This window comes from Tachypleus tridentatus, chromosome 10 (assembly GCF_004210375.1).
Source record: "Tachypleus tridentatus isolate NWPU-2018 chromosome 10, ASM421037v1, whole genome shotgun sequence".
In the NCBI taxonomy this organism is placed as follows: Eukaryota; Metazoa; Arthropoda; class Merostomata; order Xiphosura; family Limulidae; genus Tachypleus; species Tachypleus tridentatus.
In genome coordinates, this window is record NC_134834.1 from 26,503,602 (window position 1) to 26,575,690 (window position 72,089).

Below are 72,089 nucleotides of genomic sequence, written 5' to 3' on the forward strand. Positions count from 1 at the left end.
GTAATATGAGAACATAACTTTATAACACCATGTCTTGAGATCTGTAATATGAGAACATAACTTTATAACACCATGTCTTGAGATCATTTAAGAAAACAAATATTCCTTCAAATCTCACTGGATCTAGAATTTGAAACAACAAAGCAAACAATGACATCACTAGAGTGTTATAGGAGCAAAGCATGACACTACCACAATGTTATGAATACAAACAGTGACATCACTACAGTATTATAAGAACAAACCATGGCATCACTACGGTGTTATGAAAACAAACAACGGCATCACTACAATGTTATAGAAACAAACAATGACATCATTACAATGTTATGGGTACAAACAATAGCATCACTACAACGTTATAGAAACAAACAATGGCATCACTACAATGTTATAGAAACAAACAATGGCATCACTACAATGTTATAGAAACAAACAATGACATCATTACAATGTTATGGGTACAAACAATAACATCACTACAACGTTATAGAAACAAACAACGGCATCATTACAATGTTATGGGTACAAACAATAATATCACTACAACGTTATAGAAACAAACAATGACATCATTACAGTGTTATGGGTACAAACAATAGCATCACTACAACGTTATAGAAACAAACAATGACATCATTACAGTGTTATGGGTACAAACAATGACATCACTACAACGTTATAGAAACAAACAATGACATCATTACAGTGTTATGGGTACAAACAATAACATCACTACAACGTTATAGAAACAAACAATGACATCATTACAGTGTTATGGGTACAAACAATAGCATCACTACAACGTTATAGAAACAAACAATGACATCATTACAGTGTTATGGGTACAAACAATAACATCACTACAACGTTATAGAAACAAACAATGACATCATTACAGTGTTATGGGTACAAACAATAGCATCACTACAACGTTATAGAAACAAACAACGACATCATTACAGTGTTATGGGTACAAACAATAGCATCACTACAACGTTATAGAAACAAACAATGACATCATTACAGTGTTATGGGTACAAACAATGACATCATTACAGTGTTATATTCTGACACTGATCGCTACTTTTCTTTAAAACCCTGTACACACAGTACATACACCACTTGGTCTTGTAATGATGGTAAGTTAATGTTTTTAACTTCGTAGTTAATTGTTTGTTATTTCTCAATCAAAGAACAAACACTTGGCATTAAATGTATACTGGTTTTGAAATGATTTTACTTCACTAGTGTAACTCCAAGTAATTAAGCGATTACGCAGTTACCAACTGGAAATTTATAAAAGCTAAAAAGAAAATCGTTTGAGCTAACTGGTTTTATGTTTTTAAAGGACAAAGCGTTGATCAAAACATCTCCGTTAAGCATGACAATTTCTCAAGTTTTGACCAGAAAGTTAGGCATATGTTTCTAATTAGTAACTGGTTTTGTTTTAAAACTATTAATTAAATTATTTCTCCTTCTGTTCTCTTCATCATATTTGTTCGTCTTTTTCTTTCTTCCCTTCCCCAGTGGCACAGCAGTATGTACGAGGACTTTCAACGCTAGAAATCAGGTTCCAATACCCGTGATGGGCAGAGCAAAGATAGCCCATTGTGTGACTTTGTGCTTAACTTCAAACAAGTCTTTCTTTCTGTCATCCATATTTCACCTTCTCTCTTTCTCGTTTTTTTATTTATGTATTTATCCTTCAACATATTTTAAAGATAAATTCAAGAGTGTTTCAATTGTAATAAATCTTCCTGAAAATAAAAATAGTTAAAAGTAAAAGTGCCTTTAACTGACTACATTTTTTTAAAATTGTACTTGTTATGTGTTAGACACACCCACACGGTCGCTTTGCATTAGTTTTCGGTTATCAAAGAAAATACACTCCAAAGCAAATTAACGTTAAACGTGTCCTAATTTCCACGCAGTAAAAGAATTGTTACAACCCTCAAATTTTGGTTTAGTATGTTGTTGTTGTTGTTGTTTTAAATTTAGAAACTGACACATTTCCTTTTCTTAATAGCCCTCGTGGAGTCCACAAGATTCATCAATTCTCCACGTTTTGCTTTGACTTAAGATGAGTTAGAACAACTACCTAAGGCTTACGTGACGTTAAGAACCTTAAACGCAGCCCACAGGCAATTTTTGTACAATTACGTACACTTTCCACTATTAGAAACGTAACCTAATTTTACGAAATTGACACAAATCAATGTTTTCCGAACATTCTATCTCATAAAGGCTACCTACTTTCTTATCAGTCGGCCGTCCGTGACAAACAACGCACACTTTTTATGATTCGTTTATTGGAATAATTGTTAGAAAGATTGCTCTTCATAAGATAAGTTATGGCGTCATAAGATAGAACTTCGACAAATCTTCTCGCTAACGTTGTGGTTGGTTTTGTTTGGCTCACTCAGTGGGCCTTCTGCTCGCTCTCCACCGCGGGAATTCATTCTCAGGTTTTACTGTTTTTATTCCCTAAAATTATGGCTGATCTTTCCTGAAATTCTGCGGCTGGAAGGGGGGAAGTTTCTCTTTATTAATCAATAAAACAATTAGATAAAGAAATCACTAAATCATTATTGTTTTTATTTTTGCTTCTGAATTTACACACTAATATCCAGTGGTGGGGGGACAGAGCGCAGATAGCCTATTGTGTAGCTTTGGGCTAAAAGAATTGTTGGTTTTTGAAATTCGCGTAAAGCTACTCGAGGGCTATCTGCGCTAGCCGTCCCTAATTTAGCAGTGTAAGACTAGAGGGAAGGCAGCTAGTCATTACCTCCCACTGCCAACTCTTGGGTTACTCTTTTGCCAACGAATAGGGGGATTGACCATAACATTATAACGACCCCACAACTGAAGATTATCAATGTGTTTTGTCCCCCTGCTGGTACAGAAGTAAGTCTACGGATTTACAACGCTAAAATCAGGGGTTTCATTCCCCTCGGTGGACTCAGCAGATGGTCTGATGTGGCTTTGCTCTAAGAAAACAACAAAATCAATGTGTTTTATTTTTCGCAGCTGAATTAATAACGAATATATATTGTTGTTATTATTTTAGGTTTTTTAAAATAACGAAAACATATATTTTAAACTCCATTTCATAAAATATCTGTACTGTAATTTGAAAATGATGAACACGTTTCGGTACGAACTGACTGAATTACGTTTACGGTTATTTCTTTGGAAACGGTCCGGCATGACTAGATCGTTAAGGCACTCGACTTGTAATCTGACAGTCACGCGTTCGAATCCCCGTCACACCAAAAATATTCGCGCTTTCAGCCTTGTAGGCGTTATAATGTGACCATTAAAGAATAGCAGCCCAAGAGTTGGCGGTGGGTGGTGATGACTAGCTGCCTTCCCTCTAGTCTTACACTGCTAAATTAGGGACGGCTAGCGCAGGTAGCCCTCGTGTAGTTTTGCGCGAATTTCAAAAAAACAAACAAACAAACAAAACTCTTTGGAAATACAGATAAAATACTTTCAATTCATTGTTTTGTAGACGTAACTGTTCGCGTACATTTTGAAGAATTTGAAGCTCTAATACGAAAGTTTAATTCAGAAACTTCGTAACGTTAGAATAGGAATTTATTTTCAAATTATAAAAAATTAATGAAATGTTTGTGCTTTGAATACTTCCAAAAACAGATGCCTCTTTAACTTCTGGTAAATCTGAAGTACAGTTTTAATATTATTCATTAAAATATAATTTTTATTATACATGAAAAGAAAATAGAGTCAATTTACCCAAGTGCGAGAGTTGAACCTGAGCTCTGGTCAAAGTTGATAGAAACTAAGGTCATTTTATCAGCAGGATGTGGGTGGTCAGCCGGGTTCGACTGCATGTGTTACAACAAAATATTGCTCGTACTTTAAGCTGTGAATATAAGTGAGATCAGTTCCTTAATATAGATGGTGGATGACAGAGTGTTGCTGACTGGCCATTTTCCTCTGGTTAGTAGCCCAAATAGCAGCAGATAATAGCTTTAATAGCTTTGCCATAAATATAAATACAATGTATCTAAACATGCAAACCTGACTATGTATGTATGACTTTAGACAGCGGATTGATGGAAACTTTAACTTTTAAAACATAACGCACACTAAACACCATTTAAATATCTCTTTATGGACGTATGTTAATTCCTCGAAAAGTTAAGGCCAGGTAACATTTGATGTTGAACTTATGAAGTTACTTCGCAGGAAACAACAAAGGTCAGTGAAAAGATGGACATTAGTTTATTCCATCCATACCAGGAAGGGGGGTTAGAGCTGATAGCAATTAAGTTTAAGAAATCACTGCGTAACAAACTATATGGGAGGAATAATGATGGAATTGTTACATCCACCCCTTTATCAGCTGATGGGTGTTTCATGTGATGTGGGAATATGGGAAACTTGTTCTGGAGGTTTGGGTAAAGTATCAGTATTCGTTCTAGCTGGAACTTCAAACTGGGAAACCACTCTCAGGTTATTTTATGAATAATCTTGATAAAGCGGAAAACTGTGAGTGTTTGGATGTGTTAGAGGTGTGCGAATAGGAATTGGTTTGTTTGTGTGTCTTAAAGCTTTTTCCTACTATAACTACATAAATTGATATCGGTTCGCAGCCACAACTCTCAACTGATAGATTGGAATGAAAGCGGCTGACCAACAACACCCGCCGCCTATTGATGGACTATTCATGTGTGACCCATAAGTGGGGCTTGGTATAATAATGCATACGTAGCTAGTCGACGGCACCCGCCACCAACTCACACCTGACCTTTTGTATGTTTGACACTAAGCACAGAGTTACATAATGGGCTATCTGTGTTGTGCTCATAGAGTCTCGTTTTTTAGCGTCACAAACCCTTTAGACTTACCATCAATTGACTGGTGGTAGGGCGAGTATTGGTATTTGACATCAATGCTATAGCGTTTCCACGATCCCAAAGCTAAAGTGCATCTTTACAGCAACAGGTTACGAATCATGAGCATTCAGTTTGACATGCTAAACACTAGGATATACTCAGTTTGACATGCTAAACACTAGGATATACTCAGTTTGACATGCTAAACACTAGGATATACTCAGTTTGACATGCTAAACACTAGGATATACTCGGCCCGCAGTAATGAAAATTACAGGTTCAACAGACAACTAGTATCTGTGTGTTTAACAACCACGATGAAGCTTAATAAAAGCTTGTTCGGAAACATCTTTATTCGGCTACAATACAGTAAGACAATAACTAACATGTATTACAGTTAACCAACACTCCAGATTATTACAAAAATATTAACATGATTCGTCGGATGTTTGTTGGACGCGAGTTTTATCTTCAAGTGAATTTCCTCTTCTTAGAATCTAGTCGCTGTCTTCTATGCTTCTATTTAGTTTTAAAACAAAATCAATAATAAAGTTTATGTTTACTAGTAGGTCAACAAGTGTGTTTCGGGACTTGCAACGCTATAATTTGATGTTTTAACTCCCCCTGCAAATGTCGTATTGTGTAGCTTTGCGCTAAGAGAATAAACAAACGATCTGGAATGTATTTATTAAACAGTCATTAAACAGATGATATAAAAAACACAGCTCCGGAAATGTATAAAAAACAAGACGTTTCTCACTAAAACGTACAAGAACTGCGAGGAAAATAGTTTTATTCAATATATCAATAGTTTTGTGCCAGTAACAGTAGTTTCAATTCAATCCTGATCACTGGGGCTTAAAATTCTAAAAGAAGTACACGCGGCACGTGACGCGCATGAGCAAAGTTGGTTTTTATTTTTGATAAATTGAGATCACAAAGCATGTAGAGGGTCAAAACCACTAGATGTTTAGACACTCAAGACAAGTTTGGACTGAATGGAAAGCTGTTGGAATAAATACAAATAGGAGAAGAAGAAAGAACAGTTTATAGAAGCAGGTAATATGAAAACGTCTTTATTTACTGTGTACGATATAAATACATTTACGATGTTTGTGGACACGTTTAAAATCTCCAAGAAGTTACGTGTTCATAGTAATAAGTTCGAGGTATCTAATTGTTTTATTTTCGTTTATTTACTATAAAATCCATATATTCTCTTTTTATATTCTTCACTGTTCTCCATTATACGCCAATTAAATGATGTTTCATATGTAGCGAAACGGTGAGAAAACTATTACACAACTTTAACAACGTAATATTATTTCACTAAATGTGGTTCAGGAAGGAAAAATATGTGTTTTTATTGTATACTTTGTAATAAACTTTCTACGTAAGGATTTTAATTCCCTGTCTTTGAAACTGAAAGTATACGTGTTTCAAACTGGTATTTATTTACCCGCGAAGTTTATTCACGGAAGAACAGCTGGGAGTTATGATAAAGTTTCTTTTTCTTTTGAAATAAAAACAATTTTGTAAGCACAAAATATATTCTGTAATTTAATAAGTGTATTTTATTATGTCTATTGCATTTAGAAATTTGCAAGTACTGACACGTGTCTTTTACAACTCATAATATATTAATAAGTGGAAATTGTTTTTAAAAGAAAATAATACTTAAAACTGTGGGGGCAATAATAGAAGTTTGCTTGTTTTTTAATTTCGCGAAAAAATACACGTGAACTATCTGCGCTAATTTAGCAGTGTAAGGGAAGGCAGCTAGTCATCGCCACCCACAGCCAACTCTGCGCTAATTTAGCAGTGTAAGACTAAAGGGAAGGTAGCTAGTCATCACCACCCATCGCCAACTCTTGGGCTAGTCTTTTACCAACGAATAGTGGGAGTGATCGTCACACAATAACACCCCGACGGCTAAAAGGGCGAGCATGTTTGGTGTGACTGGGATTCGAATTCACGACCATCAGATTACAAGTCAAGTGCCTTAACCACCTGGCTATGCCGGGTCTTTAGTTGCTCTTAACCACTATATTACACAATGGCTTTTTATTATTGTGTCTATTGTAGTGATTGAACACCAAATGTTAACATTATAAATCATCAATCTTCCCTCAACCATTAGAGTGAACTTCCTAAAGAAAGTTTAGAAGTTTCTTAAATGTCTTAATTAATAAGTTGTTTATTTTTTGTCTATGTAGCCCCCTATTGACCGTTAACCTCAATTTTAATACTAATGAAAATCAATATAAGTAAATTATACTTCAGTACTGCTTCCATTAATGTAAGGTTTGATTACTAAAACATTATAAGGACACTTAACTACTTTTGTTTAAACCGTTGTTACAGATAAACGAAAGACAATGTAAGATAATATAAAATGGTGGGCTAGCTTTCCTTCTGTGTCTAATGCAAAAACAAAAGATTGTAACGGTAACCTTTGCAAAGAACTTTAAGAGAAAACCGGAATAATTTGAACCGGTTTTTTAAAGAATTGTGACCTTGCAGTGAAACATGTGTTTGATGTTAAAGCATCAATGTTACCTTGTATCTCTTTGTCGTACCACTTCTCTTGGTCCGGCATGGCCAGGTGAGTTAAGGCGTTTGACTCGTAATCTGAGGGTCGCGGGTTCAAATCCCAGTCGCACCAAACATGCTCGCCCTTTCAGCCGTGGGGCGTTATAATGTGACGGGCAATCCCTCTATTCGTTGGTAAAAGAGTAGCCCAAGAGTCGGCGGTGGGTGGTGATGACTAGCTGCCTTCCCTTTAGTCTTACACTGCTAAATTAGGGTCGGCTAGCGCAGATAGCTCTGGAGCAGCTTTGCGCGAAATTCAAAACAAACAAACGTACTATCTCTCTCTCTCTCTCTCACACACACATACAAATATATAATCCAGGGATTGCTAAACGTTCACACGTTTCACCCAAGACGACTGCTCCTGAAAAGGAATGTTATGCTTTTCTAATACAAATATTGATACGAATAGTGTTGTATCAACATTTAGAAGGTTTATATTTTTAGATATTGAGAAAAACCGAAGGTATAGATGCGTCTTTTTAAATATCTGATGAGATAAAAGACATTATATATATATATATATTCGTTCATATTTGTCATACATTTACGCACAAAAACATACAAACGAAACGTGTCTACTAGTTGCAAGAATTAGGTTGTTTACTTTTTGTGTGTCAAAAGTGTGTTATTCCCTGATTAAAGAAACACGGTTGAACCATACAAGTGTAAAGCTGTTTTTTCATTATTATTATTACTATTCTTAAATTAAGGCATTTATAACTGGATTGGAAGATGTGCTTTCTTAAAGTTATCTCTGAGTTCGCTCACTTGTTCCAGTTTAGACCGGTTCTCTATGTGACAAACATTGATTTTCATGTGTGGGAAGGAACAGAGAAGCGTCCTGAGAAATATTCACACAAACATTGGTCGTGCTGTTCATGATTCCTCAACGAATGGTAGAATTTTATTCAATAACGAAGAGGAAATAAAGTCCACTGTTTAGTTATTGAATAACGATGTCGGTCTATTGTTTAGTTATTGAATAACGATGTCGGTCCACTGTTTAGTTATTGAATAACGATGTCGGTCCACTGTTTAGTTATTGAATAACGATGTCGGTCCACTGTTTAGTTATTGAATAACGATGTCGGTCCACTGTTTAGTTATTGAATAACGATGTCGGTCTATTGTTTAGTTATTGAATAACGATGTCGGTCTATTGTTTAGTTATTGAATAACGATGTCGGTCCACTGTTTGGTTATTGAATAACGATGTCGGTCCACTGTTTAGTTATTGAATAACGATGTCGGTCCACTGTTTAGTTATTGAATAACGATGTCGGTCCACTGTTTAGTTATTGAATAACGATGTCGGTCTATTGTTTAGTTATTGAATAACGATGTCGGTCTATTGTTTAGTTATTGAATAACGATGTCGGTCCACTGTTTAGTTATTGAATAACGATGTCGGTCCACTGTTTAGTTATTGAATAACGATGTCGGTCCACTGTTTAGTTATTGAATAACGATGTCGGTCTATTGTTTAGTTATTGAATAACGATGTCGGTCTATTGTTTAGTTATTGAATAACGATGTCGGTCCACTGTTTAGTTATTGAATAACGATGTCGGTCCATTGTTTAGTTATTGAATAACGATGTCGGTCCACTGTTTAGTTATTGAATAACGATGTCGGTCCACTGTTTAGTTATTGAATAACGATGTCGGTCCATTGTTTAGTTATTGAATAACGATGTCGGTCCATTGTTTAGTTATTGAATAACGATGTCGGTCCATTGTTTAGTTATTGAATAACGATGTCGGTCCACTGTTTAGTTATTGAATAACGATGTCGGTCCACTGTTTAGTTATTGAATAACGATGTCGGTCCATTGTTTAGTTATTGAATAACGATGTCGGTCTATTGTTTAGTTATTGAATAACGATGTCGGTCCACTGTTTAGTTATTGAATAACGATGTCGGTCCACTGTTTAGTTATTGAATAACGATGTTGGTCCATTGTTTAGTTATTGAATAACGATGTCGGTCCATTGTTTAGTTATTGAATAACGATGTCGGTCCACTGTTTAGTTATTGAATAACGATGTCGGTCCATTGTTTAGTTATTGAATAACGATGTCGGTCCATTGTTTAGTTATTGAATAACGATGTCGGTCCATTGTTTAGTTATTGAATAACGATGTCGGTCCATTGTTTAGTTATTGAATAACGATGTCGGTCCACTGTTTAGTTATTGAATAACGATGTCGGTCCACTGTTTAGTTATTGAATAACGATGTCGGTCCATTGTTTAGTTATTGAATAACGATGTCGGTCCATTGTTTAGTTATTGAATAACGATGTCGGTCCATTGTTTAGTTATTGAATAACGATGTCGGTCCATTGTTTAGTTATTGAATAACGATGTCGGTCCACTGTTTAGTTATTGAATAACGATGTCGGTCCACTGTTTAGTTATTGAATAACGATGTCGGTCCACTGTTTAGTTATTGAATAACGATGTCGGTCCATTGTTTAGTTATTGAATAACGATGTCGGTCCACTGTTTAGTTATTGAATAACGATGTCGGTCCTATTGTTTAGTTATTGAATAACGATGTCGGTCCACTGTTTAGTTATTGAATAACGATGTCGGTCTATTGTTTAGTTATTGAATAACGATGTCGGTCCATTGTTTAGTTATTGAATAACGATGTCGGTCCACTGTTTAGTTATTGAATAACGATGTCGGTCCATTGTTTAGTTATTGAATAACGATGTCGGTCCACTGTTTACTTATTGAATAACGATGTCGGTCCACTGTTTAGTTATTGAATAACGATGTCGGTCCACTGTTTAGCTATTGAATAACGATGTCGGTCCACTGTTTAGTTATTGAATAACGATGTCGGTCCACTGTTTAGTTATTGAATAACGATGTCGGTCCACTGTTTAGTTATTGAATAACGATGTCGGTCCACTGTTTAGTTATTGAATAACGATGTCGGTCCACTGTTTAGTTATTGAATAACGATGTCGGTCTATTGTTTAGTTATTGAATAACGATGTCGGTCCATTGTTTAGTTATTGAATAACGATGTCGGTCCACTGTTTAGTTATTGAATAACGATGTCGGTCCACTGTTTAGTTATTGAATAACGATGTCGGTCCACTGTTTAGTTATTGAATAACGATGTCGGTCCACTGTTTAGTTATTGAATAACGATGTCGGTCCACTGTTTAGTTATTGAATAACGATGTCGGTCCATTGTTTAGTTATTGAATAACGATGTCGGTCCATTGTTTAGTTATTGAATAACGATGTCGGTCCATTGTTTAGTTATTGAATAACGATGTCGGTCCACTGTTTAGTTATTGAATAACGATGTCGGTCCACTGTTTAGTTATTGAATAACGATGTCGGTCTATTGTTTAGTTATTGAATAACGATGTCGGTCTATTGTTTAGTTATTGAATAACGATGTCGGTCCACTGTTTAGTTATTGAATAACGATGTCGGTCCATTGTTTAGTTATTGAATAACGATGTCGGTCCATTGTTTAGTTATTGAATAACGATGTCGGTCCATTGTTTAGTTATTGAATAACGATGTCGGTCCATTGTTTAGTTATTGAATAACGATGTCGGTCCACTGTTTAGTTATTGAATAACGATGTCGGTCCACTGTTTAGTTATTGAATAACGATGTCGGTCCATTGTTTAGTTATTGAATAACGATGTCGGTCCATTGTTTAGTTATTGAATAACGATGTCGGTCCATTGTTTAGTTATTGAATAACGATGTCGGTCCATTGTTTAGTTATTGAATAACGATGTCGGTCCACTGTTTAGTTATTGAATAACGATGTCGGTCCACTGTTTAGTTATTGAATAACGATGTCGGTCCACTGTTTAGTTATTGAATAACGATGTCGGTCCATTGTTTAGTTATTGAATAACGATGTCGGTCCACTGTTTAGTTATTGAATAACGATGTCGGTCTATTGTTTAGTTATTGAATAACGATGTCGGTCCACTGTTTAGTTATTGAATAACGATGTCGGTCTATTGTTTAGTTATTGAATAACGATGTCGGTCCATTGTTTAGTTATTGAATAACGATGTCGGTCCACTGTTTAGTTATTGAATAACGATGTCGGTCCATTGTTTAGTTATTGAATAACGATGTCGGTCCACTGTTTAGTTATTGAATAACGATGTCGGTCCACTGTTTAGTTATTGAATAACGATGTCGGTCCACTGTTTAGCTATTGAATAACGATGTCGGTCCACTGTTTAGTTATTGAATAACGATGTCGGTCCACTGTTTAGCTATTGAATAACGATGTCGGTCCATTGTTTAGTTATTGAATAACGATGTCGGTCCATTGTTTAGTTATTGAATAACGATGTCGGTCCACTGTTTAGTTATTGAATAACGATGTCGGTCCACTGTTTAGTTATTGAATAACGATGTCGGTCCATTGTTTAGTTATTGAATAACGATGTCGGTCCATTGTTTAGTTATTGAATAACGATGTCGGTCCATTGTTTAGTTATTGAATAACGATGTCGGTCCATTGTTTAGTTATTGAATAACGATGTCGGTCCACTGTTTAGTTATTGAATAACGATGTCGGTCCACTGTTTAGTTATTGAATAACGATGTCGGTCCATTGTTTAGTTATTGAATAACGATGTCGGTCCATTGTTTGGTTATTGAATAACGATGTCGGTCCATTGTTTAGTTATTGAATAACGATGTCGGTCCATTGTTTAGTTATTGAATAACGATGTCGGTCCACTGTTTAGTTATTGAATAACGATGTCGGTCCACTGTTTAGTTATTGAATAACGATGTCGGTCCATTGTTTAGTTATTGAATAACGATGTCGGTCCACTGTTTAGTTATTGAATAACGATGTCGGTCTATTGTTTAGTTATTGAATAACGATGTCGGTCCACTGTTTAGTTATTGAATAACGATGTCGGTCCATTGTTTAGTTATTGAATAACGATGTCGGTCCATTGTTTAGTTATTGAATAACGATGTCGGTCCACTGTTTAGTTATTGAATAACGATGTCGGTCCATTGTTTAGTTATTGAATAACGATGTCGGTCCACTGTTTAGTTATTGAATAACGATGTCGGTCCACTGTTTAGTTATTGAATAACGATGTCGGTCCACTGTTTAGCTATTGAATAACGATGTCGGTCCACTGTTTAGTTATTGAATAACGATGTCGGTCCACTGTTTAGCTATTGAATAACGATGTCGGTCCATTGTTTAGTTATTGAATAACGATGTCGGTCCATTGTTTAGTTATTGAATAACGATGTCGGTCCACTGTTTAGTTATTGAATAACGATGTCGGTCCACTGTTTAGTTATTGAATAACGATGTCGGTCCACTGTTTAGTTATTGAATAACGATGTCGGTCCACTGTTTAGCTATTGAATAACGATGTCGGTCCATTGTTTAGTTATTGAATAACGATGTCGGTCCACTGTTTAGTTATTGAATAACGATGTCGGTCTATTGTTTAGTTATTGAATAACGATGTCGGTCCACTGTTTAGTTATTGAATAACGATGTCGGTCCACTGTTTAGCTATTGAATAACGATGTCGGTCCATTGTTTAGTTATTGAATAACGATGTCGGTCCACTGTTTAGTTATTGAATAACGATGTCGGTCCACTGTTTAGTTATTGAATAACGATGTCAGTCCACTGTTTAGTTATTGAATAACGATGTCGGTCCACTGTTTAGCTATTGAATAACGATGTCGGTCCATTGTTTAGTTATTGAATAACGATGTCGGTCCACTGTTTAGTTATTGAATAACGATGTCGGTCTATTGTTTAGTTATTGAATAACGATGTCGGTCCACTGTTTAGTTATTGAATAACGATGTCGGTCCACTGTTTAGCTATTGAATAACGATGTCGGTCCATTGTTTAGTTATTGAATAACGATGTCGGTCCACTGTTTAGTTATTGAATAACGATGTCGGTCTATTGTTTAGTTATTGAATAACGATGTCGGTCCACTGTTTAGTTATTGAATAACGATGTCGGTCCATTGTTTAGTTATTGAATAACGATGTCGGTCTATTGTTTAGTTATTGAATAACGATGTCGGTCCACTGTTTAGTTATTGAATAACGATGTCGGTCTATTGTTTAGTTATTGAATAACGATGTCGGTCCATTGTTTAGTTATTGAATAACGATGTCGGTCCACTGTTTAGTTATTGAATAACAATGTCATATTTTACATTTAATAAACTACATCAAATTTGATAAATTTATAAAACGAACTTTAAAACTTTAGCTTTCAGACTGAAGAGGTTTTGTCACATTGATTTGTGTTTCTAATGAAGAGTAGTTATAGTGTTTGTTTGGTGTTTCTGATGAAGTGTTTTCACACTGGTTTGTTTTTCTGATGAAGAGTAAGTACATTGTTTGTTTGGTGTTTCTGATGAAGAGTAAGTACATTGTTTGTTTGGTGTTTCTGATGAAGAGTAAGCACATTGTTTGTTTGGTGTTTCTGATGAAGAGTAAGTACATTGTTTGTTTGGTGTTTCTGATGAAGTGTTTTCACATTGGTTTGTTTTTCTGATGAAGAGTAAGTACATTGTTTGTTTGGTGTTTCTGATGAAGAGTAAGCACATTGTTTGTTTGGTGTTTCTGATGAAGAGTAAGTACATTGTTTGTTTGGTGTTTCTGATGAAGAGTAAGCACATTGTTTGTTTGTTTTTCTGATGAAGAGTAAGTACATTGTTTGTTTGGTGTTTCTGATGAAGAGTAAGTACATTGTTTGTTTGGTGTTTCTGATGAAGAGTAAGCACATTGTTTGTTTGGTGTTTCTGATGAAGAGTAAGTACATTGTTTGTTTGGTGTTTCTGATGAAGAGTAAGCACATTGTTTGTTTGGTGTTTCTGATGAAGAGTAAGTACATTGTTTGTTTGGTGTTTCTGATGAAGTGTTTTCACATTGGTTTGTTTTTCTGATGAAGAGTAAGTACATTGTTTGTTTGGTGTTTCTGATGAAGAGTAAGCACATTGTTTGTTTGGTGTTTCTGATGAAGAGTAAGTACATTGTTTGTTTGGTGTTTCTGATGAAGAGTAAGCACATTGTTTGTTTGTTTTTCTGATGAAGAGTAAGTACATTGTTTGTTTGGTGTTTCTGATGAAGAGTAAGTACATTGTTTGTTTGGTGTTTCTGATGAAGAGTAAGCACATTGTTTGTTTGGTGTTTCTGATGAAGAGTAAGTACATTGTTTGTTTGGTGTTTCTGATGAAGAGTAAGTACATTGTTTGTTTGGTGTTTCTGATGAAGAGTAAGCACATTGTTTGTTTGGTGTTTCTGATGAAGAGTAAGCACATTGTTTGTTTGGTGTTTCTGATGAAGAGTAAATTACATTGTTTGTTTGGTGTTTCTGATGAAGTGTTTTCACATTGGTTTGTTTTTCTGATGAAGAGTAAGTACATTGTTTGTTTGGTGTTTCTGATGAAGAGTAAGCACATTGTTTGTTTGGTGTTTCTGATGAAGAGTAAGTACATTGTTTGTTTGGTGTTTCTGATGAAGAGTAAGCACATTGTTTGTTTGTTTTTCTGATGAAGAGTAAGTACATTGTTTGTTTGGTGTTTCTGATGAAGAGTAAGTACATTGTTTGTTTGGTGTTTCTGATGAAGAGTAAGTACATTGTTTGTTTGGTGTTTCTGATGAAGAGTAAGTACATTGTTTGTTTGGTGTTTCTGATGAAGAGTAAGTACATTGTTTGTTTGGTGTTTCTGATGAAGAGTAAGTACATTGTTTGTTTGGGGTTTCTGATGAAGAGTAAGCACATTGTTTGTTTGGTGTTTCTGATGAAGAGTAAGTACATTGTTTGTTTAGTGTTTCTGATGAAGAGTAAGTACATTGTTTGTTTGGTGTTTCTGATGAAGAGTAAGTACATTGTTTGTTTGGTGTTTCTGATGAAGAGTAAGCACATTGTTTGTTTGGTGTTTCTGATGAAGACTAAGTACATTGTTTGTTTGGTGTTTCTGATGAAGACTAAGTACATTGTTTGTTTGGTGTTTCTGATGAAGACTAAGCACATTGTTTGTTTGGTGTTTCTGATGAAGAGTAAGCACATTGTTTGTTTGGTGTTTCTGATGAAGAGTAAGTACATTGTTTGTTTGGTGTTTCTGATGAAGAGTAAATTACATTGTTTGTTTGGTGTTTCTGATGAAGAGTAAGTACATTGTTTGTTTGGTGTTTCTGATGAAGAGTAAGTACATTGTTTGTTTGGTGTTTCTGATGAAGAGTAAGTACATTGTTTGTTTGGTGTTTCTGATGAAGAGTAAGCACATTGTTTGTTTGGTGTTTCTGATGAAGACTAAGTACATTGTTTGTTTGGTGTTTCTGATGAAGACTAAGTACATTGTTTGTTTGGTGTTTCTGATGAAGACTAAGCACATTGTTTGTTTGGTGTTTCTGATGAAGAGTAAGCACATTGTTTGTTTGGTGTTTCTGATGAAGAGTAAGTACATTGTTTGTTTGGTGTTTCTGATGAAGACTAAGTACATTGTTTGTTTGGGGTTTCTGATGAAGAGTAAGTACATTGTTTGTTTGGTGTTTCTGATGAAGACTAAGTACATTGTTTGTTTGGGGTTTCTGATGAAGAGTAAGTACATTGTTTGTTTGGTGTTTCTGATGAAGAGTAAGTACATTGTTTGTTTGGTGTTTCTGATGAAGAGTAAGCACATTGTTTGTTTGGTGTTTCTGATGAAGAGTAAGCACATTGTTTGTTTGGTGTTTCTGATGAAGAGTAAGTACATTGTTTGTTTGGTGTTTCTGATGAAGAGTAAGTACATTGTTTGTTTGGTGTTTCTGATGAAGAGTAAGCACATTGTTTGTTTGGTGTTTCTGATGAAGACTAAGTACATTGTTTGTTTGGTGTTTCTGATGAAGACTAAGTACATTGTTTGTTTGGTGTTTCTGATGAAGACTAAGTACATTGTTTGTTTGGTGTTTCTGATGAAGAGTAAGTACATTGTTTGTTTGGGGTTTCTGATGAAGAGTAAGCACATTGTTTGTTTGGTGTTTCTGATGAAGACTAAGTACATTGTTTGTTTGGTGTTTCTGATGAAGACTAAGTACATTGTTTGTTTGGTGTTTCTGATGAAGCGCTTATGCATTATTTGTTTTTCTGGCGAAGGACTATTAACAGATATGAAAACCTAAGCTTTTCAATACAATTTCATGCATTAATGGTTCAAGCAAGTTTGAGAGCCCATAACTCTAGAATTCAAAATTAGATCCCTGTCATTAACAAAGCAAAGATGACCCTTTGTGCAACTTTGCACTTACCTACAAGTAAAAGTAAAAACGAAAGACGGCAAAGCTCACATATTTGGTATCGTCGTTGTCGTACGTATTTCAATCTAGAGCTGTGAGTGGTCAATATTTACTTTTCTCTTTACCTCGAGATTTATGTTCGCTTCAACATATTTCAAAATTATCATCACTTTCTTCGAATACGTGTTGTTTTAACGTGTTTCTTCTTTCTTCTGTTAATTCCAGTCTGATAAACTCGTTTAGTCGTGTTTCCAATAAAATAAAAAGAAAATTAAGAAATTAATTTGCTAGAAAAAAGTTAGGTAATAACCTTTCATAAAGAAGGTAGATGATAACCTTCCATAAAAAAGTTAGGTTATAACCTTCCATAAAAAAGTTAGGTAATAATCTTCCATTAAAAAAAGTTAGGTAATAATCTTCCATGAAAAAGTTAGGTAATAACCTTCCATGAAAAAGGTAGATAATAACCTTCCACAAAAATGTTAGGTAATAACTTTCCATATTCCTATTTCTTTTCGGATATTTTATTGGTTCAATGTTTGGAACGAATCGAAAACTTTAAAAATAACAAACAAAAATGTCTTCAAAACAAGTCCCTTACAAATCAGTAGAAATGATCTTTTTAACACATGTAGAAGGCTGAACACGATAGCAGATTTCTGTTGTTCTTGTTGTTTTTAACGTTTCGGCTCAATTTAGGAGTGATCACGTTGCTACAGAAATTATTTTTCGCCAATAGGAGAATCATCACAATTTTTGAGGAATAATGTCATGCTAACACACACAAAATATGAGGAATAATGTCATGCTAACACACACAAAATATGAGGAATAATGTCATGCTAACACACACAAAATATGAGGAATAATGTCATGCTAACTCACACAAAATATGAGGAATAATGTCATGCTAACACACACAAAATAAATAGCCTGTTGCACAAAACATTTCCAACTGTGTGTACTACAAGTCTCACTTATTAATGTGTAGCTTCGCGAAAATTAATTAATGTGCGCGGCTACTGATAGCAGTTTTAACGTATAACATTTAGTCTTAACTCTGTACCTTAAATTTGAACCACCATCTTGTTCCATGTAATTTATAAACTTTTCACAGTTCCTTCAGAAAGTAGCAAGTTTTGAAATTCTCTTTCCCAAGTGCTGCTCTGAATAAGATGTTGGTTGAATATCGAGACACTTTAGTGGATTAAGTTTTCTTTTTTATCATAAGGTGACACTGAACTGACGTTGTTAAGGCTTTCAGGGTCTGACCTACTTCGTAACAACTGTTGTCTACTGATATTTAAATAACTAGGCTACTCTCTGCACCATTGTTGATTCGAAAAAAAGACTGAAGATAGAATCTGGTCTACAGGTACCCAAAATCGTGTGTTCTAATTTGAAACACCTGAAACATCTGAGCTAAATATCACCTCTGAATTTTTATTTGACTTTACGAAAGGTAAGACAGAATGTTGTAGAAACTTTAATATGACCCTAATTGTGCCTTTAGAAACAGTTATAGCTTTATAACAGTTGGGAGCATGACATCGAACACAGCTTAAAAATGGTGTTATAAAAGTTGGGTCCATGACTTCCTACACTGCTTATTAATGATACCAAAACAGTTTGGGTCATGATACCCTACACTGCTTATTAATCATATTAAAACTGATGGAGTCTTACAGTGCTTAGTAATACTACTAAAACAGTTGTGGTCCTAATGTCCTACACTACCTATCAATGATATTATAACAGTTGGGGTCATAATGTCCTATACTGCCTATCAATGATATTATGACAGTTGGGGTCCTGATGTCCTACACCACTTAGTAATGATACTATATCATTTGGAGTCATGATGTACTGCTCTATTTATTAATTATATTAAAAATGTTGCGGGCACGACCTCCTTGAGTGATTAGTAATCATACTAATTGAGGTCATGAAGCCATGCACTGCTTATTAATTATATTAAAAGTGATGGGGTCATGTCGTCTTGCATCGTTTACTGATGGCACTAAAATAGTCGGGGTCATGATGTCCTATGGTTAACGAAAAACAGATGTGTACTTTAAAGATGTCAAGTTCTGTGATTATGTAAAAAAACAAACATATCTTAAGTTTATTTCAAAAATTCGCTTAAAGCTTCGTGTAGTTTATCTGTGCGCAATTTTCTTGAATTTTAAACTTTTAAATTAGAAAGAAGGTGGTTAATTCGACAGCACCGGCCGCCAGCTCTTAGACTGCCCGTCTCGAAATGAATAATGAAATTTGACACTCTCACTTGTAATCTGCGGCCCTAAAGTGCTGTGTTCATCATGGTGATGGAACGTAATCGTTTGGTCACCCATAATTCAAGTCTCTTAGAAACCGCTTTGTTTTTGTTCTGAATTTCACACAAAGCTACTTGAGGGATATCTGCGCTAGCCGTCCCTAATTTAGCAGTGTAAGACTAGAGGGAAGGCAACTAGTCATCACCATTCACCGCCAACTCTTGGGCTACTCTTTTACCAACGAATAGTAGTAATGAACGTCACATTATAACGCCCTCATGACTGAAAGGGCGATCATGTTTGATGCGACCGGGATTCGACCCCGCGACCCTCAGATTACGAGTCGAAAGCCTTAACCCACCTGGCTAAACAGTACGCCACATGCAATGCTGGTAAGTATGTAAAGAATCTAAAAGTAAGAAAAGGGAGAAAATAGGGGAAGATGTTTTGGGTGCTGTTTCTTCAGAAGGGTTTCCTCGTAAGTAGATTACTTATGTGGTTATTAGACCATACATTAACGAGTCAAATCTAACTAAGCCCCTCTTGTTACCTTACATAACTTCCTGGAGCTACTAAGATAAACACAAAGCATCTCTAATTTCAGTATTTGCCCTCACACACACTTTTTGTGGCTTTATTTCAAACAAGTGGGACGTAGGGAATTCTCTTTAGGAATGCACCTGCAGCACCAACATCTTTGGTGACGTGTACGATTAAGACGATATAATGATTCGGGGTTTTCTTTAATTACTGACTTAATTAAGAAAAACTTATTAATTTTTTTTTCACAACTGAAGTTCATTTAACGCGGTTCTTGTTGGGTTCTGAGAATTCAAATTTTTCATTTTTTTTCCTTTTATCGTAGCTGCTCCACGAAGTATATTTGCGAACTTACAACGCTAAAAACTGAGTTTCGATACCCGTGGTGGGCAGAGCACAGATAGTCCATTGTGTAGCTCTGTGCTCAACTGTCTAGGACCACCTGCAAAATGAGATTTTCTTCAATAATTCATAGAAAGAAAGACTTAGAACCTGAGTAAAAAACATTCGTGAGTTAACAATAGCTAAAGCTATAAGGTAGTTCTAAATTATAATATTAAAGTATGTTCTTCACTAACTTTGTCGTGAATACTTTTTGATTAAGTAAGTGCTTACAGATAGGACTGTTGAAATATCTGACTGCCTGCTACGGCAAAATACTGGACTGTATTTGAAAAAAAAAATCTCGAAAAAGAAGCGTGATTGGGTGACGAAGTAGTTACGTAATGCCGAGATAACAGTAAAAACGACTAGAGCGACACCATCCAAGATTGAACTTACGCTATCTCAAGCAATTCTTGTAGTATGGTACTTAAAGTGTGGATGAGACTGGAACACGCGGGTTACTGATTCTAAACTCTACATTTTCACTGGAAGATTTTCTTCATGCTGTTAAGGTCTGTCAACTGAGTAGCTTTACTCTATTATCTGTTCATAGATCCATGTAAAGTTTTAGCCGTAATGTAGTAACGTAAACGTGTGCATAAAGACAGTAATTATTAACTTTATTTTGTTTGTTTGTTTTTTAATTTCGCGCATAGCTACATGAGGGCTGTCTGCGCTAGCCGTCCCTAATTTAGTAGTGTAAGATTAGAAAAAAGGCAGCTAGTCATCACCACCCACCGCTAACTCTTGGGCTACTCTTTTAACAACGAAAAGTGGGATTGATGATAACATTATAACATTCTTACGGCTGAAAGGACGAGCACATTTGGTATGATGGCGATTCGAACCCATGACCCTCAGATTACAAGTCAAGTGCCTTAACCATCTAGTCATGTCGGACGTATTAGTTCTGTAATGTATTTTGCGAACAGTCCAACTAACAACAGTCTTTATACAACAGCTGTAAATGATGGTGCACCTATTAAAAGTTTTGTTTGGTAATTAGTAAGCACAAAGAGCTATCCGTGCTCTACCCACCATGGGTATCGAAACCTGGTTTTTAGAGACTTAAGTCCCGCAGACATTATCTGATTAAAAAGTTTAACGTGGTAGTTCCGGTTTAAAATGTGCCTAAAGTTTACTTTTTCAGTGTGAAAGATAATAGAAAACTTTGAGTCGTAATCCAGTCGGCCCGGCATGGCCAGGTGGGTTAAAGCGTTCGACTCGTAATCCGAGGGTCGTGGGTTTAAATTCCCATCGCACCAAACATGCTCGTCTTTTCAGCCGTGGGGACGTTATAATGTTACAATCAATCCCACTTGTCGTTGGTAAAAGAGTAACGTAAGAGTTAGTGATGGGTGGTGATGACTAGCTGCCTTCCTTCTAGTTTTACACTGCAAATTAGAGAGGGCTAGACAGATAGACCTCGTGTAGCTTTGCGCGAAATTAAAACAAACAAACAAACGTAATCCAGTCAGTTGTGGTAATACATCAGTTTGAGTAAGTCATCCAGTAGTGTATTATAATATGACGGTTTGAATATGTCACATGTATGTCGTATGTTATAATCTGACAAGTTTCATGCGTTACACGAAAATCTCTGTCGTGTGGATACTTTCTTCTGAAAGAACTCTGAATTCACTCGATTTAGATCTATACAACAGCTCGTGATGACGAGAAATCCACTTAAAGTAAAAATGTATCTCAAGACGGTTGGTGTGGATAATAAATCTTTACTTGGTTCTCTACCTCATTTAAATAAAAGATTTAAAACCCGTAACAGCTGTCTTGAAATACATGTACAACAATTGCGCCATCTAGCAATTTTTCTTGCACGGATCTCGTAATCTTAGAAAATTATATATAATAAACTTGGCAAATTACGAGGCGTTATACTTTAAATCTGATTCAGCATGTTATCAAATTTACTGAAACTCGACGAAGGTCTTCTGTGTACGATACAACTATCCCAGCTGAAGATTTTAATTAAACATACTTAGAAAGCAATTAAAATAGGCTTAGAGAAAACTACATACTTACAGACTTGTGGCTAGCTTCGACTTATAGTACAGCATCTCAGCCCCAAAATGACCGAAGGAGGAGCAGGTTTAACAAACTGAATTTGTTCTGGATCAATGACTTTCTTGGTTATAGGATCCTTATAACTCTCAAAATGGACGATATGGATTAATTAAAGTGATTCTGTTCTGGATCCATGACTTTCTTGGTTATAGGATCCTTATAACTCTCAAAATGGACGATATGGATTAATTAAAGTGATTCTGTTCTGGATCCATGACTTTCTTAGTTATAGGATCCTTATAACTCTCAAAATGGACGATATGGATTGAACAAACTGAATTTGTTCTGTATCCATGACTTTCTTGGTTATAGGATCCTTATAACTCTCAAAATGGACGATATGTATTAAACAAACTGAATTTGTTCTGGATCCATGACTTTCTTGGTTATAGGATCCTTATAACTCTCAAAATGGACGATATGTATTAAACAAACTGAATTTGTTCTGGATCCATGACTTTCTTACTTATAGGATCCTTATAACTCTCAAAATTGACGATATGGATTAAACAAACTGAATTTGTTCTGGATCTATGGCTTTCTTAGTTATAGGATCCTTATAACTTTCAAAATGGACGATATGGATTAAACAAACTGATTCTGTTCTGGATCTATGACTTTCTTGGTTATAGCATCCTTATAACTCTCAAAATGGACTACATGGATTAATTAAACTGATTCTGTTCTGGATCCATGACTTTCTTGGTTATTATTACACACACACTAGCAGTAATGAGTTGATACTGCTAATTATAAGTCCCAATTTCATGACCATTTCATACGGTAAATATTGCAAGAGGGAAGAACGTAAAATAAGTCAACAAATTACTCATATTACGCGTGAAAACAATTAATGAACTCAATAACATTTCTTAAGAAACTACTGCCATCTTGAGAAAGAACGGAAACCGAGAGTTATTGTCCACACTCGTTACAGCAAGTGCCCTTGTAAAATTAGACAAATTATTTAGAAGGTTTTGTTTGTTTGCTCGTTTTTGATTGTTTGTTTAGAATTTCGCGCAAAGCTACTCGATAGCTCTCTCCGTTAGCCGTCCCTAATTTAGCAGTATAAAACTAGAAGGAAGGCAGCTAGTCATCACCACCCACCGCCAAATCTTGGGCTGCTCTTTTACCAACGAATAGTGGGATTAATCATCACTTTATAACGCCCCCACGGCTGAAAGGGCGAGTATGTTTGGGGTGACGGGGATTCAAACCCGCGACCCTCAAATTACGAGTCGAGTGCCTTAACCACCTGGTCATGCCAGGCTGTTTTGTTTTTAAATTTTGCGCAAGGCTAGCGAAAGTAGCCCTCCCTAATTTAGCAGAGTAAGAATAAAGAAAAGGCAGTTAGTCATTACCATCCACTGCCAACGTTTGAGCTACCCATTTACCAACAAATAGTAGGATTGACCGTCACATTATAACGCTCCCACGTCTGAAAGGGCGAGCATGTTTTTTGTGATGGGGATTCGAACCCGCAACCCTCAGATTACGAGTAAAACCCTAACGACATGGTCATGTTTGGCCGTTATATAAAAGTGGGAAATACTTTATAAATTTTAATTAAAGTTTGAATAAAAAATGATCATGTTAAGTTGAATCGATATCTCATACCTTTATCACAGACAATAATGAACTTGATGCTAAAAGCTTTAACGTTTTTGGGCTCGGCATGGCTAGGTAGGTTAAGGCGTTCGACTCGTAATCTAAGGGTCGCGGATTCGAATCTCCGTCGCAACAAACATGCTCGTCCTTTCAGCCGTGGGGTCATTATAATGTGACGGTCAATCTCACTATTCGTTGTTAAAGAATAGCCCAACAGTTGGCGGTGGGTAATGATGATTAGCTGCCCTCACTCTAGTCTTACACTGCTAAATTAAGGACGGCCAGCGCAAATAGCCCTCGTGTAGCTTTTCGCGAAATTTGAAAACAAAAACGTCAATTAACGTTTTCTACGTATTACGTGCTTTATTTTACGATATTTAAAACAGAGAGTTATTATCGACCAAAAGTAAAACACCAGTTTTTAAGCAATTGCTATTCACTCAAGTAGATCGTGAAAAACTTTTACATACCAGTTTTACAATTACACGTACACCATTTCCTTTTCTTGTGTCTGTCACTTGTACTATTTTCTCTTTACGAGTTCTAGCAACAAAGTGAATAATTTTTAATTAGTGCGTGCAATGAGCACACCTGGCGGTGAATGTACTAAATCAAGTAAAACTTGAAATATGAAAACTCGTTATCTGTTTCAAGTGCTACGTTCGAAATCAGTTGCTGATGTTAGAAAAACCTGTGCATTTTGCAAACTGACAGACGTTTTCCTTCGAGTTTAGAACAACTAAGTTAATTATGATACTCAAAATTCAAAGTAAACTTCGCAGGTAGATAAATTTATCTACATATGACTTTATTCAAAAGATATCAGGCCTTTTTTTTCTGTAGCATTATATATATTAACATAACAGTAAAATACAGTTTTATTTGAAGCAATTTTTTCTGTTTCTAAGTCACAAGGTGACTAGGTGACTGTACTTTCTGGTTGTTGCTGAGTTTTATGAACTTAAGCATACTCATGGAAGGTAAAATAGTTCATGTTAAAATGTGCTTTATCTGAAGTTAAAGACGGAAAAAAATCATAGATAAATATGTCAAAGAACGCTGACTTACGTTATTGTTCTCTGTACTTAAATTCTAGCCGCTGATGAGCGGTTCATAGAACGGTAAATTTTGTTGCTATTTTCATATAAACAAATTTTAACTCACAGCTTTGCCATCTTTTGTCCAATTTGAAAACTACTTACAGCTTCTGGCTTAGTACGTCATACCCTTACAATTGCGTATTTGACCACACTCAAGGTCTTATAGATTAATCTACTCTAATCCTAGTTTTGGACTCAGGACGTCAAAACATTACGATTGATATATCTGACTAGGCCTAAGGTCTCATATGTTTATTTAATCTAATCCAATTTGAGGGTGGGCTGATAGATATTCTGAGTAATAAAATCGAACTGGGTATGCACGTGCCCCACGCTGGGTATTGCTGGTGTACAGAAGTATAGCTAATGAAAAAGTAAACAAGGACCTCGAAGATTATTTAACTTTAAATGCAATTCTGCCTAAAAGAATTTCAGGTTCTGCTGTTATTGAGAAATCCCTCATGCATATCGGATATGCGTGTGATACGTAGGTTTTATCATTTTTCAATAAGACTAACAAACGGTTACTGTTTGATTTCATATCTGAGGGAAGTTTAGAAGCATTACTTTGAAAATAAGCAAAAAAACTAATCGTTAAAGTGTAAATAAAACAAAGTCATCACTCCCCCTGAAAAGGAATTATACATCAAATTAGGACTTTCTCCCTTTGTAAGATCGATTCTATAAGTTTTACATCTGATTTTGAAAGAACTAATATTCATTGATACTTGTGACGATTTAGCTGTTAAGGTATAATACAATACGAATCACGTTATATAAGTCTGTTCTATTGGTTCATATTGCATTTCTAACACGAATCACGTTATATAAATCTGTTCTATTGGTTCGTATTGTATTTCTAACACAAATTAAGTTATATAAATCTGTTCTATTGGTTCATATTGTATTTCTAACACGAATCACGTTATATAAGTTTGTTCTATTGGTTCATATTGTATTTCTAACACAAATTAAGTTATATAAGTCTGTTTTATTGGTTCATATTGTATTTCTAATACGAATCACGTTATATAAATCTGTTCTATTGGTTCACATTGTATTTCTAACACAAATTAAGTTATATAAATCTGTTCTATTGGTTCATATTGTATTTCTAACACGAATCACGTTATATAAATCTGTTCTATTGGTTCATATTGTATTTCTAACACGAATCACGTTATATAAGTCTGTTCTATTGGTTCATATTGTATTTCTAACACGAATCACGTTATATAAATCTGTTCTATTGGTTCATATTGTATTTCTAACACGAATCACGTTATATAAGTTTGTTCTATTGGTTCATATTGTATTTCTAACACAAATTAAGTTATATAAGTCTGTTTTATTGGTTCATATTGTATTTCTAATACGAATCACGTTATATAAATCTGTTCTATTGGTTCACATTGTATTTCTAACACAAATTAAGTTATATAAATCTGTTCTATTGGTTCATATTGTATTTCTAACACGAATCACGTTATATAAATCTGTTCTATTGGTTCATATTGTATTTCTAACACGAATCACGTTATATAAGTCTGTTCTATTGGTTCATATTGTATTTCTAACACGAATCACGTTATATAAATCTGTTCTATTGGTTCATATTGTATTTCTAACACGAATTAAGTTTTATATAAGTCTGTTCTATTGGTTCAATAGTGACAAAACAATTCATTTGTTTTCAGTGTTGTGAATAATGTGTTTTTTCTTATAGCAAAGTCATATTGGGCTATCTGCTGAGTTTATCGAGAGGAATTGAACCCCTGATTTTAGCGTTGTAACTACGTAAATTTACCGCTGTACTAGCGGGAAACATTGTTAAGACTTAATTGATAGTTGTAAAATAACTTTTTAACAGTTAATGTTTTTACACGTATAAGTGGCGTTGTAGTAATAAAGTTAATATTACTTTAAACTCTTGGTATCCGTAAAATAGGTAAAACAAGATAAGATAAAGTTTGGGCACTTACTCCATAAGACAGTCAGATTTTTTTTCAGACTTATCTATTTGTATATCTTCATTCGATAGTGTTAAATCATGTGTGTGTTTTCTTATTGCAAAGCCACATTGGGCTATCTGCTGAGCCCACCGAGGGGAATCGAACCGTTGATTTTAGCGTTACAAATCCGTAGACTTACCACTGTACTGGCGGGGGGCAGTGTTAAATTACCCATTTCGTCTGTGAACAGATTGTGTTTTTACCAACTTGAGATAAATCAAATTTTGATATACAAAATATTAATAATAATTATGACTGGAGAACAAATTAAATATTTCTGTCGTGCTATAAAACCTGTTTATAAATATAGAAACAGAGAAGTTGTTTTGCTACACGTGTTTATCCCAACAGAATGAAGATTCTATCAGCTGTACTGGCGGTTTTGTTGGCTGTTCCGGCTGCAGTATCTACGGAATATTTCTCAGCAACAACTAGTCTGATCAATCTTTTACAGTCCGAACAAGCAGTAGTCAATGTTCTTCAGGACTATGTGTCAGGGATAGAAAAACACATCGAAGTCATTAAAGAGTAAGTAGTTAATATGTTATTGTGGTTTTTTTACTGAGGACCCATTAACGGTACAAGTTCAGCTCACGATAAAGGATTCATTGCACAATAACTGGTTCAACACCATCAAAGAGAATTAACTGCACAATAAGTGGTTCAACACCATCAAAGAGAATTAATTGCACAATAAGTGGTTCAACACCATCAAAGAGAATTAACTGCACAATAAGTGGTTCAACACCATCAAAGAGAATTAATTGCACAATAAGTGGTTCAACACTATCAAAGAGAATTAATTGCACAATAAGTGATTCAACACCATCAAAGAGAATTAATTGCACACTAAGTTGTTCAACACCATCAAGGAGAATTAATTGCACAATAGTGGTTCAACATTATCAAAGAGAATTAATTACACAATAAGTGGTTCAACACCATCAAAGAGAATTAATTGCACAATAGTGGTTCAACACCATCAAAGCGGATTAACTGCACAATAAGTGGTTCAACAGCATCAAAGCGGATTAACTGCACAATAAATGGTTCAACACCATCAAAGAGAATTAATTGCACAATAAGTGGTTCAACACTGTCAAAGAGAATTAATTGCACAATAAATGATTCATCACCATCAAAGAGAATTAATTGCACAATAGTGGTTCAACACCATCAAAGCGGATTAACTGTAAAAAACGTGGTTCAACAACATCATAGACGATTAATTGTTCAACTCCACGACAAGTAATTTATTACACAATACCTTCTTCAACTCCACAACAGAGGTTTTGGTGAACAATACGTTGTTCAATATCATAGTGACGTATAGCTTTTGATCGATTATCTTCTAATTTAAAACTAAAAGGGAAATAAATCGCACTGTCTTTTCTTCCACAGAAATTAATTTGATTTTCAAACTAAGATGATTGCCAACAGCTAAAGTTTAGTAATATAAAGCGCCACGTGAGATTACTGACAGATGGTAACGCGAGACTTAAATTTTATTATGTCCAAAACGAAGAAATAAAGAAAGAAAGAAGCGAGTCAGTTACATGAGTTTGTGCAAGAGTGAGTTTTTATTTGGGTTAAGAAGATCAAAATAATATACCATGTTTTAAATATATACAGTAAAAATTCCTTACTGTAAAACAGTCCAACAAGAAGCAACAATGTGTTCGTATCTTGGCCTATGTACGTTTGTGCATACTATATACACACGGAATCAAATATACAGTAGTACAGAAAACACGCGTATTATTTTCCTTAACTGAGTATTCTGATAACACCCTTCACATATCTAGAACAGGGGCGCTACTGAACCGCCAATAAAAGTTGCCCCCAAATTGAAATCTGAAATAGAGTTCCTGACCCTAATCCTTTTGACTTTTAATAAACTTCGAGTGGATGAAAATTCCACACGGACTCTAAATTTCCAGAAAAAAACCGGACCGGCATGTCCAGTTGGTTAGGGCCCTCGACTCGCAATCTGAGGATCTCAAGTTCGAATCTCCGTCACACCAAACATGCTAGCCTTTTCAACCGTGGAGGCGTTATAATGTAAAGTTCAACCCAACTATCTGTTAATTCAAGAGTAGCCTAAGAGTTGGCGGTGGGCGGTGATGACTAGCTGCCTTCCCTCTAGTTTTACACTGCTAAATTTGGAACAGTTACCACAGAAAGTTCTCGTGTGGTTTTGCGCGAAATTCAAAAACAAACCAGAGAAGAACCAAAGTAAACAAAGACAACTGAAATGAGTTTATACCACGTGTGCTGTTTTCATGGTAACCTGCTCAGACCAACTCCGTCGTCCTCTAGCTGACCGAATATGTGGCAGAAAAAAACCTCGTGGAAATCAAGAACATTTGTGCTGTACGGAAATTTATTAACATCACAAATAAAAATTCATTGATTGTGAAATTAAGATGGACGTCATTTTGTTTTTCCAATTTAAACAGATTTTGTTTTCATTAAATATTAGGAGAGATGATTCGTGTGCGTTTTTGTTTCTTGTCGGGAATGTTGTATCTTTGTTTCATTGGCCATTGAACTGCTATTACAGATTTATCAACAACAGAAGACCGGTTGGAGAGAAAGTAGACGAAATGACAGATTATATATCCAACCCGATCCAGGCTTACACTTTGATTAAACGAATGACAATCGATTTGAAAGCAGTGGAAGCGAGTACCCAGGTTATGGCTACACCAGGTCAGTCAGGGTCAAGGACACTAAAGAAGAATATTTAGAGGTTAACTTAAAATATTTATTTCCAAAAAGGGAGGGGGAAGTGAGATAAAATAATTTTTTTATAAGACTGAAGTAACCCGTATCTCCTTTCATCAAAACAGGTAAGCAATAAATAACTATTTCACAATTATCTGTACAATAAAAACCAGTGATTATGAGCATGGGCGTAGATTTTTTACACTCGATGGGGGGGGGATGCAACCACTTATGTAGACTGTTCAATTTTCAAATTTGTAATCTCTGATTACGTGAACCTGAAAGCTGTAAACATGCAGTCACAGAGTAATCTTGTTGCCACAATACTTGCATGTATACTTAGGCCTACTGACTGATACTTACGAACTATCACTTAGATCGAAAAGCTTAAAAGCACGCCTATATTAAAGATGTACATTTTAGCTACTGAAAAAGCCTACATCTAGGCCTAATTATGTAATTCGATTGGTAAGAACACGAGAATCACAAGAACAAACACACAATTTGTAGGCCTGTGTTGCAATAAAACAATAAAACAGACCAAACTGTAAAGGGGATGATTATATGCACCATACCCCCCACCTAAAATGAAGGGGGGATGTATACCCTCTATTCCCCCAGGATCTACGCCCCTGATTATGAGTGTCAACAGTAGTTTGATTTTTTGTACTTTGTTAACTTTCGTTTCTATTAGCGTAGAATGATTTTAAATGATTTATTTGAAAGTCTAGTTTACATGCAACGTTGTTGATGGTTCCTGAGAACTCAGGCGTTGTATGTTTTGTGTTATTTACGTGGCATATCAAACAGTACGTAATAAGACATTCTTAGATAAAATTAACTGCATTCTCTCTATACAACCATGACAAATAATGTTTTTTTCAAAGAATGATAGTCATGTTTTATCAAAGTAATATTCTTCAGGACTCGACCCAGTCAGTCAATCTAAACTGTGCATATTACAGTTAGTGATCGCTTTAAAGACGCCGGTTAAAATAGCGCTGACTGCTGTCATAGACTCTTATTTATAGTATTGGTCTTTACGAACTTAATGATAAATATCTTTTTAAGACTAATAAGTGAGTAGTGTCGAAAGAAGAGATCAGTTCGTATTCAGTGACAACCATTTACGAAAATAATAAGTATTACTTTTAAGGACGCTAAGTAGACTGTTGAGTGACGTCACATATCTATATTATTAATGTACATTAGCAATGATAAGCAAATGTTACCCAAATATTCTAAACTGATCGAATGTCTTTAGAAAGTTTCATTGCCTGTAATCATATTGTATTAGTTAATACTGATAAATAATTACACGAAACGAAGATAAAAACTACGTTAATCTGGGATCACCAGAATATGGGACTGATTGATGCCTGTCTATCTTCCGTCCATTCAGATACTGTTTACTGTTTATTTAAAAAGAAGCATAGTTTAGCACATATTAATATTTAAAAGCAAAAGTTTAAAGTTAAGGTAGCGTACATGATAAAATACACTCAATGTGGATGATTATAATGGTGTGTGACGTATAGGAACATAAAGCTACGAAGTAGAGTAAAAGTGTGGGGTAGAATTTTCATCTCTCTATGGTTAATGAACAAGATGAAGTTTAACGCTCTTCCTATTTCAGATTATGTGCCTGACATATCACAACTCCGATCTGCTTTCTACTTACCACAAGAAAGTGATCTTAACGGGGCTGCAAATGCCCTAATTCTTCTTCAAGAGACGTACAAGCTGAACATGTCCGCCATGGTTCGGGGCCTTCTGCAAAGTAACGGTCCGATATCTCCATTTCAAGCAGATGAACAACTGACAGGTAGGCTGAAATATAGGTATCATATTTGTTGGTTTGTGATTAAATACAAAGCTGCACAGTGAGCTGTCTGTGGTCTGCCAACCACGGGTATCGAAACCCGGGTTCTGGCATTGAAGGTTCGCAGACATGTCGCTGAGCCATAGCTGTTATATTGATTGTGAGTAAAATCAATGAACTATATGTAATAATATGTGGGCAGCAATGAATACCATACAACACCTCTGTTCCAAATTACAATATAACTACGAAAAATATATTTTTCGTCTGTGAACTAAATTCGAGATTCTTTTTCTAATCTATACTTATCTCTAGAAGGTATTCTAAAACTCGTGATCCTATCAGAGTATCGCTTGTTTTAATTTCATCTTCTCTATACATAAAGCGCAAAAAAAATCCGTCTTTCTGTTATCTAATTACTTCTGGGTTGCTGGAACAATCTAAATTATTTTAGAATGGCAATTTTTGATAATATGAGGGTTCACAACCCTTTCAATCCCCCATTGTTGCTGTTATTGAGCGTTTAACACTTTTGACGTAAGACACTGTTGCGATCAATGATCATTAAGTAATTAATCACGTGATGAAAGAGGGTAACAAAGCACCCTACCACCACTACTTTTCGGCGCTAGTTCCCCTACAAAATCATCCTGATCACCGGACAGTCTATATCCTGTTTCAAGTATGCAGTGTATACACACTGAATTATTAACGTTTATACTAAAGTTTTGCTGAGATGATAATGAATACTATAATAATAAGTTGTGTTATAAAATAAATTGTGTGATTAGGATTTTTGTGTTATTTATTATAATATCTACCTACACATCTTTTATTTAAGTTTATAACCCGAACAAACAACAGGTACCTCGGCTTGTTCATAATAAAGTAAACGACTATCCTTATACATCGTTAATTTTATCGAAAATACATAATGGGCTCTCTGGGTTGTGTCCATCACTGGTATCGAAACCAAATTTTTAGTATTATAAGCCTTCAGACTTACCGCTGAACCAGTGAGGGTTAAGGAACTGAAGAATAATGTCAGAAGCTTCATCTCAGTTTTCTTCCATGATGATAAAGCAAAAGATTTGAAATGGAATTTAAATGAAACAAAATAACTAAAACATTTTAGTATTCATGGGAAGTCGTTTACAAATAAAAACCATTCGTTGTCCTAGTTAATATCCTGTATGATCATTAAAGTCTGGTTCTTGGTTTAGTCACCCACGGATTATTTAATAACTGGTTTATATTACGAGGTATTATTTAGTAGCTGGTTTATATTCCAAGGTATTGATGAATACTCTGACTAAACAATCTATCAAAGAATTCCAAGGTATTATATAGTAGCTGGTTTATATTCCAAGGTATTGATGAATACTCTGACTAAACAATCTATCAAAGAATTCCAAGGTATTATATAGTAGCTGGTTTATATTCCAAGGTATTACATCATTATTGGTTCTATGGATTGTTTAGTGTGTGACTGATTATAGTGATCGCTGTTTCTACATCTGTTTCTTCAAATACACCTCTGATATACAACACTGTATCTGTAAATTTCTTCCTGCATATTTTAGATTCTTCTAGTCGTCAGTTTATCCTTTATTAAATGTTCTGGATGTTAGTTATCAAGGAATATTCGTTGTGTATTTCGCGCAAAGGTACATCAGGGCTATCTGCACGAGTCGTCCCTAATTTAGCAGTTAAGGGAAAGCACCTAGTCAACGCCACCCCCCGCCAACTATTGGGCTACTATTTTATCGACATATAGTTGGATTAAGCATTATATTACAATGCCCCGTGGAAGAAATGTCGAACAAGTTTGGTGATGGGGATTCGAACCAGAGATCGCGAGGTAAACGCCTTATCCAGCAGACCAAGGAAGGTTCTGCTGATGTGTTTGTCTTCAAATGTTTTAACAACTTCTATATTGCAAATACTACAAAGTCTGAAAACTTTACGCTTCTGAGGTGGTTTCATCTATATTCAATGTATTTAACCATATCTGTAGTTTTCCTATAAACTTCTGTGGTTTACTAGCAGTAAAAGGGATATATTTTCTTATATTTATGTTGTGAATTATATAAGTGGATACTGTCTGTTCTAGTGGTACATGTCCCGGCATGGCCAAGTGTGTTAAGGTGCTCGACTCATAATCTGAGGGTCGCGGGTTCGAACCCCGGTCGCACCAAACATGCTCGCCCTTTCAGCCGTGGAGGCGTTATAAGGTGACGGTCGATCCCACTACTCGTTGGTAAAAGAGTAGTTCAAGAATTGGCGGTGAGTGGTGATGACTAGCTGCCTTCCTCTAATCTTACACTGCTAAATTAGGAACGACTAGCGCAGATAGCTCTCGAGTAGCTTTGCGCGAAATTCAAAACAAACAAAATCTAGTGGTACATAATTCTAGGAAATCGTCTTTGATATGTGACCATATTGTGAAGATAACGCCCCTAAAACAACCACTCTAATATCCAGGATTTGATAGAAATACACGAGTTCATAAGTTTTGTTTTAGAAGTTGAAAGTAGCAATGGTTTGTTTCAGAAGTTTAAATTTATGACTATTTTAGTAGTATAAACTGACAGTTTTATTTCAGAAGTTTAAAGAGGCTCTGTATTTCTTTCATTATCCAGCAAGAGACTGCCTATATTTGGGAAAGAACTCTTTCAACCAAGGCTACTTCGATAATGCCATTGACTGGTTTAAGATAGCGCTAACAAAAGCGAAAGACGAGCATAATATAACAGTCACACAGGAAGAAATACAAACGTTTTTAGATATAGCCGTTTACTCGGTAAGATTTAGGTTTTGGTTTCAGTTTCCCAAAAGGTTAAACTGTTTAGGTTTGTGTACACATTTTAACACAGTTTAAGGCCCTTCTCTTAAATAGCTTCAGTCAGTATAAAAGTGGTAATATTATTCTCTCTTTTTATAATAACCAAAAAATCGCTGAAGAAGAAACCATGTTTGGTTTCAAGGAAATGTCAAACATCTTACACACTTAGTAGAAGATTTATTTTTGAACTTACGTGTTAAATAAAATATTAGTATTGTTATGAAATTAATTGTTTTATCCTATACACCATCTATATTTCTTTTGTCCGTCTGTACGTTTTCTGTTTCTGTGTAAGTTATTCCTATACATCTATTTGGCCTTTTTTATAATGTCGAGACGTATTATAAAAATTATTTTATTTTAAGAAGTTATTTATCTTTTGTTTTCAGTACGACGAAATCATGAAAGAAAGAAAAGGTAGGAACATCAAGTTATAATAAATTTTTTTTTAATGATCATAGTACGTGCTGAAGGTTAATAATTTTTTAACGATCATAGTACGTGCTGAAGGTTAATAATTTTTTTAACGATCATAGTACGTGCTGAAGGTTAATAATTTTTTTAACGATCATAGTACGTGCTGAAGGTTAATAATTTTTTTAACGATCATAGTACGTGCTGAAGGTTAATAATTTTTTTAATGATCATAGTACGTGCTGAAGGTTAGTATGGAAGTAGATTTTACCTAATTATCTGTACTTCTAAATTGCCAGGGAATTAATTCGACAACACTAGAATAGTCTAAACTGATTGTAGACTTAAGTGACACAAGAAAATAATATAAAAACAATAATTCGTAAGAGCCACTCCTCCTAACATCTAAAGTCAGGAAAACAACAATAAAATTGAAATGATGAAAACCTTGAAAAACTGTAATAGTAAAATTTAAGGCACAGCATGTATAAATATTATAAATCTTTATGACTGAAAGCAAACAAATACACAAAAAGTTTTTCACATGCTGTATAGAATTTACCAATATAGTCAGAAAGTGTAGATTTTGTGATAAAGTTTATCACGAAATGAAAACAGAGTAAGTGGACACGACAAAAAAATCTTTCCAATTTAAGTATACTTGTCACAAGACTTCAGTATCAGGCCTATCATATTTTCACATACACTACCCTTATTCAGTTCCTTGGGGCCTTTTTAAGTAGAATACTGTATAATAGTATTTCAACCACACAAGTTAGTTATATTGATTGGAAACGACGTATTTTGCTCAATGAACAGTTCTAAGAGATGATTGGACTACAACAAACACAATAGTGGTTTGAACAATACTTATATAAACCTTTTGTTACAACAACAAAGCATGATTGTAATTAATTAAACCTGTGCTAATATTAGTTAATATATTCCTTATCCAATCCTTTAGTTTGCTGTTTTTTATAAAAAATAATAGTTTATAATAACATAATTCCAATCACATTAATACAGTAGGTTTAATTCTAATGCCTTATTACAAGTATAATCGTACTTTACCAGCTTAATAATAGCAATATTTTCTTTTAATGTTATTAACACTGTTTTTTCCTTGACTTCATTTAACTTCCTTTTCTTTAATCTAAGATGTTTATAATTAAGTGAACATTTATTCGTGCATTTTATATGTTCATTTAATATATCAGGTCATCCTCTAAGTAATGTCCGAAAATTTAATACAGAAAATGCATCATCATTTCTGTCTTTGTACAAGGCTTTAATGACTAAAATATATAGTAGGACATGTATAAAAATGTTCAGACAAATAAAATAACTAACCCAACTCCAATGTTTCAGATCATTAATCAAATAAACCATTATGAAGATGGATGTGTCTGAAGAGCACATTAGGTATATATAATGCTTTACGAGATTAAAACAGGCAATACTGCAGCAGAAACTACACAAAACATTCAAGGTGTTTATGGTCAGGAACCTCTCAATGAAAGAAAATGTCGAAGGTGGTTTCAGAAGTTCAGAACAAGTGACAACAACTTAAGTGATGCGCCACGTTCAGGTCGTCCTGTTGAGTTTAATGATGACTTGCTGCTGGCTACACTTGATAAAGATTGTGATGTAACCTTTGACAATCTAGCACAGAAGTTTAATTAACACATTCAACAGTTCACTGTCAACTAAAACATCTTGGACAGGTGTCAAAACTTGGAAAATGAGTCCCCCTTGAGTTGTCAAAAGTCAACCTTAGAGCAAGAGTGGACATTTTCACTTTTCTTCAATCTCGTGAACGTAACTCACTTTTTTGGACAAGTTAGTGACTGGAATTAAAAAATGGATATATTATAAAAATGTTAAGCATCGCAGACAATGGCTCAGTACAAGTAAACTGGCTAAAGCACAGCTCAAATGGACGTTCATCCTAGGAAAGTCTTGTTAAGCGTTTGGTGGGATATTGTTGGTGTGATCCACTTTGAGCTGCTGCCACTCAATGTGACGATTACATGAGCCTTCTATTGTCAACAGTTAGAGCAATGAAATGTTGCACTGAAAGAAAAGAGGCCTGCTTTGATCAGTCGTAAAAGTGTTGTGATACACCAGGATAATGCATGGCTCCATACAGCAAGGATCACATCTTCAAAGATTGAAGAGCTAGACTGGGAAAAATTTCACATCCTCCGTTTCTCCAAACCTTGTCCCATCTGATTACATCTTTTCCAAAGTTTGCAGAACTATCTTGATGGAAAACACTTCGAACACATGAAGATGTCAAAACTACTCTCTCTACATTCTTCTCCTCCAAACCCCAAGAATTTTATATAAGTGACATTCAGAAGCTTGTGAATCGTTGGCAGGAAGTAATTAATAATAATGGAACATACATTATTGATTAAATAACATTAAAAGCGTTTGAAATCCTTTCTCTTTCACTGAACCTAAAATAAGACATTACCCAAAGGATGATCTGATAGAATGAAAATTCTCTCAGTATCGTGTAGTGCCCCTTAATATCATTAAATCATTAGATTGTAGCTGCAGGATTCCATATTTTTTACTTTAGTTCAGATTAATTAACACAACTTATTCTTGCTGTGGGTCTTTGGGCTTTTAAATTCAATGAAATATAACACCAACTTCTAGTTGTTTATTTCTTATTTCGTAATTTAATGAAATGTAGCAAAAAGGTTTTATCTGGAAATCATGTTTGTGAATTTAGGTGAACATGGTTTGTGAATTTAGGTGAACATGGTACACAAAACCCTACTAGTGTACTTTTAATTTCACATAATGTGAGAAAAGTTAGTAGCGATTTTTTACTCTAGGTTGTAGTTTCGGTTTTAAATGTTGGAAATGTACTAAAACTAGGCTAGTAATAACAGCTTTCTACCTTTCAGAGAATATTTTTTCATCTAACACAGGTGTTAACTGGGAGACCTCTCTACTTGGTGCGAATTACGAAGAAAAGTTTACACCAGAGTTTTTCGATGACAATATCCATCCTACCAGAGAAAATGAACAGTTCAACAGACTGTGCCGCGGGGAGCAGCTTAGGGTAAATACAACGTAAACTGTATCAAAACTAACAACAGCTTAGGATAAATACAACGTAGACTGTATCAAAACTAACAATAACTTAGGGTAAATACAAGGTAGACTGTATCAAAACTAACAACAGCTTAGGGTAAATACAACGTAGACTGTATCAAAACTAACAACAGCTTAGGGTGAATATTGCGCAGACTGTATCAAAACAAACAACCTTCAGTACGTTACAAACACAGGCAATTTTTATATGTACGTTAATAAAAAGTTAAAACACATTGTAATTTTAAGATCTTATGAGTGAAAGTAAGAAAATAATATTTATAATGTGTTAGCAATGTTTTATATTCAGTTTCGACAAGATCTATCGCATGATACCAGTGCTCGTCAGGTTTACTATGACACGACATATATATCCGTGGTGTTGGCGCTACACATATGATCAGTTTTCATAAACATTAGCTGTTGTAGTTTCTGAAATAATAATTATTTTTGTATCTTTTGCATACTAATGACAGAAACCTGATACTTTGTTATTTGTGTGTAAAATATTAATGTGACTCATGTCAAGTTCTTCTTTATAAGATGATTGGATGTTTGTCCTTGGAGTTTTGAACTTTTGTGTAACCTTATAGCACATAAAGGTTTCAAACTGTTCTTTATTGAGCAAGTTTATATCTGACCTTGGAAGTTACAATTTCTATAACTTTTAATAATATTAAGATATTTATCATCGTAAATTACACGTTCATTTCTAGCAATGATTTAACAAAGCCCGGTTTAGGAAAATATATATCAACTACAGGTGTTTGATTAACTTGGTATAACTGATAACTGAAAAAATTCCCAGCATTTATGAAAAGTTAAACGAATAAAAAACACTGATATTAAACTGGTAATTTCACATTTTTCTCACAGATTTTCAAAATGTTGAAGCTGTCATTAAATTAACTAAAAAAACTAATAGCACAGAGATTAGGAATTTAGATCTATAGCGATTTGTGGAAAGGGTTAAAATATAAACATTTAACATATAAGGCCCGTATTCTAAGGGTCGCAGGTTCGAATCTCCGTTACATCAAACATGTTCGCCCTTTCAGCAGTAGGAGCGTTATAATGTTACGGTCAATCCTACTCTCCGTTGGTAAAAGAGTAGCCCCACAGATTGCGGTGGGTGGTGATGACTAACTGCCTTTCCTCTAGTCTTACACTGCTAAATTAGGAATGGCTAGCGCAGATAGCCCTTGTGTAGCTTTGCGCGAAATTCAAACCAAACCAAACTTAACATACAAACCATTGTTTGACTGACACAAGAAAAAGGTAACTTGAGTTTGTGGGAAGCTTGCCAATCAGGATATAATTACATAGTCGATCAAAACTTTTTCTTACCTTTAATTGCGATATGGTTTTGTATTTCTTATATCAATTAAAGGTAACACCAGATTTTAGTTTTGTAATTTTTTTGTTCCATAGTTAAATAAAATGTGACAAAACAGTTTCTAGTTGTAAGGTTTCTCGTTGGTACATTATAATAAACGTGATGTGTGTGTGTTTCTTTTGTTATATCAAAGCCGCATAGGGCTATGTGCTGAGCCCAAGAGGGAAATCGAACCCCTGATTTTAACGTTGTAAATTCGTATACATAGCACTGTACATTAAACGTGATACAACAAACTTTACTCCTGCATTGAGACAAAAAATATCTAAAAAAGTAGTTTTTAACTACTGCAGACCTTATACACTGCTGGCCGAAATCTTAAGGCCAATGAACATAAAGAAAAAATATGCATTGTGTTCTTAAACTCAACCACTTATTTGAGTAGAGCTTCGAAAGATTAAAATAAGAAAAGGAAAAAAAAAACGTTTTTAGCATTTAATAGGGAAAATGTAAACATTATGAAAATAGCCTAAATACTAGCTAGTCAAAAGTTTAAGGCCATACTGAAACGAAGCATTAATCGGTAAACACGTAACAAAATTTAGTCATTTGTGTTCAAGCATTAGCGTTGTCAACATCTCCCATCGACATCTCCTGTGTTACATTGGGTAAAAACATGGCAAAGGCTAAAAAGTTGACAGAGTTTGATCGTGGCAGAATTGTCAAGCTGCAAAAGCAAGGTCTCTCTCAACTGCTGTTGCAAATTTCTTAAAAGACCCTGCGGGGTACCGTTTGAGAATTTCAAGTGGTTAACGCAAGAAAATTTCGCCGGCGTTGAGCAGAAGGATTCGACGGGTTGTCCGACAAGACACCAGCCGATCGTTAAACCAGATTAAGGCCCTTAGGGACGCAAAATGCAGCTCAAGAACAATAAGACAGCATTTATGAGAGAAAGGCTTTAAAAATCGTAAACGTCTTTAAAGGCCACGCCTCCTTCCACACCACGAAACAGCTCGGTTAAACTTTTCTGAGAAGCACCTAACATGGGACGTAGAAAAGTGGAAGAAGGTTTTGTTCTCTGATTAGAAAAAGTTTAACTTGGATGGTCCAGATGGCTTCCAACGTTACTGGCACGATAAGGATATTCCACAGGAGACATTTTCTACACGACACAGTGGAGGAGGTTCCATCATGATCTAGGGTGCTTTCTCCTTCCATGGAACAATGGAGCTTCAAATTATGCAGGGGCGTCAAACAACAGCTGGCTACATTGGCATGTTGAAAAGAACATCCTTATTGACTGAAGGCCCTCGTTTGTGTGGAAATGACTGGATCTTTTAGCAGGACAACGCTGCAATCCACAATGCCAGCAGGACAAAGAACTTTTTTTATGGTGAATAACGTGATTCTTTTAGACCATCCAGCGTGTTTGCCCGAACTGAACCCATTGAAAATGTTTGGGGGTGGATGGCAAGAGAAGTCTATAGAAATGGACATCAATTCCAAACAGTGCATGATCTTCATGAAGCCATCTTCACCACTTGGAATAATATTCCAGCCAGACTTCTGCAAACACTTATATCGACCATCCAAAGCGAATGTTTTCAGTTATTCGCAATGACGGCCGTGCAACTCACTACTGAGACCTCTTGTTGGGCATTTCCTACCCTGTTTAGGACTTCTTTTTGGTACGGTCTTAAACATTCGACCAGCTAGTATTTAGGCTAAGTTCATAGTGTTCACATTTTCCCTATTAAATGCTAAAAAGTCTTTTATTTTTATTTTACCTTTTATTATTCTTATCTTTCGAAGTTCTACTCAAGTAAGTGGTTGAATCTAACAATGCAAAATGCATATTTGTTCTTTATGTTCATTGGCTCTAAAATGTTGGCCAGCAGTGTATGATATAAGTCTCTCTAAAAGGCCCTGTTTACTGTAACACGTCAATATTTTTTGTTACAATTCTGTTGTAAAATTTTTGTAAGAAAAAAGAAATGTGTATGAAAGTTTATACCACAACATATGTGAATGGACATTTATATTTGTTACAATCAAATTGTAAGGTTTACTGCTACATACCAGTCAACATTTGTATTTATTGCAATCACATTGTAAGGTTCACTACTGTCTATACTGCTACATACCATTCAACATTTGTCTTTGTTGCAATTACATTGTAAGGTTCACTATTTTATATACTGCTACATACCAGTCATAATTTGTCTTTGTTATAATCCCATTGTAAGGTTTACTATTGTCTATACTGCTACATACCAGTTAATATTTGTCTTTGTTATATTCCTATTGTAAGGTTTACTATTGTCTATACTGCTACATACTAGTCAATATATACCTTTGTTATAATCACATTGTAAGGTTTACTGTTGTCTATACTGCTACATACCAGTTAATATATATATTTGTTATAATCACATTGTTAGGTTTACTATTGTCTATATGTTAGGAAAGTAAAAACTATCACGTGAAACATTTTATCCTTTTCTTGAGCAGCCTCCGAAATGGGATAAAAATCTTCGCTGTCGATATTTCAAAGGTTACCACCCATACTTGTTGCTACAGCCAATCAAACTGGAGGAGAGGTCAAGGAAACCGTATATTGTACAGCTGTATGACGTCATCAGCGATAAAGAAATTCAAAAAATTCAAAACTTAAGCAAACCTTACGTAAGAATTATTTTTTATTAAAATCCTTCATAAAATCAGCATTTTCTTAAAATCTATATATCCATTTTTCAGTCACACCTTGTAATATTTTCTGTGCAAAATTTAAAGCTGATAAGTTATCTTGAAAGAAAACAGCGCAATCAGAACAAAACCTCTAAATTAATTTGTTGATTAAATTGTACTAGACTAGGGGAGACGTTATAACTAACAATTCATTTTTCAGGTGTGTCTCATTAACAGAGTGTGGCTATCTGTCTGTGTCTGTATATATCTATTTATCTGTCTGTGAAAGAATTTTGGCATTTGATTAATTACCCATTAATATGTACTTACCTCACCACAATGGCGTCAAGTACTTCCTATTTCTATCCCTATATTTACTTTGCAACAATGACGTTAAGTACTTCATATTTCTATTTATGTGTTTGTTTTACAACAATGACGTTAAGTACTTTCCATTTCTATCCATGTGTTTCTTTTACAACAATGACGTTAAGTACTTTCCATTTCTATCCATGTGTTTCTTTTACAACAATGACGTTAAGTACTTTCCATTTCTATCCATGTGTTTCTTTTACAACAATGACGTTAAGTACTTCCTATTTCTATCCCTATATTTACTTTGCAACAATGACGTTAAGTACTTCCTATTTCTATTTATGTGTTTGTTTTACAACAATGACGTTAAGTTCTTTCCATTTCTATCCATGTGTTTGTTTTACAACAATGACGTTAAGTACTTTCTATTTCTATCCATGTGTTTGTTTTACAACAATGACGTTAAGTACTTTCTATTTCTATCCATGTGTTTGTTTTACAACAATGACGTGAAGTTCTTTCTATTTCTATCCATGTGTTTGTTTTACAACAATGACGTTAAGTTCTTTCTATTTCTATCCATGTGTTTGTTTTACAACAATGACGTTAAGTTCTTTCTATTTCTATCCATGTGTTTGTTTTACAACAATGACGTTAAGTTCTTTCTATTTCTATCCATGTGTTTGTTTTACAACAATGGCGTTAAGTTCTTTTTATTTCTACAGCTTCAAAGATCCACTCATTATTCAAACAATGGAAATTACGTAGCTTCGCTGAAGAGAACGAGCGCCAAGTTAGTATTGTTTATCTTTTCAATTATTTTATTTTATATATTGATTGATAGAATGTATACAAAACAACAGACCTAAACAGTGAGATCACATAACACTTCACACTATATGAAAGGTCAATATAGAAAAATGAACGAAGAGAGTAAAACATATACATTCACAACAATATAATGGATTAATCATTTTACATTAAAAAACACGTGTTCTGACTGTTATGATTGCAATAAAAAACATTTGTTCTGACCGCCATAATCCGAATTATACGATTTAGTAAACGTATGATTTGAGTATAATTATAAAGCTTACGGCTTTTGCTACTTTAATCAATTTCTCAATGATTTTTTTTACGTCTCTTTATATTTTATATTTGTTATCGTTAAGGTACCACAGTAACAATAAAACTACACAGTCATCGTTATTGGAATCAGCTGGATAGCTCTTTCATTCATGTCTATTAAACGTATGGGCCTGGCATGGCCTAGTGCACTAAGGCGTGCGCTTCGTAATCTGAGGGTCGCGGTTTCGCGCCCGAGTCGCGCCAAACATGCTCGCCCTCCCAAACGTGGGGGCGTTATAATGTGACGGTAAGTCCCACTTTTCGTTGGTAAAAGAGTAGCCCAAGAGTTGGCGGTGGGTGGTGATGACTATCTGCCTTCCCTCTAGTCTTACACTGCTAAATTAGGGACGGCTAGCACAGATAGCCCTCGAGTAGCTTTGTGCGAAATTCCAAAAACAAACAACAACTACTGAACGTAAGCAACATTAAATGTCACTCAGTAAAATTCAAATAACGGCCAAATTTGAAACGTTTGTCTGATTACTTATGCTTTTTAAATTCGATATTTTGGAGGTCCAATTAAGTAAGATACTTTATCAAACTTCAGAGGTGTTGATTCAGCCAGTTCCTTACTACAACTTGCGACTACAAAAACATATAGGTGGACAAACATCTAACACCGCCCTCTACATTCCGACACTGAGTTACACAACCCCTTTCAAACATGTGGTCAGCTTCCGGTCAGTTACCTCTTTCTTTGTGAACCTGACGATGACCGAAGAAGGTCGAAACTTGTTCGCTCTTCTATGTAAAATATTTTCTCAACCCAAACGAGCCGTTTTTGCATATATATAGGTGGACAACTCTACTCACTATATACAAATGGGTAAAATGGTTTCTTAGCTTAAAAATTCGTAGAATTATAATCTATTTATACAAACAACGTCTAAGCTGCTCTTTCTTGTTGAACGAAATTCCGATTATTTACAAGTTTCGTTCCTTCCAGTAAAATTTTAAAATGTTTCTACATTAATACAAAAATATCCGAGATATAAATTAGTTTTAACCGCTGCAAACCTCAAATGATGTTAACCTAGGTAAAAAAACCGTGTTTACAATAACACGTCAATAATTTTTGTTATAATTTTTTGTTGCAAAATTTATGTAAAAAAACACTTGTATGAAACTTTGTACCACAGCATATATAAATGAACATTTGTCTTTGTTACAATCACATTGTAAGGTTTACTATTGTCTATACTGTTAAATAACAGTCAACATTTGTCTTTGTTGCAATCACATTGTAAGGTTTACTATTGTCTATACTGTTAAATAACAGTCAACATTTGTCTTTGTTACAATCACATTGTAAGGTTTACTATTGTCTATACTGTTAAATAACAGTCAACATTTGTCTTTGTTACAATCACATTGTAAGGTTTACTATTGTCTATACTGTTAAATAACAGTCAGCATTTGTCTTTGTTACAATCACATTGTAAGGTTTACTATTGTCTATACTGTTAAATAACAGTCAACATTTGTCTTTGTTACAATCACATTGTAAGGTTTACTATTGTTTATACTGTTAAATAACAGTCAACATTTGTCTTTGTTACAATCACATTGTAAGGTTTACTATTGTCTATACTGTTAAATAACAGTCAACATTTGTCTTTGTTACAATTACATTGTAAGGTTTACTATTGTCTATACTGTTAAATAACAGTCAACATTTGTCTTTGTTACAATCACATTGTAAGGTTTACTATTGTCTATACTGTTAAATAACAGTCAACATTTGTCTTTGTTGCAATCACATTGTAAGGTTTACTATTGTCTATACTGTTAAATAACAGTCAACATTTGTCTTTGTTGCAATCACATTGTAAGGTTTACTATTGTCTATACTGTTAAATAACAGTCAACATTTGTCTTTGTTGCAATCACATTGTAAGGTTTACTATTGTGTATACTGTTAAATAACAGTCAACATTTGTCTTTGTTACAATCACATTGTAAGGTTTACTATTGTCTATACTGTTAAATAACAGTCAACATTTGTCTTTGTTACAATTACATTGTAAGGTTTACTATTGTCTATACTGTTAAATAACAGTCAACATTTGTCTTTGTTACAATCACATTGTAAGGTTTACTATTGTCTATACTGTTAAATAACAGTCAACATTTGTCTTTGTTACAATCACATTGTAAGGTTTACTATTGTCTATACTGTTAAATAACAGTCAACATTTGTCTTTGTTACAATCACATTGTAAGGTTTACTATTGTCTATACTGTTAAATAACAGTCAACATTTGTCTTTGTTACAATCACATTGTAAGGTTTACTTTTGTTTATACTGTTAAATAACAGTCAACATTTGTCTTTGTTACAATCACATTGTAAGGTTTACTATTGTCTATACTGTTAAATAACAGTCAACATTTGTCTTTGTTGCAATAACATTGTAAGGTTTACTATTGTCTATACTGTTAAATAACAGTCAACATTTGTCTTTGTTACAATTACATTGTAAGGTTTACTATTGTCTATACTGTTAAATAACAGTCAACATTTGTCTTTGTTACAATCACATTGTAAGGTTTACTATTGTCTATACTGTTAAATAACAGTCAACATTTGTCTTTGTTGCAATCACATTGTAAGGTTTGCTATTGTCTATACTGTTAAATAACAGTCAACATTTGTCTTTGTTGCAATCACATTGTAAGGTTTACTATTGTGTATACTGTTAAATAACAGTCAACATTTGTCTTTGTTACAATCACATTGTAAGGTTTACTATTGTCTATACTGTTAAATAACAGTCAACATTTGTCTTTGTTACAATCACATTGTAACGTTTACTATTGTCTATACTGTTAAATAACAGTCAACATTTGTCTTTGTTGCAATGACATTGTAAGGTTTACTATTGTCTATACTGTTAAATAACAGTCAACATTTGTCTTTGTTGCAATTACATTGTAAGGTTTACTATTGTTTGTACTGCTACACATGAGCCAATATTTGTCTTTGTTACAATTTTTGTGTGATTTGAGGACTTGCAATGTAAGTAATTTTATAGTTGTAGACAAACTTTGAATATACCTTTTAGACGAATTGTCACTTGACTAACTTCAATATACAGTTCTTGAGAGTCATTACACAACCAACATTATAGTTTCAAACCGGAGACATACAGTTTCGATGAATTACAATGTAGCTAACTCTACAGTTGTAGAGCAGTTTATAAGGTTAAGTTTTGATGACTTAAGATCTAACTTACTTTATAGTTACTGAATGATTTTGAATATACAATTACCATTTACCATACTAATTAACTTTATAGTCCTACATCAGCTTTAGATATACAGTTTTGATTACTTACTTTAGGTGACAAGTTCAATATACAGTTTTGATGACTCAACTTTTTTCTTTTCTGAAAAAAACATTTTAAAAAGTCTGCTGATCGAGCCAGTTATTTTTGCTACACATTACATTTTTCTCCTTTTTTTTCAGCACTTGGCTCACAGAAGATCAAAATCCACTTGCCAAGAGGTTGGATAACAGATTGAAAATGATAACAGGATTAGCTTCTAGATACAAAAATTATGCGGCAGAGGCTTACCAAGTGCGTGGTATTCACTTTGAAATTATCACTTAGTGTTAGGACTACTTGTACCACTACCGTATTACATTACAATTACCAAACTGTTTCTAAATCATCATTCTAATGAAACAAATGCGATTATCTAGCCTCATTTTTATTATTTCTCTTACTTCGATGGGTCTTATGAATATTTTCATTTATTATAACGAATTCTCTGTTTTGTAACCTTGAAGCCAACTTAGTAATTTTGTTCACACTGGAATCTAGAATCTCCAGTTTTTCTGATTTATGACTAAATATAACTTTTGTTAACGTAAATAATACTAAATAAATAATTTGTATTAAAATAAATAAATAATATCGTATATATTATATAAACTTATATAAAATTTGATACTAGAATTATCACTTACCACGTTAATTTAATAATAATAATGAACGCCATATCTGTTTTTGCTTAATTATTTTTTGATAATATCAATAATAAGTAGACCAGTACTGTGTTTGTCGTATTAAATCTGGCCTCGTGAGTCTTGCTATTGGCTAAAACACCTTATTCGAAACTGGGCTTAGCAGATGTAATATGGTTAACATATTTCTATACAACATTCTTTATTGTCTCTAATAAATATTCAGAATTTTTTCGTAACGAATTTAATTTTCTATGAAATAACAATAATCTGTTCTAAAACTGACTTTCAGTCATAGAAAATCCTAAGTAGTTTAAGTAGTTGAGAATTTTTGAGGGAATAATCAAAATATATATTATTATTTTCTTTCAGAATTTACTTACAACAAGTCATATTTAAAATTAAAATTTAGTACTCTAACAATATCGAAATCTGGCTTTCTCATAGCTGATAACAGTTAGTTTCTAAATTGTAATTTTCTTACGCGAATTTTAAATTCGAAATGTTTAGCGAGTATAAAAATTGTACAAGGAAAATTCACTCAGATTAATCTTTAAAACCTCAAAGGAATCAAAAGTATCAGAAATTAGAAAATAATTTTTTTGGTTTATTGTTAAGTTGTTGTTGTTGTTGTATTTTAGTGCAAAGAAAATAATGAAACTTGCTCATAAGTACTGTTATTTCTTCTATTTAGATTGCAAATTATGGAATTGGTGGTCATTATGTACCACATCAAGATTATATGCAGAGTATAAGAGATAATCCTTTCCAGGTGAGAAATTAGTTTCAAATAATTACTTAATTCGTATTAGGACATTACCAATACGTTTACTACCGATGACTGACAGTAATTATCACTAGCTATATTCTCCTTAGTAAGGAAAACTCTTACATAGAATTTTATGGAAAATAAGCTGTAATGAAATTGGAATAGTTATATCGGTGTGACTTTATTCGTGATTTTCTGGAAAGCAACCTGGAGTATAATTCAGATCGTTATTCAGGTATGACTATATTAAGTATTTTCTGTAAAGAAGTTAGTAAGTGAATATGAATATTTGTTCGGGTATTTTTCCCCGTTCATGATTTTCTGGAACATTCTGCAAAATACCTGAGATAGGTATTACCTTATTGGCGATTTCCATGTAACAACATCTGAACAGTTCTTATGTTGTGACCGTATTTAAAATTTTCCTGGAGTGGTCTATGATCGAATTGGGATAGTTGTTTCATAGTGATTTCTATACCATGTAATTTGTAACGTTATGGGAAACTTTTATTTTATCAAAATATAAAAAAAAATATTTGGAAATTTTATTTCTTCTTCAAAATGTGAAACTAACAAGAGAGATGCGTTAAAATTTGGATTCAAAGACTGCAGTTCTAGTTTAAGCAAAACATCGATATATTTACGTATTTAACCCAAACCAATGGACGGAACTCTACTCTTTCAAGGGAGACGATCCAGGTTCGAATTTCGATGACTAGAACCACAGGAATAGTCCTTTTCAGGACTTTCCTGAAGACCGTAACAGATTAACACCTGAAACATGGGATAAGAATTAGTGAATAATTAGAATCTAGTAATTACAAGGCATTAGTGATTAACTAGTAACAGATTAAGATGTTTATATATTAAAGATAATAACCAAATAAGTTACAGAGGAAAAAATATGTTTAAGTTTCTAAAAAATGTAACTGTTAGCAGACACAGAAACAGTGCCTTTTTAGGTTTTCGTTATGATTAAAAAGTATAAGAAATAGCTTTTTTCTCTCGGACGAGTCTTCAGTTTCTTATGTTACGTATTACGATTTCAAATAGCTTGAACTGAGTTATATTGTAAATTAGATTTAGAAGTTAAATAATTGTCAGTACGTTCTTTAATAGATTGTTTGAGCAATGTATTCATGACAAAACTTTGTAGAATGGACGGCAACTGTGACACAAGTGTAGAGGACGATGTTTCGAAAGTCTTCTGCATTTCGTCTTCAGATCTGAAGACTTTCGAAACGTTGTCCTCTACTCTTGTGTCTCCACAACAGGCAGTTGCCGTCCATTCTACAAAGTTTCAACAATGTCAGTACATATCAAATTTATTATATCTATTAACAAAATTAATACACACATTTTTCTTTCCAAATACAAATATATTTTAATAAAAAATAATAATACAGTTTTATAATAATGTTTAATACAAATAATGATTTATAAACAAAGTTTTTACAAACTTACAAAAAATACTGAATTTTAATGTATCTCAGGACAGATATGGGTATTAACACTTTCACTAATGAAGCAGAGAACAACGTTTCGACCTTCTTAGGTCATCTTCAGGTTAACAAAAAATACCGAGTTTTCTATCTGATCCAAAACTACCTTGATAACTTATCGAGGGTTCACGACGAACGAATTAATTCTGAGTTGATATAGGTACAATTTATTTAACGGGGATGGGAGGCTAGCTAGCTCTTCGCTGATCACACGTGAGTTTTCACCGCTGAAGCTATATTATGTCTTTGTAAAAAAAAAAAAAAAAAACTACCGTCCGATGTTAATCCGCTGAAGTTAAATGGTTCGTAATATTTGAAGTATATAACGTTTCTGGTCAAATATCTGTAGTTTCTAGTTTCCCGATTAATAAGCGTTAATCACAGTTATAGCTTCCAAGGTTTATAATATATCAACTTCTCTCGGCGTTTATAAGCGTTAGGAGAGATTTTAGATATTTCAGCTTAAACAACAATACTATCGATCACTAATATTTATGTACATACACGTATTGTTGATTCTTACATTCGAGAATCTTCTACAACTTCAGTGAATAGGCGGGAATTTCGCAGTACAGATTCAACAGTGCAAGTGACATGCATTTCTAAATATGTATTTAACTGAAAAATCCATCAATATTAAAATAAATATATCACAGTAAATCCGTCACATGGAACTGTAAGTTCACTTGAATCTATTGCACGGAATCAAAATGTACCTCTTTCTTACCCATTGTTTTGTTCAATGTGCTTGTAATTGTTGTTTTGGTCTCGCATGTTTCTTACCCTTTTTATAATAGTTGAAAAAAGTCCCAGTAGTTCCCACAATTTACAAACTTCGCCGTTTTTCAAGTATCATTGTTCTGGAAGGGTAGATCATGATTCTACATGTAATTTAGGTTACTACTAAAAACAATTTTTACGTTAAACGTAAAAGTAAAGAGCAAAACGAAAGTGACACAGATATCTGTGTCTGATTTTAGGAAAGGTTACTAGTAACAGTTAAAAAACCTTGTGAAAATAATTATAAATGTCTTATAGCAATGGTTCGAATGTTTCTGGCAATAATAAGGTAGTTTTTAAAAAACAATCAGAGTGCTGTGTCGTAGTATTGACTAAATCTTAAGCAACAATAAGAGTTCCCCGCTGGTACAGTGGTAAGCCTAAGGACGTATAACACTAAAATCAGGGGTTCGATTCCCCTCGGTGGACTTAGCAGATAGCCCAATGTGGCTTTGCTATAAGAAAACACACACACACAACAATGAGGTAGTATTCAAGTAACAATGAGGGTGCTTGTAGTATTTATAAAATCTCAGGCAACAGTGTGGGTGTTGTATCGTAGAATTAATCAGATTTTAAACAATATATTCACCCTTTGATAGTCTAATGTTGGTTTACATAACTGGGACAACGTTAGACTAACTTGTGTAGTTACAGAAATACTGTCACATCTCGTTTCTGTTGTGTAAATCTGCGTAAAGATTCGCGAATGTTTGCAATGAGCTATTCAAAATGTTGCGCACGAAATGTTTACATCATGTGTCTCAACCTCAGTTGCTTACGTTAACATCATGTAATGTCAACCACAGGTGAAAAATTAAATGGCAGTATGATAACATTTTTTAACATGTTCTTTTGTTAATGAATGCTATAATTTCATGTTTTTATATTAATACTAACAGATTTTTTTGTTTTGGTTTTTTGAATTTCGCACAAAGCTACTCGAGGGTTATCTGTGCTAGCCGTCTCTAATTTAGCAGTGTAAGACAAGAGGGAAGGCAGCTAGTCATCACCACCCACTGCCAACTCTTGGGCTACTCTTTTACCAATGAATAGTGGGATTGACCGTCACTATATAACGTCCCCACGGCTGAGAGGGCGAGCATGTAGGGCGCGACGGGGATGCGAACCCGCGACCCTCAGATTACCAGTCGCACGCCTTAACGCGCTTGGCCATGCCGGGCCTATGTTTGGTATGATAGAATACTAACACCCACTGTAGCATTCTCTTGGGTAGAAAATGGCGACTCGTTTTTATTTTTTATGTCTTTACTTAGACAGAAAAATTCTAACAAGTAAATCTAATAGTCCTACAGTAAACTTGTTACTTGTGTTCTGAAAAAACTCAATTCATTCATAAATTTTATACTTTCCTTTTGGAAGGTTTATTTTTCATAAAATAAACGCGTTTTTCTTTTCAGCTTAGTGAGTTTGAAGCACGTGCTGGAGACAGAATAGCAACGTGGATGTTCTACGTAAGTGACTCACATTACTAATAGTGTTTTACGATACATTTAAAACAGCCAATATTGTTTTACGATATATTTCAAATAGCCTATGGTACTTTAACATATATTTCAAATAACCAATACTTCTTTAGAATACACTTAAAATATCCAATACGAAGTCATGGCCATTTATTATAAATCAGAGTGAATATGAAAAATATTGAAGTCAAAGAAGTACCTCTTTAAATAAAATGATTTGTTTGGTTGTCTTTAATGGGATGGTGATTCGAACTCGCGACCCTCGGATTACGAGTCGAACGCCTTTTTTGTTTTTTGAATTTCGCGTAAAGCTACACGAGGGCTATCTACGCTAGCCGTCTCTAATTTAGCAGTGTAAGACTAGAGGAAAGGCAACTAGTCATCACCACCTACAGCCAACTCTTAGGCTACTCTTTTACCAACGAATAGTGGGATTAACCGTAATATTATAACGCTCTGACGGCTGAAAGGACGAGCATGTTTGGTGTGACGGAGATTCGAACCCACGACCCTCGGATTACGAGTCGAGTGCCTTAACCTCCTGACCATGCCAGATCTTAAATATAATGACTAACATACACATGCGATAAGTTAAAAATATTCTTCCTTAAAACGCTCTCATGTGAAGCCCAACACTTTGTCTTTCTCTTAAATTAATCAGAAGTCCTAAAGAGAACAGCATGGCTGATCTAAACATAAGAAATAATTATTGGCAGAAACGAATTATTTTCTTTTATTAAATATCAATTTCATTTTTTTATTTTGCCGATATATATACTTTTAAATTACTTAAAAGGTAAAAGTGCTGATACTTTTTTAATTAAAGATAAAAAATCTTATTAACATTAAATTTAAAAAATGACTTTACTTCTAGTTATCGGATGTGGAGGCTGGGGGCGCTACAGCTTTTCCTTACGTTGGAGCGGTGGTGTGGCCTAAAAAGGTAATGAAGGTTGTTTGTGTCTGCAGTAAATAATACAAACAGATAAATGTAAACAAAGCTTTTTATTTCAACATATTTGTACGATTTTCCTCGTGTTCATGATGAATCGTAGCAACTGGTTTATCTTATCTTTTCTAGCCACTTAAATAAATTTCTTAAACCTTACACGCACGCAATGACCAGTTCAAAATTTCGATTGAGAAATATATTTCAAATTTTAGCTAAATTGTGTAGATTTGTTTGTGTTTGTGTAGACTTGACATCTAATTTCTTTATAGTGGTAATAATAAGTTAGTTCTGCCAAACTTAGCGGTAAACTGACAAGAAACTAAAAGGTAACTTATTGTGAATAACAACACCAAAGAATACCCTGAAAACTACGAGTTAGGGTTAGAGTTTATTATACGTCAAAGAACAGATGTCACTGAAATTTATATGCACTGAAATATTTTTTACTTTTGATTCATTCTAGGGCTCTGCTGTTTTCTGGTGGAACTTGAAAAGAAATAGCGAAGGTGATATTATGACTTTTCATGGGGCGTGCCCCGTTTTACGAGGATCGAAGTGGGGTTAGTTTTACTCAACGTTTTTAACCGCCTTTCCTTTTGTGAGTTTGAATTAAATCACAGTACATTACGTATAACTATCGTCTCTCGCTGAGGCAGCGATAAGTTTTGGATATACAACACTAAAATCAGGGGTTCGATTCCCTTCGATGGATACAGCAGATAATGAGATGTGGTTTTGCTAAAAGAAAAAAAAACACACACGCATAACTGTGACACCTTTTAACCCCGGCTTCTGATCGCCACTAAAATATTTTGTTGAACAATCACTAAATAGTATAATTCTTACCCATAAAGTTGGTAATAATTTAAAGTTAATCTGAGAAAAAAAACTACTGAATTTAGTAATAGATTAAGTAGGAAGAAACATCGTCTGTATTTTTCTAGCTAATGTTTTGTTATGTTTGGTTCTTGAAAAAACTCAGTCGAGTGCTATGTACTCTAATTGAGGTGATAAGTTAGTAGGTAGGTAGGTAGGCAATATTATCTACCACCGACTCTTGGGCTACACCATCATTACCAACGAAAAGTTAGATTGACTGTAACATTGCAATAGCCTCACAGCTGAAAGGACACGAGGATGTTTGGTGACGAGATTCGAACACGTGGCTTTCAGATTGCGAGTTGAGCACTCTAACCATTTGGTCACTGACATCTTAATTGACCTCGAAGGTTAAAACATTTACTGACTTAATCTAAGCACCCAAGTAGCACAGCGGTAAGTTTGGGGACTTACAGCGCTAGAAATCGAGTTTCGATACCCGTTGTGATCAGAACACAGAGAGCATTCTGTAGATTTGTGCTTAATAACGAACAAACAATTTAATAAGTTACCAGTTGTGATAGAAATGGATAAGTAGTGTTTTCGATTTTAAATTTGGACGCACGAACATATATACAAAAAATGAAAACCAAAATTCACGGAATTCTAACCAGAATGTTAAAAATTGTTTTTTATGTAATTTGTGTACAAACGTTTGAATTTCTGTCATAGAGAATAAATTTAATTTTCGAGAATGTTTCGGATATGACAGAGAAAGGCTAAGCGTTATCTTAACGTGGAAGGAGTCTGTGGTAAGTTCAGTCCAGTAATAATTACTTACATTACAGATTATTTCAGCGTTCATAGTTTATTATAAACAAATTAAGGCTTAAAAAAGTTAAATTTATACCTAATTTTCAAAGTTATCAAAAGCGAATTGAGAATAGTTTAATGATTTAAACAAGTGTCAAACTTTCGAAACCGATCATCAGTCACTAAGTTATGTTTCATCATCACAACTATTCCAGTTACATAAAATGTATATGATTTAATTTTCGTTATGTTACTCTTTAACCATAAATAGATGAAAGTCTGTCTTGTAGTTATCAGTGTTCCACTTTGGTATCCATTATTACAGTGTGCAACAAGTGGTTCAGAGTGAATGCCCAGATGTTCCGGAAGCCATGTAGTCTGAATGAAGATGCTTATTTCACGGATCTGTAAAATCTGACGACACTAAAACTGGAGAGAGAAACGTTTGAAACGACAGAAGAAAAGTGATATTTTAAATGTGAATTACATGTTGCAGTAAGTCAACTTCAACTTCTGTAAAAACTGAAACAAGTACAAAAGGAGAAATACCTAATAAATGTGTTTTAAAAGTAACCTCGTTTGCTTTTTTTCAAAGTTGTAGTTTTGGTGTTTTATGAAATTACAACGGACTATTCGTGTTGTGGAAGCTCATGATGACGAAAAACCCACTTGAAGTAAAAATGTATCTCAAGACGGCTGGTGTGGGTATTAACACTTTTACTAGTTGCTGTATAACTGGGGCTTCTTTGATTTTGCGTTTGTTTATATTTGTTTCCCTACTTAATATGTGGATGTTTTCAGTGGTTAGGCTGTGTTTATTTGATTTACAGTGTTCAAAAACGTGTGGTGTTTTTTTCTGTTCTTTGGATCTGGTTTCCTTTTTTCTGCTTGTTTCTCTAATATAGAAGTCGTAACAGTTGTTACATTGTATTTTATAAATAATGTTGGTGTTGTGTTTGTCAGTGTAGTTTTTACACAGTATAGACCTTAGTTTTGTGCCTGGTTTTTGAATAAATTTGGTATTAACTGGCGTTTTGTTACTAGTTTTTGCCAAATGTTGGCTATTTTTCTGCTGATGTCGGGAATATATGATATGCAGCAGTATAAAGTTTTGTAGTTGTTGTTTCTTGGGATGTATTATTGTTTGTTTGTTATTGATGGTGTTGTTGATCTAGGTGTGTGTGTGTGTTTTTCGTTGTTAAGTTTACCGGGTGAACATAGTTTTGTGGCTGAGTTTATTTTGTTTCCTAATATGTTAAGTTTGTGTTTTGTTTCATGTGCTGAGTCCTAGGGAATGTATAGTTTGGTGTGGGTGATTTTATTCTGTGATTTCTGTTCTTAAATGTATATTGATTCTTGTGATATTGAGGTTGAGAAATGTTATTTGGTTAGTTTTTTTTCATGTTCACATGTGAACTTAATGTTGAGGTGTATAGTTAAAGTGACTTAAAAAACTAAGTGTGTGTTCTGTAGATGTGAATCCAGAAATTGTATCATCAACATATCTGTAACAGTATAGTGGTGGGTATAAAGCTGAATCTCAGGCGATCAATTAAGCCTTACATCAATCACTATACATCAACAAATTTCCTCTAAAAACTGTTGAAAAATTACACACACACACACCTAGATCAACAGCATAATCAACAAAAAATACACGTCAACAAATCCCAAGAAACAACAACTACAAAACTTTATACTGCTGCATATCATATATTCCCGACATCAGCAGAAAAATAGCCAACATTTGGCAAAAACTAGTAACAAAACGCCAGTTAATACCAAATTTATTCAAAAACCAGGCACAAAACTAAGGTCTATACTGTGTAAAAACTACACTGACAAACACAACACCAACATTATTTGTAAAATACAATGTAATAACTGTTACGACTTCCATGTTGGAGAAACAAGCAGAAAAATGGAAACCAGATCCAAAGAATGCAAAAAGACACCCTCGCTTTTGAACACTGCAACTCAAATAAACACAACATAACCATAGAAAACACCCAAATACTAAATAAAGAAACAAACATAAATAAACGCAAAATTAAAGAAGCCTTACTTATACAACAACTCAAGCCAATATAAAACATGTTTATACCAATTAATAACCCAACATATACTGCAACGCCCTCTACATTCCCGTACCCGTTTACTCTCTCGTCCTTAAGACGTGTGCCCAGCAATGATCAGTTACTAACACTTTTTGTTACCCTGAAGTCGACCTAAGAAGGTCGAAACGTTGTTCTCTACTTTATTTTAATAAATGCTTTAATACACATCTTGAGATACGTGTTGTAGAAACCTCGAGACAACGTGCAGTTAGTGAAACAAACTTTATAGAACCAGTAATACATGTTTCTACCACGTCAGTGTACTTTATACTGTCTGAATTAGTAAGGAATAAGTAATTAAAAAAAAGGTCATTTGATGGTTCATCAGAAGCGCGAGAAGTGTTAATTCAAATGTGTCGCGTGTGCAGATATTCTGTTGTACGTGATTAAAGAAGAAAGATTAGGTTTAAATTTACAAAACGAATTTTAATATTAAGCTCAGAGTCCATGTTGTATCAAACATCTTCCACCATATATTCACTACTACATTCTTCTCCAAAAGCACGTGAATACACACGTCAGTTTTCTGGTCACGTTTGCACCGAGTTACAAAGTGCACACTGACTGGAGAAAAAAATTAAGTAGGCACCACAACAAAAATATTCAGTATTGCACATATATATGCAAAAACGGCTGGTATGGATAGAAACGACACTATGTAGAGGAGCGAACCACGTTTTAACGTATATTTTTTTTTCTACAAGTGGGTTTTCTCGTCATCACGGATTCATTATTCCACACTTTTTCAAAGTAAATCATTAGATTTAAGATCTTGTATTTTATTTTTGAAACTATTTTAATTCTGACGTCGCAAGTGCCAAAAAGTCAACTAATTTGTATGTTAGTGATTCTTTGTTTGTTAAGTACTGTGTCAACCTTAGCATTAGGAGTTATGAAGTTTACCGTTTGGCCGGTAAGAGAGGTAGATTTGTTTGTTTTTGAATTTCGCGCAAAGCTACACTAATGCTATCTGCGCTAGCCGTTCCTAATTTTGCAGTGTAAGACTAGATGGAAGGCAGTTAATCATCACCACCCACCGCCAACTCTTGGGCTACTCTTTTACCAACAAATAGTGGGATTGACCGTCACTTTATAACGCTCCCATGGCTGAAAAAGAAAGCACGTTTTGTATGAAGAAGGTTCGAACCTATGACTCTTGGATTACGAGTCGAATGCCTTAACCACCTGGACATGCCGGACTTGGTAGACTTAAGACAGCTATTGTACAGGATCTTAAACCCACGTATCACACCGCTCTCACTCCTATGGTTATTTGGGTATTTGTGTTTATATACCCGAGAGGGTCAAGTTTTGTCGACCCCTTCCTCCTTCCTTTGTATTTGTCTTAGCTACTGTCAAGTGTATTTATACATTGTACACGAGGGCCAGAGTAACCTGTACTTACTCAGACCACTACCAGGGCAATGTCCATGTGCTGTCTACATACCAGAGTAACCCACACTTACTCAGACCAATACCAGGGCAATGTCCATGTGCTGTCTACATACCAGAGTAACCTGTACTTACTCAGGCTCCCATCGGGACAATGTCCATGTGCTGTCTACATACCAGAGTAACCTGTACTTACTCAGGCTCCCATCGGGGCAATGTCCATGTGCTGTCTACATACCAGAGTAACCTGTACTTACTCAGACCAATACCAGGGCAATGTCCATGTGCTGTCTACATACCAGAGTAACCTGTACTTACTCAGGCTCCCATCGGGACAATGTCCATGTGCTGTCTACATACCAGAGTAACCTGTACTTACTCAGGCCCCCATCGGGACAATGTCCATGTGCTGTCTACATACAAGAGTAACCTGTACTTACTCAGGCCCCCATCGGGACAATGTCCATGTGCTGTCTACATACCAGAGTAACCTGTACTTACTCAGGCCCCCATCGGGACAATGTCCATGTGCTGTCTACATACCATAGTAACCCACACTTTCTCAGGCCCCCATCTGGACAATGTCCATGTGCTGTCTACATACCAGAGTAACCCACACTTACTCAGGCCCCCATCGGGACGATGTCCATGTGCTGTCTACATACCAGAGTAACCCACACTTACTAAGGCCCACATCGGGACAATGTCCATGTGCTGTCTACATACCAGAGTAACCCACACTTACTCAGGCCCCCATCTGGACAATGTCCATGTGCTGTCTACATACCAGAGTAACCCACACTTACTTAGGCCCCATCGGGACGATGTCCATGTGCTGTCTACATACCAGAGTAACCTGTACTTACTCAGGCCCCATCGGGACAATGTCCATGTGCTGTCTACATACAAGAGTAACCTGTACTTACTCAGACCACTACCAGGGCAATGTCCATGTGCTGTCTACATACCATAGTAACCCACACTTTCTCAGGCCCCCATCTGGACAATGTCCATGTGCTGTCTACATACCAGAGTAACCCACACTTACTCAGGCCCCATCGGGACGATGTCCATGTGCTGTCTACATACCAGAGTAACCCACACTTACTCAGGCCCCCATCTGGACAATGTCCATGTGCTGTCTACATACCAGAGTAACCCACACTTACTCAGGCCCCCATCGGGACGATGTCCATGTGCTGTCTACATACCAGAGTAACCTGTACTTACTCAGGCCCCCATCGGGACAATGTCCATGTGCTGTCTACATACAAGAGTAACCTGTACTTACTCAGACCACTACCAGGGCAATGTCCATGTGCTGTCTACATACCATAGTAACCCACACTTTCTCAGGCCCCCATCTGGACAATGTCCATGTGCTGTCTACATACCAGAGTAACCCACACTTACTCAGGCCCCCATCGGGACGATGTCCATGTGCTGTCTACATACCAGAGTAACCCACACTTACTCAGGCCCCCATCTGGACAATGTCCATGTGCTGTCTACATACCAGAGTAACCCACACTTACTCAGGCCCCCATCGGGACGATGTCCATGTGCTGTCTACATACCAGAGTAACCCACACTTACTCAGGCCCCCATCGGGACGATGTCCATGTGCTGTCTACATACCAGAGTAACCCACACTTACTCAGGCCCCCATCTGGACAATGTCCATGTGCTGTCTACATACCAGAGTAACCCACACTTACTCAGGCCCCCATCGGGACGATGTCCATGTGCTGTCTACATACCAGAGTAACCCACACTTACTCAGGCCCCCATCGGGACAATGTCCATGTGCTGTCTACATACCAGAGTAACCCACACTTACTCAGGCCCCATCTGGACAATGTCCATGTGCTGTCTACATACCAGAGTAACCCACACTTACTCAGGCCCCATCGGGACGATGTCCATGTGCTGTCTACATACCAGAGTAACCTGTACTTACTCAGGCCCCCATCGGGACAATGTCCATGTGCTGTCTACATACCATAGTAACCCACACTTTCTCAGGCCCCCATCTGGACAATGTCCATGTGCTGTCTACATACCAGAGTAACCCACACTTACTCAGGCCCCCATCGGGACGATGTCCATGTGCTGTCTACATACCAGAGTAACCCACACTTACTCAGGCCCCCATCTGGACAATGTCCATGTGCTGTCTACATACCAGAGTAACCCACACTTACTCAGGCCCCCATCGGGACGATGTCCATGTGCTGTCTACATACCAGAGTAACCCACACTTACTCAGGCCCCCATCGGGACATAGTCCATGTGCTGTCTACATGTACACTTGGTGCAAATATATCATTTCTCCTTATAATTCCATAATTACTTGCACTATCATTAGATAGGTATCAACTGTAAAACATTCACATAAATCCCTTTCAATGTTTATTAGCTAACCTAATTACCTAAACTAATGTGGAGTCTAGTTTATATCCATTAGCTTGTTTGTTTGTTTTTGAATTTCGAACAAAGTTACACGACGGCAGTCTGCGCTAGCCGTCCCAAACTTAGCAGTGTAAAACTAGAAGGAAAGCAGCTAGTCATCACCACCCACCGCTAACTCTTGTGCTACTCTTTTACCAATGAATAGTGGGATTGATCGTATCATTATAACGCCCCCAAGGCTGAAAGGATGAGCATGTTTGGTGTGACGGGGATTCGAACCCGCGACCGTCGGATTACGAGTCGAGTGCCTTAACCACCTGATCATCCCGGGTCTTTAGAAGTTAACCTAGTATAGATTTAATACAAAAATATATGTGTGTATATTTTCATTAAGAAAAAGATTATAACATACAAACTGAGAAAGTAGGGTAAACGAACTTTGATAAATGACCATGTAAATGTATTTTTATTGTGCTTCAAAGTTATTTTTAACTAAAAATAAACATTATATGTATATTTATACACGCACACAGAAAAATTGATCACAGGAAACATGACGTCAAATATGTGTTAAAGTGTTTAGTAATTTATGTTTGAGAAACGTCAGTCACTCTCGTCTACGATATTTGTCTGTCCAACACTTACTGGCAGTCAGTGATAATAATACGGTCACGTGATCCTTATGACATGCTTTCTTTTTGTTACAGATACAGCAGTTAAAGAAATAATTTTATAAAAGCTAGTTTAATTCAGGTTTCGTGGCACCAGGTCAGTGATAAGTGTGGTGCCTGATAAAGCCTGAACTTTAATTAATGTCAAACAGGCAATGTTTTAAACGCAGTTACATGACAAGAAGTTTTATATTGACGACACATAAAACGTGATTTATCTTCAAATATTTATTGATTAAATTATTTACAAGTTTTTCTAAATGAGCTACAGTCTGACGATGCGATGTAAAATTTTATTTTATCTCAAATGAGTACGTGTGAGTGACTCATATCACATATTCTGGATGATATAAATTATTACATCGTATCGTCAGACTGTTTGATTCGTCTTATGTTACACTCATTCCATATTTACGCCTTAAGGGACGAACGAGTACCCCAGAGAACCCACGTGACTGTTATATGTTGGCTTCATGGCTTCCAGAAACGTTTCATGCAGAAATGTGGAGAAATATAAGAGGTTTATGACTGTAGAAGGGCTGTTGTAGCTGGCGTGAAGTTAACCATCAGTGGAACCATTTGGATTCTCCTCCAAGGCATTTATGTTTTTTGTTTATAGCCCACAATGGGCTATATGTGCTCTACCCACCATGGGTATCGAAACCCGGTTTCTTGAGTTAAAAGTCTGCAGACATTCCGCTGTGCCACATATTTTGTTTTCTCTTAAATTCACTAGCTGGATTAATATCTCCCGAAACTTAGTGGTAAGCTGTGGTTATCACACTTGCACGAATCTGTTTCGTACATGTACATTTATTTTTAAACACGTCAAATAAGCAGAGAAAAACGTGGCACTTTAATAAACATAAAAACAATAAATTTACGTAACTTCTAAGCAAGTTTTACGTTATTTACGAATATCTGGTCACAAAATTTGAGCAACGGTTAATAAGTGCAATGAAAATTCCCCGTTAGGTCGCTAGATGTGAAATTATTGCAAAGTAATTCAAAGATACAGTGGGTTAGCTGTCGGTTCTCCAGTGGGACAGTGATAAGTTCGATTACCCGCAACGGACATAGAAAATAGCCTAATGTGGCTTTGCAAATAAACAAGGTTAGCTGTCCGAAGAGTTGTAAGTAGTTTTATTAGGAGGCGATTAAAACCTGTTTTATTGACTCACAATGTACCGTGCTCATACGATAGAAAATGAGTTCGTTATGCTGTGTTAACTTGTTCTAGCTATAATAAGGGTTCTGTTTGTTTGTAATGAACCACAAAGCTACACAATGGTCCATCTGTATTCTGCACACCACTAGTATCGAAACCCGGTTTCTATCATTGTAAGTTCGCAGACGTGTCTCTGTGCCACGCATTGGGAGAGGAGGCACCTATAATAAGGGATAGTCTGTTTGTTTTGAATTTCGCGTAAAGCTGCACGAGAGTTATCTGGGCTAGCCGTCCCAAATTTGGCAGTGTTAAACTAGAGGGAAGGCATAATCATTACCACCCACCGCTAACTCTTGGGCTATTTTTTACCAACACATACTGGTATTGACTGAAACATTATAACGATCCTACGGTTGAAATGTTTGAGGTGACAGGCATTCGAATCCCCTCTACCTTCACGTTAAGAGATGAGCTCTCCTAACCACCTGGCCAAACCTGGTCCAAAGGGCAGTAGTTTTTTGATGTTTTATATTTAAGTTTTGAATTTAGTAAAACACTTTTATTATGAAGTGTAGAATATGGATCTCTGGTCAAACACCACAATCTCGGGCGTTTTTTCTTGTTGTTGTTTTTTTTTCTTCAGATAAATGTGCAATCGTTTTACATCGCTCGAGAAAACCAAGTACCAATGTTGATATGACATCACTACAGCTTTGTTGTGCTTACATGATTTACATGCCCGGCATGGCCAGGTGGGTTAAAGCGTTAGACTCGTAATTCGAGAGTCGCCGGTTCAAATTCCCGTCGCATCAAACATGCCCGCCCTTCCAGCCGTGGGAGCGTATAACGTGACGGTCAATTCCACTATTCGTTGATAAAAGAGTTGGCGGTGGGTGGTAATGACTAGCTGCCTTCCCTCTAGCCTAACGCTGCTAAATTAGGGACGGCTAGCGTGAAGCTTTGCGCAATATTAGAAAAAACAACAACAAAAACTTCATAAATGTGAAAATAATAGAGTAATAGGTATAAAAATGACACAATTTCCCTATCTTAATTTAAACAAATAGGTTAAACGCAGTAATATCAAATATGTATCAAATACCTAAATAAACATCTGTTTATTGTGTTTCATAAGATCACCTTGATTATAGTATGTGTATAAGTTGTGTGAAAATTTATTTATAAAAAATGTTAAAACTATAGAAGTACTTACGTAGGGGAATTCTAGATATTTCCCCTTAAATTTTAGTTTTCACCTAGCAAATGTTTTATTTGATCTTATGAACTTATTTATAAAAAGTATGTGACATTGCGTGGTTTCAAGGCAAACAACGGCAAAAAAGAAAATAATGTGTATCATATCTAACACTAGATGGCAGGACAGACAGTTTCACAGGATTTTTAACTTGAATTTGTGAAAAATATCTTATGAGAAGAAGTTTCGAACTGTAAATCATAATTTACTGCAGTAAAAAGACAAGGAAACATAGAACATTTTGCAAGCTACATTTTTCTCTAAGAATGTGGCGAAATACTTTTGTCAGATAACTTTGGAATTATCGATTTTGAATATTCTTCTGAGGCGAATACCATTTTGTCACGTAAAGTAATGAATAGAAAGTCAATAGAATCGTTTATTTGTTTTCAAACACAGGCTAAATATTTACTCACAATAAAAAAACAACAGATATCCTAGAAGCGTTCATGGTCGATTTCTCTTTTTATTTTGGTATGAAACCAATTAGTTTCGATTTGATTTACGAAAATATTACAGTAAAACTATTTTCTTCAGTTGGTTGTTTGTTTGTTTTATTTTCGCACAAACCTACTCGAGGGCTATCTGCGCTAGCCGTCCCTACTTTAGCAGTGTAAGACTAGAGGGAATGCAGCTAGTCATCACTACCCACCGCCAACTCTTGAGCTACTCTTTTACCAACAAAATGGAAGATTTACCGTCACGTTATAATACCCCAACGGCTGACAGGGCGAGTATGTTTGGAGCGACCGAGATTTGAACCCGCGCCCCTCGGATTAGGAGTCCAACGCCTTAACTCGGTTGCCAATCCGGACCCACTGGGAAGAGTGGATCAGTTAGTGATGCAAAGAGTTTCGAGTGAATCATTCCAGTGCCATTCAGCGCGTTATTAAGTTATTTTGTGATTAAGTTAATATGCTTAAAGTGAGTTAGCGTATTTATTTTCGACTGATAAGCGCGTAAGTTGTGTAAGCAGGTTTATAAATAAGGTAGGTGTATTAATAGTCTCAAAATTTCTGTTTAAACGTTCTTTGTGAAGCTAGGCCAACAGCTGAAGATTACTAGTAATAAACATTATTAAACAAAACTTAATTCGTTATAGTTCCACGAGAGAATACGATAAAACAGCACTTTATTGAATTTTACATTACACTTAGCGACGTTTCGGCTCTAGGTTCACCTTATATAATGAACAAGAGACAAATAACTGGTGTGGGTCTAAAGTGGAAACATCTCAAAACTTGACAATGTGAGAAGGAAGAAAACGACATATATATATATTTGCACCTACGGGCGTGTATTTAAGATTATTAGTTCTTTGATATAAATTTCACTCTTAATAAAACAATTTTATTTACGTAATGGTTGAAGGAAAATTATAATGCTCTGCTTTAGAAGAAACGATATGTTGAATTGAATAATTTCCCAACACAGATAGTTTCGTCAGTTTTCTTTAAGCTGTGTGTTGAATATTGATTTCTGTTCTATTTATACCAATAGCGTTTTAGCATAGAAACCTTAAGGGTTAGTTACTCCAATCAAGGAAATTGAAAAACGATGTTGCTGGGAAATAAATGTTTACGATTTCGGCATTATAGACCCATAATGTATACAGTTCCCCTCAGGTAGAGACGCTTATCTTTTTTACAACTTCGTTTTTTGGCACAGCCGCCGTTCTCCATCTGTGTGAGTGTTCGTCGAGATAATGTGTTAAAAAGTAGTCTGACATTAATTCTAGAAATATAGTCATACCACCATGAGGTAACTATTCTGAGAAACGCCATTAGTAACTACCTACGTGTTTTATTATTATTATTAGATTCAGCAAAATACACTTAGCTTACCAACTACGTCAAGTTTAACTCGGATAATGTTGCTCTTCTGCATTCAGGGCAGTGACTTGCAACAGTCAAAAGTAAACCTAAATGACATTTTTACCCAACTGTGGTCTCAATTCTATAACAAAGTAACGAAGAATTCTTTGAGAAAAAATATCAAGTGTATTAGACCTGGAGAGCTTTTCTTTCGTCTCACTATGTTAGGCATTTTTTCCCATCACGTCAGACGTTAATGTTCAGATAAGAAAGACTTCTAAGGAACAAGTCTGTCCATTCATGATCGATTTCTCTTTTTATTTTGGTATGAAACCAATTAGCTTCGATTTGATTTACGAAAATATTACAGTAACACAGATGAATCTAATCTTAACTATATTTCTGCTGCTTAGGGTTAGGACCTTTGTTTATTTAAAACAACCTCGTTGGGCTATCTATTGCGACCACCGAGGGGGATCGAAACCTGGATTTTAGCATTCTAGGTCCATAAAATTATCACAGTCCCATCAGAGGACAGTTACAATTCTATACTGGACATTTGTAAATATATTAAAGTACCAATAACCTCTAAGTATAAACACAGAACGCAAAAGTATTATTTTTTTAAAAGTAAACGTATCACCAGAATATGTGTATGGTTTGTTTGTTTTCTTTAAATTTCGCGCAAGCTACTCGAGGGCTATCTGCTCTAGCCATCGCTAGTTTAGCGGTGTAAGATAAGCAGAAAGGTAACTAGACATTACCAACCACCGCCAACACTTGGGCTACTCTTTTACCAACGAATAGTGGGATTGAGCGCACATTATAACGCCCCCACGGCTGAAAGGGGCGAGCATGTTTGGTGCGACCGGGATTCGGGCTACTCTTTTACCAACGAATAGTGGGATTGAGCGCACATTATAACGCCCCCACGGCTGAAAGGGACGAGCATGTTTGGTGCGACCGCAATTCGGGCTACTCTTTTACCAACGAATAGTGGGATTGAGCGCACATTATAACGCCCCCACGACTGAAAGGGGCGAGCATGTTTGGTGCGACCGGGATTTGAACCCGCGCCCCTTGGATTACGAGTCGAACGTCTTAACCATCTGGCCATGCAGGGCTCTCTAGAGCTAACTCTATACGAATTATTTTAAATTCAGTTCTTAAACGTGATGCTAATATGCGGATAAGACGTGTTTATACATAATGGTGTTGTAACCTAACTTGGTGGATATTTTCTGAAGAAAATTGTATTTATTTGTTTTTTTTTAAGAAAGGTTTTGGGCTAGCCGCAACATTGCTTGTTTTAAAAGTTGATATACATAATTAAGATATATAATGTATGCATTTCGTATTTACGGTAGAGTTACAAAGGTTTCTTGATGTCGCCCCTAATGTTCAACAACTGAACAGATGAAAGGCAGACAGTCAGTAACACCCTACCGCTCAAGATCCACAATGAGTTATACTCTTATAACGCACTGACAAAAAATATTTGTGATCTTGCGCATATTTATAGAGTTTTACCACAAGGATAACCCACACTTCCTCATAATGTTGTTAAACCTAGAAACATAACTTTATTTATTTACAGTATAATCTAAAAGACCCAGTTCTAATTAAACTAAAGTTTTATTTATTTTAGTTTTACCACAAGGATAACCCACACTTCCTCATAATGTTGTTAAACGTAGAAACATAACTTTATTTATTTACAGTATAATCTAAAAGACCCAGTTCTAATTAAACTAAAGTTTTATTTATTTTAGTTTTACCACAAGGCTAACCCACACTTTCTCATAATGTTGTTAAGCCTAGAAACATAACTTTATTTATTTACAGTATAATCTAAAAGACTCAGTTCTAATTAAACTAAAGTTTTATTTATTTTAGTTTTACCACAACGCTAACCCACACTTCCTCATAATGTTGTTAAGCCTAGAAACATAACTTTATTTATTTACAGTGTACTCTAAAAGACTCAGTTATAATTAAACTAAAGTTTTATTTATTTTAGTTTTACCACAACGCTAATCCACACTTCCTCATAATGTTGTTAAGCCTAGAAACATAACTTTATTTATTTACAGTGTACTCTAAAAGACTCAGTTCTAATTAAACTAAAGTTTTATTTATTTTTATCAGGTCATCCCTCAAGTAATGCCAGATTTTAAGTTAAGAAAAAGAGAAAGGATTTCAAACACTTTAAATGTTATTTAATCAATAATATGTGTTCCATTATTATTAATTACTTCCTGCCAATGATTCACAAGTTTCTGAATGTCATTTCTATAAAATTCTCGGGGTTTGGAGGAACAGAACGTAGAGATGGTAGTTTTGACATCTTCATGTGATCTAAGCTCTTTTCCATCAAGATAGTTTTGCAAACTTCGAAATAGATGATAATAAGATGGGGCAAGGTCTGGAGAATAAGGAAGATGTGGAAGTTTTTCCCAGTCTAACTCTTCAATCTTTGAAGATGTGATCCTTGCTGTATGGGGCCATGCATTATCGTGGTGTATCACAACACTTTTAAGACTGATCAAAGCAGGCCTCTTTTCTTTCAGTGCAACATTTAAGCCCTCTAACTGTTGACAATAGAAGTCTTATGTAATTGTTATATTTAAGTAACAACAACTCAAAGTGGATCCTACCAACAATATCCCACTAAACGCTTAACAAAACGTTTCTAGAGTGGAGGTCCATTTTGGGCTGTGCTTTAGCTGTGCGGCATTTAATATTTTTATAATATATCCATTTTTATCTCCATTCGCTAACCTGTCCAAAAAATGTGAGTTACGTTCACGAGAGTGCAGAGAAGTGCAAATGTCCACTCTTGTTCTAAGGCTGGCTTCTGTCAAATTATAGGGGACCCATTTTCCAAATTTTGACACCTTTCCAAGCTGTTGAGGATGACGGTTAACTATTGAATGTGTTGAATTAAGCTTTTGTGCTGGTTCTTCAACTGTTACAGCACAATCTTCACCAAATGCAGCCAGTAGTAAGTCATCATTAAACTCAACAGGACGACCTAAATATGGTGCATCACTTAAGCTGTAGTCACCTGATCTGAACTCCTGAAACCACCTTCAACATTTTCTTTCATTGAGAGACTCCACACCATAAACACTTTGAATGTTTTGTGTAGTTTCTGCTGCAGTATTGCCTGTTTTAATCTCGTAAAGCATTATATATACCTATTGCCTTTTTAAAACTCATTATATGCCTAATGTGCTCCTCAGACACATCCATCTTCATAAGGGTTTATTTGATTAATGATCTGAAACAGTGGACTTGGGTTAGTTATTTTATTTGTCTGAACATTTTTATATACGTCCTACTACATATTTTATTGATAAAGCTTTCTAAAAGACAAAAATAATGATGCACTTTCTGTATTAAATTTTCGGACATTACTTATAGAATGTTCTGATGGATATAAAACTTAATTTACACGTTTTATGCTTTGAGGATTATTATATATCTAATGTATTCATGTTATTATGTATCTAAAGTATTCATGTTATTATGTATCTAAAGTATTCATGTTATTATGTATCTAAAGTATTCATGTTATTATGTATCTAAAGTATTCATGTTATTATGCACCTAAAGTATTCATGTTATTATGTATCTAAAGTATTCATGTTATTATGTATCTAAAGTATTCATGTTATTATGCACCTAAAGTATTCAAGTTTAATATTTTTTATGCAAAATTTCTGATAGACTTTTACCTTGAAATACAAATATAACGAAAACATCTAATTGTATATATATATATATGAAATAATGTTAAAAACACCTGCAAGAGATTAAGAGATTAGATATTTTGCATAATGGCTGAAATCGTATTATTACTATTATCAGCAATTGTTAGAAGTTTAAAACCATTTGTTGAACCTACAAAGTCAGTATTTTTAAAGGCATAGAAAAAAGTGGCACTTTTTTTTTGTACCATGTAATTTCCCCGGGAGAGGGCTAAATGTCTTCTGTAGAAGTTACCTGTTTTAACCAGTTTTACGACTATACAGTAGTGTGTTTGTTGTCCGACAGTCAGTCAGTAGACAAGAAACTGATATCACAAAATAATGACGATTAACGATGTAATTTGTACCGTCGTGAGGTCAGTGAATTTGTGCGCATGCCATGAATCACGAGATGAATTATGCAACTTCATGCTGCAACACTGTATTGCATGTGAACTTTAAAAGTAAAAGAAAATAATATTTGTTATTCTTAACTTTGGTTTATTTACTGTTATTTACTTAGAAAACTTTCAAGCGTATTAAAATAAAAGTGATTTATAAAAAAAGTAATATATGAATCTAAAAGGAAAATTATGAAACATAAATTGGGTACCATTGTGAAGTCAACGTTATTTAAAAATATAGGCAAAAAAAACATTAAAATTTCACAAATTATTCACGTTATATTTATAATTTGTAAAGTTAAATTTGTTTTGGTTATATTTTTTAATAATTAGAAAGTTACTGTTTGTGATTTTAGTAACAAGTATCTAATAGTATCTGATAAAATAAGAAAATTTAATTTGAAGTAACCCCTCACGAAATTCTCGGGACGTTGAAATTATACAATAAAAATAATAAAATTCAGTGTGCTGCCATCTCTTGACAGAATTTAACATTCATGGTTACGAGAAACCCATTTGGAGTAAAAATGTATTTTGAAGACGGCGGGTGTGGGTATTAAAATAAAGAACAGGTTTTTAGGTTATGCTTTGCCGCTGAATAACTCCCTACATTATTATGCTATTTTCATTAGGTATATCAGCGATAGCCGTACTTAATTTCGAAGCAAAAGTCTAAATTGAAGGCAACTAATCATCACCAACCACCACCAACTCTTTACAAACAGACAGTGAGGTTGACCGTACATTCTAACGCCCCCACACCTGAAAAGGTGAGCACGTTCGGTGGGACGGAGATACGAACCTGCGACCCTAGGTTGCTAGTGAAGCGCTCTCTACACCAGCGCTCAGTATAAGTTTAATGAAAATGTAGATCTCAAAGAAAAAAGATTCCACTGAAAAAGTATATGTAAACCACTATATTGAGAGAAAGAGTCCTAGATACTCTTGTATGCTTCTACAACTAAATTTCGTTTTCAATTGGCCCGGCATAGCCAGGTGGGTTAAGGAATAAGGACTCATAATCTGATGGTTTCTGGTTCAAATTCCCATCGCACCAAACATGCTCGTCCTTTCAGCCGTGGTGGCGTTATAAAGCGACGGCCAATCCCTCTATTCGTTGGTAAAAGAGTAGCCCAAGAGTTGGCTGTGGATGGTGATGATCAGCTGCCTTCACTCTAGTCTTATACTGAAAAATTAGGGACGGCTAGCGCAGATAGCCCTCGTGTATCTTTGCGCGAAATTAAAAAAAAAAAAACATTTTCGGTTTTTTGTTGTTGTTGTTAATTCAACTACTATACCAGTTTATGACACAATAATCTTAATTTTGTTTTTTGAAATAACTTTAGTGTTTCTCACGAACCGCATTTCTCGAGATACTCTGGCTCATTATGAGCAGTTAGAACGAAATAACACTTTAAATTAAGAGAAACGTTCGTAGTTTAACGAGCACTATTCAGGAAAACAAAAAGTAATAGTTATTAGTTATTTATTTGAAAACTTTCTTGAAGAGTTACGAGCTGAACCTGTGGTAGACAATCAGTTGTTTCTGTGAAACTGAGTACTTTATTGTTCGTGTTTTGAGGAGTTTATTTCGTTGGAAGTATCTCATATGAATTTACTGGGGTATCAAAGAGCCACTGAAAATATCACGACACCGAATTTATTAAGTGTTTAATCTAGTTTTATAGCTTATTTCTATGGGCTGTTTCTATAATAATCCATTTGCTTATTTCTGTTCTAATTAAGATTTACTATAAAGATACCTTTCTAACAGGAGACAAAACTGAAAGCTTTTCGACATTCTCGGGTACTATAATTTCCCCTATGAGTAACAAAGTAGATTCCGCGGAATAACCGGATATTTGATCAGGAAATATATCACGGAGAAAGCCCGGATTCACTAACTTTAACCGAGTGTAAAAAAGAAGAGACACGTGTGTCTCAAAACGAAAACTTTAACTCTATTTCTCTAGAAATAGTTGAAAGTAAAATTAGATGTTAGTATGAATCTGTTTCAGTCTGAGAAAACATAGCATTATGTACACAATGCTACAATATTTTATTTCCTTTGGACACTTGCGCTACCCACGTGACTGTTGATTGTTACCACATGAAGCATACTAGTGGAAAAGGTCGCTATCTATTTGTTTTCATCGTGCGTGCAACATTAAGGATATCTTTCCCACGAGATTACAAACGTGATACCTTAAGTTAATAATTCTCAATATCAGGTATAGATATAGATTATGGTCATTATAGCGACGTTCGTGACCGACCTTTTGCGTGAAAAACTGCAAAAGTTTGAACGAAGGAAATATTTAAAAGGTTTTAAATTAAAACTAAGAGGGTGATAAACACATTGTATGGTCGCATATTACAGGGTTTGTTATTTACTGTTTCGCTAGAGATGTGAAAAGCTTACAATAAATAAGGCAAGTTCGTCTTTGGTAGAAAAATATATTTTATAACACACATAGTTTTAAAACCTTTGACTGAAACAACACTTTAAAAGTAAAACAGAAAACAGCCATAAATCAAAAGAGACCGTAATTTTGCTAAAAGGTTTGATAAAGATAGGATTTACCATTCTGTAAAGTTTCCAAATCTGTAAATATGATGAACAGTCGTATCAGTAAAAACAAGTCATCGCTAAAATTTTCACTATAAAATCCATGGAGGTAAAGACTTTTCGCCTTTTAAAAACTTAAGATAATTTTTCAAATTTTGAATTTAATACAGTGTTATCAAAATTATGTATTGACTGATTAGGCGGAGCGAATTTTCTAACATTATTATTTTTTTCACAAAAGTACACTTTTCTTGAATAACTTAATCCAGGTAGCTATTTGCCAACTTGTTTGCCTATTTGTGTATAAATT

General features: G+C 35.0%; 1 protein-coding gene across 2 annotated transcripts; it reads left to right on the forward strand.

Moving 5' to 3' along the window:
- The first annotated feature begins 5,769 nt into the window (after positions 1-5,769).
- On the forward strand, positions 5,770-54,796 carry LOC143228918 (prolyl 4-hydroxylase subunit alpha-2-like). Of its 2 annotated transcripts, none has more exons than XM_076460373.1 (15): positions 5,770-5,924; positions 27,100-27,276; positions 29,312-29,460; positions 31,112-31,300; positions 33,940-34,100; positions 34,532-34,559; positions 37,502-37,635; positions 41,515-41,688; positions 42,732-42,799; positions 46,603-46,714; positions 47,798-47,875; positions 51,576-51,629; positions 52,516-52,584; positions 53,057-53,153; positions 54,551-54,796. In XM_076460373.1, the coding sequence occupies exons 2-15, from the start codon at positions 27,101-27,103 to the stop codon at positions 54,634-54,636; spliced, it is 1,575 nt and encodes a 524-aa protein (XP_076316488.1). In that variant the 5' UTR covers positions 5,770-5,924; position 27,100; the 3' UTR covers positions 54,637-54,796. The 2 variants fall into 2 exon arrangements, with proteins under 2 accessions (XP_076316488.1, XP_076316486.1); XM_076460371.1 differs by lacking the exon at positions 5,770-5,924 and adding an exon at positions 20,386-20,458.
- The last annotated feature ends 17,293 nt before the right edge of the window (positions 54,797-72,089 follow it).

Coding starts and splice junctions, on each gene's coding strand:
- LOC143228918 (XM_076460371.1), top strand. Junction 31,301..33,939: donor AGCAGATGAACAACTGACAG/GTAGGCTGAAAT, acceptor TTCATTATCCAG/CAAGAGACTGCCTATATTTG. Junction 51,630..52,515: donor TAGCAACGTGGATGTTCTAC/GTAAGTGACTCA, acceptor CTTTACTTCTAG/TTATCGGATGTGGAGGCTGG.